The sequence below is a fragment of the Equus quagga genome, chromosome 1, assembly GCF_021613505.1.
Source record: "Equus quagga isolate Etosha38 chromosome 1, UCLA_HA_Equagga_1.0, whole genome shotgun sequence".
NCBI classification, from domain to species: domain Eukaryota; kingdom Metazoa; phylum Chordata; class Mammalia; order Perissodactyla; family Equidae; genus Equus; species Equus quagga.
This window is the reverse complement of record NC_060267.1, coordinates 144,844,309-144,913,719: the sequence shown is the minus strand read 5'-3', so window position 1 is coordinate 144,913,719 and position 69,411 is coordinate 144,844,309. Positions and strand designations below refer to the sequence as shown.

General features: G+C 41.3%; 1 protein-coding gene across 1 annotated transcript; it reads left to right on the top strand.

Moving 5' to 3' along the window:
- The first annotated feature begins 12,173 nt into the window (after positions 1 to 12,173).
- MOBP (myelin associated oligodendrocyte basic protein) lies at positions 12,174 to 40,221 on the top strand. Its single transcript, XM_046655041.1, has 4 exons — positions 12,174 to 12,200; positions 18,935 to 19,012; positions 39,453 to 39,662; positions 39,966 to 40,221. The coding sequence occupies exons 3-4, from the start codon at positions 39,457 to 39,459 to the stop codon at positions 40,219 to 40,221; spliced, it is 462 nt and encodes a 153-aa protein (XP_046510997.1). The 5' UTR covers positions 12,174 to 12,200; positions 18,935 to 19,012; positions 39,453 to 39,456.
- The last annotated feature ends 29,190 nt before the right edge of the window (positions 40,222 to 69,411 follow it).

Here is a 69,411-nt window from a genome sequence, read left to right as displayed (position 1 = left end):
CATGTTGAACATGGCAACTCGTGGAAATTTACTAAGAAAAAATAAAATTGAGTTAACCAATATCAAATATTTAAATGAAAATACTAACCATAAAACACAGCCTCCACAGTGGGTTTCCTGAAATAAAGATGCTGTTTTCAACCAAAGTATTTGTTGGATCTTGGTTTTTGGCCTTGTGTTTGTTTTTTTAAAGTAACTACTGCAATTAAATAATATTCAAAATGTTAATAATTTGTGAAGAGATTCAAATCCCATGTTATAAAATGACGACGTTTGCGATCCGCTCTGCTCAAATCTGTACAGAGCCTGGTGGCATTTGTAATTAGAGTGCAAAATCACACTTTGTGAGATTAACAAAGACACTGCAGATGCTGAGAGATGGGACAAGTTCCTTATTTGCATGCCTGGATGCCTTGCTTTTCAGCGTTTATTTCTTCCAATCACTGGTTCCACAGACCAAATCTATAGCCTCACATGTGAGGACTTAGCTGCTTTCTGTGTATCAATGGAATTGCATATGCATTTATTTGTAGTGTTCAATGTTCAAGTATAAAGTTGTTTTCCTTTAGTAATCAAAGAGAATGTTACACATTTATACAGTTTAGTATATACTATATGCATAATCTGCTCATATTATTTTTAAAAATAGAATATTTCTGGAAGCTAATAGACTAAAACTGAGTGACAGGGTAACACCTTCCTACGGAGATGTCCTGAGTGTCAGTAACTGTTAACGGACTTGTTAGAGCAGAAGTTGATCGCAGGAATGAGGAGTACTGTGGTGGCATCTGTTTTAGCACCAGACAGAAGCAAAAACTTGGCTAAATCATGCCAAAAGTTCAGGATGACTTAGGTCTCGGCTGATCCAGACAGGGAATCTGACTTCCCATACAAGGCAGACACCGTCCTCCAGGTTACGATGAGTCACCCTCATTATATGGAGGAACAAAGGGCAAGGCTCACAGGAAGACTATCCTCTGGTGTGTCCTTAGATTGGGTTCCCCCAGGAGCAGACAAGGGTTCTAGTACAAACAATTTACTGGGGAGGGATCCCAGGAAGCACATGCAGGGAGTGGGGAAGGTAGGGAAGGGAGATCCGGATGGGTGCATCTTTGAGCAGGCAAGTGCGGTGGGCAACTGGGCGCCTCCCACTGGGGACTCTGGGAGGCATCGTGGAACACACACAGTACCTCACCTGAGGGGTGATGCGGCAGGGTGGGGAATTAACGAGTTCCTCAGGTTTAATGATAATTGTGATTTGCTAAAACTTCAAAAACTGTTTTTTTGATGCTCCATTCATTGAATATGTTGATTAAAGAGTTCCAACTGATTTTGAACAAAACACAACCAAAATTTAAAACAATTCATTTATAAAAGTGAGTAGGGACACTTAGTCTGATTTACAAAGTAGTTTTTCAAAGGCTCAAACATTTCTAAAATCTGATGATTAACACCAAACTTCGAATGAGAAATGAGCAAAATTAAAAGGACAGTCGTTTGATTTAAACAAAAAGTCCCTTTCATGCAGCGGTGTGTCAAGGCACGTTCTGGAGCTGCACATGTTGAAGGGCCGTTTTAGGAGGCAGTCCTCTTAAAATACCTATTTAGCTTTGAAGTGGGCCTTGATGCTTTCTCAGCAGATTTCCATCTTTTGGGGAGATGTGTGAGGACCAGTGACATCACCGCAGCGCCCACGGTGGAAGGTAAATGCTTACACACGTTTTGTGGAAGTTACACATTCACCACCAACTTTCTGGAGAAACAGAGATTCAACACTTAGTTTTCTATTAAACTTTGGCTTTCATTTATTTGAGCTGTTTGCCACCAAAAGCTTTTAATGCCAAAATCATTGCCAAATGATTAAATAGTTGCAGATTTATATCATACAAAGAAATTATAAAACCTCTTTAGCAAAAGCCATCAGACTACTCTTTGTATTCTGTGTATGATTTCTCAGCTTCCCTTTCCTTACCCCTAATTTCCTACATACCGCACCCACCCGCCAACCAACAGTACAGCTTTGTGCATTTCACACGCCATGGCACTTGTCACTGTGCATCTGGCTTGTACTCAAGTCACCAGCAGAGGCAGCAGCTTGGAGTACTTCTATCACCATCTGAGACAAGTAGGAATTGACTGTCCCTAGGTCCTCATGTCTCAGCACACTCTAATTTTAGCAAGTGTCCTGAGTGCTGTTCTTGAAAGAGGGCTGCCGCTTAGCTAGTTAGTAAGTTGGTTAGTTAAGCTGCTGCTTCTGGAAAGAGTAGAGAAAAGAGAGATGGGTTACTGGGGTCATCCTTCAGATTTAAGCATGTCTAGGTGAGAGCTCCTTTCACGCGTGTCTCATACACCACCAGAAGAGATCACGGCATTACACACATTTGCAAATAAATGATAACTAGTTCTCAAGTAAGAGGACTTGACAGCACCTCCTACGACAGACACTTGAATGACCTGACTTTAAGCAGAAAAAGGACATTTGATTCTTTTCAGGGGTGATGCTTCAGAGTACTTCCCCCTCCTCAAATATTTTAGAAGAAAGAAAATTACATTGTCACAGAACAGTCAAAGATATCTAAATGCGCTTTGTTTGTAGACCTTGTCACATGTAGTTCACCCTAAATTCAGCTGGTAATTGGGGTGACCATTTGTGTTAGCTAATCGGCTTTATCCAAAGGAAAAATAAACTTCTCATATCTTTACGGAAAAATAAACCTCTCATATCTTTACGGCGGGAGGTAGTTTTACCATCTGGAGTGAGGGGTCCACTGAAGCTGGGCTCCTGCCCTCCCCCAGAAACAGAGAGCGAGGGGTGTCTTCCTTGATGTCATTTCAGAGAGATGGCTCCCGGGTCCCTGAGAAAGACATTCCCAGGTCGTAAAGCTGGCAAGAGCCTTAGTTGGCTTTTAGAAAGATTTATATACATTTCAAGGGGACAGAGAAAGAACTTTCAAATTTTCTAAAGTACAGAAGAAGGACGAGAGGTCTTTTATTTTCAGCAGGGAGAACTAAGCCTCTTTTAAAAAATATTTATTTTTAACTTGTATTTGTCCTTACACAAGTAATGTAGGCCGTCTTCTCAAGGAATGCAAGCTGGAAAAGGTAAGAAAATGTATTTTCCCCTAGAGTTTCCGGAAGGCATAGGGCCCCACTGCTATCTTCATTTTAGCCCAGTGAGACAGTCTTCCTCCAGAATGATCAGATAGTGAATCTGTGTTGTTTTAAGCCACTAAATTTTTGGCACTTTGTTACATCAGCAATAGGAAACTAACACACTAATATATTCTTTATCGCATGATAAGAAAAGAAATTCTATGTATGCACAGTAGATCACTATTATATATCTCTACACTGATATATAATATGTGCTAATATATTATAGATGAAAATCACTTCAGAAATATATTTAACATACTTGTGATCGCGAGCATTTTCATCATTTACTCTGTGCACCGAGGTAGATCAGAGAGTTTTGGGTGAGACTCGTTTGATTTAATAATTGATGTATTCAAATTTTATGACATTATTATCTATTACAAATGAGTCAGTTCTAACCACGTCGCCTCTCTTCCATTCCTCAGGGAGACCAGCTCGTATCACTTAGAAATTGCTTGGCTGCTAGTTACAGAGGCCTAAAATGAGCAGCTTAATTAAGACGGGGCCATATTTTTCACTCTTATAAAGTGGCCTCTAGAGCGAGGCAACCCAGAGACTTTTCGGAGGCTCCAGGCGCTGTCAGCGTTTCAGGGTCCTCCTATCTGTGCTCTGCCTACCTTAGTTTTCATTCTCATGGTTGTAAGATGGCCATTGTGACTCCATTTGAAACATCCCATGTTTTTGGCAGGAAGAGGGAGGAAAGGGAAGGAGAGAGGCCGGCCTGGTGGTGCAGCAGTTAAGTTTGCATGTCCCGCTTCAGCGGCAGCTGCTTATAACAAATATTTAATATATTGGTTTGACTAAGGACAGAAGCTCGTTCTGGCATGTCTTTCTATAAAGTGGGAAAACACTGCTCTTCTCTTTGCTTCAAATGTCATGTGAAACTCTCCTTATTAGGAAATGAGTTCAAGATGTGGTTTGTCATGCTTCCAGGTTTTGCCTCCCCTCACGTGATGGTGAAGGTAAGGGCTCTTGAGATGCTTCCTGCACACTATCTGTGAGGAGTGATCTGACGTTTCTCCTCACAGAGCCCTTTGTACGTAACTGTCCGTATGACCCTGTCTGGGAATGAGGGGAGACCTGGCAAAGATCGCCGGGAGTGAAAATCCACTGGCTGCTTCCTCACCAGGCACTGAACTCTGGGACTACTTTTAATTGGCAGATTTCTTTAAAAGATTTCTTTAAGGGGCTGGCCCCGTGGCCGAGTGGTTAAGTTCGCGCGCTCCGCTGCAGGCGGCCCAGTGTTTCGTCGGTTCGAATCCTGGGCGCGGACATGGCACTGCTCGTCAGACCACGCTGAGGCAGCGTCCCACATGCCACAACTAGAGGAACCCACAACGAAGAATACACAACTATGTACCGGGGGGCTTTGGGGAGAAAAAGGAAAAAATAAAATCTTTAAAAAAAAAAAGATTTCTTTAAAAAGAAATCTTGCAGGAGTCGTGTTGGACCCTTAGCCCTCTGAGAAATCTACCTGATGGCGTCTGTCAATGTGGCAGGTGCTGCTGGGAGGGGAGAACCTGAGAGAGCACGGATGACTCGGGTGGTTGTGAGGGGATGAGAGGGTTTTCCTCCCCGAGAGCCATGAGAAAGCAGGGCTGAGACTGGTTCTATCTCTCGGTGGAACAGGAGGCGGATCTGTCTCAAGTCAGGCCACACTAGCTGAGGAGATAAGCTTAGAGGAAAAGGAAGGGGGCCAGTGGGAACCCTGGGTAAAAACTGCAGTAAAGATTTTGTTAAAAATAGGCTGTCCCAGGGTGGCCCTGTGGCTGAGTGGTTAAGTTCATGCTCTCAGCTTCAGCGGCCCAGGGTTCGCATGTTCAGATCCTGGGCACAGACATTTGCACTGCTCATCAAGCCATGCTGAGGCAGCATCCCGCAAACAAAACAGAAAAATAGAGGAAGATTGCAACATGTGTCAGCTCAGGGCCAATCTTCCTCACCAAGAAAACTGTCCTGGGGCTGGCCTGGTGGTGTACTGGTTAAGCAATGATGTAGTGGTTAAGTTCACATGTTCTGCTTTGGTGGCCTGGGTTCATGGGTTCAGATCCTGGGTGTGAACTTATGCACCACTCAACAAGCCATGCTGTGGTGGAGTCCCACATATGAAAAATAGAGGAAGATTGCCTGTTAGCTCAGCAACAATCTTCCTCAAGCAAAAAGAAGATTGGCAACAGATGTTAGCTCAGGGCCAATCTTCCTCACAAAGAAAAAAAGAAAAAAAATAGGTTGTCCTCAGTTTAGTCACATGTGTGCTGTCTATACCTTATTGTGGACTTCAGATTAACAAGATCAGAAACCAGATTTTTAGTTTGTCAAGGAGCAAAAAATTAGAGAAGGGAGCTTCTATTATAGAGATCTTACCATGGGCCAGGCAATTATTTTTTCAAACAGAGTTTTAAAACTGAAAACTCTGCCAGTGTTATAGGCAATTTTTTTTAAAAAACAGAGCCTGATAATTAATTCCAATCTACGAACTCATATGGCAACAGATTACCTGGGATCTGTGATTTTCTCAAGGCACTTCTTAACAAACCCCCAGATAACAAAAGGATAGACGCTTGGCTGCTTGGTAAGCATAGAATTAAAACAAAGATAGTTCTCTTTTTTCAAAGATTATTTCCATTAATGCTGGGTCCTGCTTCTTTGTGCATGTTTCTTGTCTCGGGATTACTGATATCAGTAATCTGAGTCAGGGCTTCCCCACTGCAACATGCTGACATCTGATGAAGACCCTCCTTGACCCACTTTAGTCACACTCCTCTGAACCTGCTTCTCAGCTAGGCTTGACCCTGGGACTTCAGTGTCTGTCTTTGCACCATCCAATTTTAACAGGAACCTTACTAAGTCACTTTAGCAAGAATCCCCCACCTTTGATATCTGGTCAAATTCCCTGCCCCCCACCATCCCTCAGGTGATGTCTGGTCACCCTGGCGTGACTTTGGCAAGAATCCTGTCAAGTTGGTTTAGCGAGAAATCCTCCCTTACCACTGATATTTCCTCTTAGTAATTTTCATCCACTGACTCCCCTAAGCTGCTCTTTGGCTGTAAATCCCCACTTGTTAATATTGCATTGGGAATTGAGCCCAGTTTTATCCTGAGGTCTCTTTTCTCCTATTGCAATAGTTCCTGAATAAAATCTGTTTTTAACACTTTAATTATTGTTCAGTTCTGGTTTTCTTCAACACACCACACTAATACATTCTTATCCTGAGTCTCTCCTTTTGCTAACATCCTTGCATTTTGTTACCTTGTGTCCACCCTTTCCTTCTTGAATAGTAATATTACAAGGATTAAAATCCACGAATTGGGCTCAGAAAGTTGAACAGCAGAAGCATGTCTCCTATGGAGTGAGTTTTACCACAGCAAGTTGGATAAGACCCAGGCTCTTAATTAGGGAACATAACGTACATTATTACGGAGGTCACCACTGGCCAGAACACAATTGTGACTGGGTCCTAGCATACAGAGAGAGAGAGAGAAAGAGGGAGAGAGGGGTTGGCTGTGGAGCTTGGGAACACATAGAAGCTTTGTCTGAGCGGCTGGTAGCTCAGTTGGTGTATTTCTCTGTTTACCGTTGAAACTTGGGGACTGTGTAGCTAAAAACTGTAACATCAGGGTCAAAGACTTGGAAGAGGCAGGTTTGCTCTGCAAGTGAGGACTGAAGGGCAAATGAAGAAAAATTTATGTACGTTTCTTTCAGATTTGATCAAGCAATTCATTATTATTTACCTGGCAACAATTAAACATTCTTATAGCTATTTATAAAACTCAGTTTTTCATATCTCTGTAGGAAAAATAGGATTACTGTCATGAATCTGAAGATCTCTGGCCTGCCTTTTATCTTTTTAATTAAAAAAAAACCTTTTATGACACTTACTTTGATACATAATTTTGTTAGGTGAACAACAATTGTCTAATTGTGGATGTGATTTTGCATGCATTTAAGTTTTCAGGTGAAATACGGAGCTGCCCTTAGCTCATAGTTACTTTCCTAAGGTAATTTTCTTCTATGGATGATTCACTCATTTACACTGACTTTCGGTAATCCCCCTAACAAAATGTTTGCCATACCCTCTAGTTCTTTTATGCTTGACTCTATGTGCTGATATAAAATAGTATAATGCTTCATTGCTAATGAGCATGGATTTCCATTTAGAGTGATGAAAATGCTATAGAATTAGATAATGGTGATGGCTCCACAACCTTGTGAACATACTAAAAAATCTCTAAATTTTACACTTTAAAATTGTGAATTTTGTGGTATGTGAACTATATCTCAACAAAAACAGTTACTGAGTTTTTGGTTTATAATGGCAGGTTAACTACACATGCTTATTTTATCTACTCTCCCTTCCAAAATATCACTAAAATTACAGTAGTACAATATTTTAAAGAGGTACAGAATTTAAAAATATTTTACTTCACAGGGGCAGTAGAGAATGTTAAAAAAGGTTTTAAGCCCTAAAGAAAAGGAGACACCAAAGACAAGAGATTATAACAATTTTGGAAGATAGAAAGTGGAGGGAGGATGGTAACTGACTTGGCAGAGTGCAGGAAGTCCCAATTTAAGTGCTTGCAGGGGCGATGCCAGAGGAAGGCATGCCAAGGGTACGTGTCAAAACACCGAGTCCCCACACCTGGAGGACCAGGTATCATAGAAAGCAGGGCTGAGGTCTGGGCAAGCTGCACATTCTGAATGGGTTCCCAGGTTCATGGCACCAACTTGCTCTGGTCACTGAAAGTTTATTATGGAGAAATTTCCAGACTCAGAAACTGTGGAGAACAGGGGTGATGGGCAGGGTATAGGAAAGGGACACATCCAGATACTCATGTGGGTCCCTTGCCTACCCTGATCACAGCATATCAGTTGTAAGATATTCACACTCCGCTATCTTCCTACTCCTGCCAGGCTGGAGAACGGATTGCTCTTCCCTGAAGAAACTGAATGACCCAAGGGGAAAATCTTCCAGCCACTTAGATTTTGAGGTCTGCTCATGTAAAGGCTAGCATGGCTGCCCATTACACCACTCCTTAACAAGCCCTGTGCTCATACTTGGGGCATCCAGTCACCTCTTGAATGCCCAACTATTATACAGCAAAGGAAAGTGAAAGATCGCCAGATAAAGGGGAACACTTTCAACAAGAAGGGGAGAGGTGAAAACAAACCAGGATGAAGGAACTTGGAGTAAACAAGCTAACTCAGTGCAAAGAACAAAACTGACAGAGAAGCAAATAAATAAAACAAAAGAATAAGCAAACATCCCCCAATGTAATATAATTACTATTTTCCTAGAGTTTAGAGAAAATATTATGTGCTTTGAAAAAAAGAAAGTCAACAAACAAGAATGTGGCCTTAGAATTTATAAATATGATCGCCCAAGTAAAATATGAAATTCAATAGAAAGTATATAATGAATAAAATAAGGAAAATTTATGAAAGGTAAAATAAAAAGTCAAAGATTTGGAAACTAGGAAACAGAAAAATGAGGAACAATTTAGAGGATCAGTTTAGTTTTCTGTCATTAGTTTTTAATAGCCAGCTAATAAAAATTTCAAAAAGAAGAAAGAGAATGGAGAGGAATAAATTAATAAGAAAAATTTATAGTAAATTAAAAAGAAAAATTACAGAATAGAATTTTATAAATTTTTACATGAAAATGGTCCACCAAGTGTGGGTGAAAACAAAACTCACAGTGAAGCATAGCATGGGGAAGTTTCAAGACAATTGGGGTTAAAATGAGATCTTGAACATTTCCAGAGATTAAAAAAATAATCACAAGGAATGAGAATCCGAAAGATCTAGAATGTCTGAACAACAGCATTGGAAGAAAAAATACAGAAAAACTGTGCATCTATAATTCTGAGGGAAAACAATTTTCAATCTAGAATTCTATACCCAGCCAAACAGGCAATCAAATGTGAGGGTAGAATAAAGCAGTTTTCAGGTATGCAAGAACTCAAAAAAAATTCACTTAATATGTACCCTTTTTAAGGAAAGTACTAGAAAGTATGCTTCAGAAAATGAGGCAACACACCGAAAATGAGAATGACATGGGATCCAAGACACAGGTGACTCATCATAGCAAAGCGATGAAGGGACGTTCTAGTCCTGCACCAGGCTTACAGAGCAACCGGTCTAAAACCAGAGCAAGAGAACAGGTGATTACAGAGGACAATAGAAGTCGACAATTATTCGATGTATTGGGATGCTTGAAAAAGTTATTGCTAGATATTTGACAGATCTGTTGGAATATTTGGAAAATATGAGTGATAAGTGAATAAAAAACCAGGCAAATTAAAATAAATAAATGAAAGCAAAAACAGGGCGATTATTAACCCTAGGAAAAACAAAGTTATACAAACAAAGGAAACAATCATTGATCACAAGTTTCTGTAAGAATAATATTTACATATTTATAATCATATAAATACTGATTGATACCAGTATATTCAGCAGGTGAGGAAAAAGGGACAGGAAGGAGTAGATGACAAGAAAGCTAAACCCTCAACAAGAAGTCAATAGCCTACAATAAAGAAGTATATAAATGGCTGTTTGTGTGAATTATTTAGCAATATGGAAATAAAGAAAAAATAGCTGGGAAAACAGTGAAACATGGTTAACTCTAGTGAGTGGGATTGTGGAATGCCGTGAGGTGGCAAAAGGGGCTATTGTCTTTCAACCTAAGCCTTTTAATGCCATTATAACTTTGTGTAAGTACTATTTTGATAAATATTAAAATGGTACTTATTGGTGTGGTGGTGTATTAGTTTGTTAGGGCCGCCATAATGTGGTACCACTGGGTGGCTCACACAACAGAAATTTGTTGTCTCACAGTTCTCAAGACTAGAAGTATGAGACTGAGGTGTTGGCACGGTTGGTTCCCTCTGAGGGCTGGAGAGAAGGATCTGTTCCAGACCTCTCTCCTTGGCTCGTAGGTGACTGTCTTCTCCCCGTGTCTTCACATTGTCTCCCCTCTATGCACGTTTCTGTGTGCAAGTTTCCCCCTTTTTTATAAGGACCTCAGTGGCCCACCCTAATGAACTCATTTTAACTTGATTACCTCTGTAAAGATCCCATCTCCAAACAATGTCACATTCTGAGGTACTAGGGGTTAGATCTGCAACATATGAATTTGGAGGGGACACAATTCAACCCATAAAATGTGGGGATTGTCAGTTGCAGCCAAAGATTCTGTGGAGAAATCCTCTGTAGTGTTAGCAAGTTACTTAATTTTGGCCATGAGTCCACTTGTAGTCCTGGGAGGTCTTGCCTTCTGTGGAACACAAAGCTGATATTCAAAGCAGTGACAATGACTCAAATATGGCCTCGGAAGCTGTCTTTCTGGGACTGAGAACGCCACTGCAAAAACGGCAAACACCAGAATTTAAATAGGAATAAAAAGGTAGCACAATGAGTGTTCAGTGGGACCTCCATACCTTGATTGCATAAATTGTATATCATTCCATATATTATGGAGTAGAAGATCAAAGACAGGACTTCACAAAAATTTGCCATTAAGGACCTTTGTTGTACAGGTTTGAGGAGTCCTTTAATAAAGACATCCACTGCAAGAGAAACAAAGAGCTGGCCTGACAGTAGGAGCGAATCAATCAGCATATGTTTACAACTCGTTACTTAGAGAAAGAATGTTTAATTAGCCATGAAGTTAGTGTACAATGAGATTTATATTGGATGTTTACAGTCTCGTTGGATTGCTTCTTCAAGGTTCCCTGGATGATTCTTTTTTGCACACACTGAGACAACAGCCTAAAAGGAAACTTGATGACGATGTTGGCATTTATACCACCACGTCATGCGGGGAGCTCTGGGAATTCAAGAGGCAAGGCTGCTGTTGGTTGGATTACATTCAGAATTGTTCTTTCATCTTTCAAATCATTCGTGTGTAGTTCTACACATAAAAAATGAAATTTAGCGGAAGCACAGGGTTACAAAACCCATGAAATTGAACAGAGGCACAGAGTTATAGGATTCAATAGTGTGACTTCCAAATCTTAGGAAAATGATAAGAAAGCGTGTCTAAGATTGAAACCAATATTACCATGTTAATTGAACGAGATCCATCATTTACAGAAATCATCCACTGTAAGAGATGGTTTTTAAAAGTTTTCATAAATTTAAATGCAAAGGGTAACTGTCATAGAATCTTCGAAATCCAATCTCAGTTGTAATTGGCCTGAGGTACTCTTGTTACATTAAATGTGTAAGGGCATGCATGTGAAAACATTAGCCCTGGGGTTGCGTGTGTATGTACATGTGTGTGTTAGGGAGGAGAGTGTGGATGGCTATTTAATCTGCACAGAGTATGGACGCAGGAGCCTAAAGATAGGCATTTGTCGGTATAACTCCACCTCTGTTCATGGCTGGTGGGTTTGGCTTGTGGTATGTGGGATGAGGTATAGTGTGGTGGGGTGGGATGGTTGCTACAGTGGGGTGGCGCAGTGGCAGAAGAGTCTGTGTTTTGGTGAGTTGAGCTGGTGTGTGGTGTGGTTGGACTTGGCGTGTGGTTTGATGTGGGGTTGAGTTGGTGTGGAGTGGACCCCCTTGGTGAGGGGTTTGGCATGGGGCGCTGATTCAGTGGGATGGGGAGGTGTGAGACTGGAATGTGTGAGTGTGTGTGGGGATATAGTGTGGAGATGGGGGTGTGTGTGTGTGAGATATGGTTGTAGCTTAGTTTAGCTTTGTTTAGATTTTCTTTTGCCCTTTGTTTCAGTCTTTGTTTTTGTCTTTGTTTGGCTTTTGTTTTGTCTTTGTTTCACTCTTTGTTTAAACTTTCTTTGGCTTTTGTTTGGTCTTTCTTTAGCCTTTTGTTTAAACTTTGTGTGGCCTTTTTGTAGTCTTTGTGTAGCTTTTGTTTTTAAGTGGATCTTGGCTGAGAACTCATCAAAAACACCTTGTGTAATGAAAAACCCGGATATATAATCTCTCCCTATATATTCTCCATGCATTGAGGTAGCCTCAACCCCTCCAGGGACCTGGTACAGACTTGGAACTTGTTTCATACAACACCTGCTACTTGAAGGTAAGAGGCTTCCATTGGTTTTCATCTTACTTCATGTTGTACTTCATCTTCAAGTGGCAAGTGCACATTTTTGTACAGGCCATTTCGTTATATCCCAGGGGCAACTTGCTGTATGTAATAGCAGTCAAGATTGGGAAGATTGGGAAGACATAAAAGGAAGGAGAAGACAAGAAGAGAAGACACCAAGCTTATTCTGATGTGGGCAGACGGCCCTCCCGGAATGTTCTGGCTAATGTTTGGGAATTGTCTGAGCCTGGGGAAAAGCTCTGAACCCTAATTCAGATTCTCTCAGGTTTAAAGCCCCATGTTCCTGGAGCCAGATCAAGAGCGCCACTGACCTCTTCTTTTTCTATTTCTCTTTTTATTATTTGTCATGATTTGAAAATGAGTTTTCTTCTTATCTAGGGCAACTTCTTTCTTCATACAGCTGGGTTTATGTGTGGGGGATACTAATGGAACAACAAAGCCACAATCTTGTAGGAATTTTGTCCCCTGCAGACCAGCAATCTTAAATGGAAGGACATTATGCTTTGTCTTGTACAGGATGTCAGAAATCATAGTTTTTCTGGTTTTGTGGTTGATAGGAAAAAAGAAAAGATTATGTGTCAGGGGAATAAGGTCATGAACTTGGCTAGCGTTCTAGGAAGAAAATGTGGGGAAGAATTTCTAATGCTTTGTGAATAAAACAGGGAGGCAGAAAACAGACTGCTGTCAGCTGCGCAACTATACCACTTTATGTTTATTTAGAATAGCAGGAGAATGCCCTGGTGGGTAGATTTTAAAAGTTGTTTCAGATTTACAGAAAAATTGCAAACAGTACAAAAATTCCAGGTGTACCCAGATTACTCGGATTTTGACGTTTCACCACATTTGCTTTATCGTTCTTTCTTTCTCTGTGTACACATAAACATATTGTTTTTTTCTAAGCATTTGAGATTCAGTTACAGACATGATCAAAATCAGAAAATTAACATGGAGAAAATACTATTATTTAATCTACAGACATCTAGATTTCATCAATTGTCCCAGGAGTCAATCCAGGATCATGTCTCACCTTTAGCTGTCACGTCTCTTTGGTCTCCTTCAATCTGAAGCAGTGCATAAGACAGTCATTATCTTCCATTAGCTTGACAATTTTGGAGAGTATAAGGCTGTTATTTTGCCAGAGGTCCCTCAATTTGGGTTTGGTCTGATGTTTTCTCATGACTAGATCCAGATGATCCAGTTTTGGAAGGAAGATGCTTGCATTTTAGGTCATAGATATCCAAGATCATACTTGAAGCTGATTGTACAAACTTTTAATTCACGGTCTTGTTTATCTGATGGTAACTAGGATTTAAAATGAATACCTAAAATCTTACAAGAAAATACAAAAAGTCAAAAATCCAGAGCAGATTTACAGATAATTTACAGATAATTCTCAAGTATTCACCAAAAGAGTCTAAGTGCTGCCCTTTAATGCTAAGCGGTAACTATAATGACATGTCCATGAACTTGGTAGGTCTGTAGGGTGATATTTCATGTAGATTCTTTGTGTGTGTTGGATTCATGTCCACTGCTCTATTCATTCATTCATTTCATAAACGTAATAACTTCTTTCTAAGCAAAACCATCTGCTGAAGGCAGATATAGTTCAATAAAGAGCTGTCCTGAATAGTCTCTCCGGGCTCCCTGGCCACCTTTAGCGTGTTGACAGTTGCCTGGTAAAGAAAGAACTTGCATTTTGTTTATTTGTAAGTGGGAACACTTCTGTTTGGAGGTGGCTGGAAGTTTTATTGTTCTAGAAGTGGAGACTTTGACTTCCCAGGAGACTTTCTTTGTTTTGGGAGAACTACTGAAATGGGTTCTTTAGACATGCAGATATAAAGCATCCTTTTTTTTTTCCCTTGGAGAAAACTCTGAAGTCACTATAAATCTGAATGCGGGGCAGCTGATTAACTTGTTATACGATCTTTGTAGAAATGTGAATGTGCTATGGCTTTAACAGGACTGTTCCCTGGATGAAATAGATAAATATTTTCTTTCCTAAATATGGAATTAGGTTAGAAGTTTGGGTTCTGCACATGGTGCTATTTAATGTTGGGGATTCAACTTTGGGGAAAATATAGCATTAGCTATTATGATTGCCTTATCCGGGCCATAGAAGTCACCCTGGAGCTTGAGAAAGTGTTTACCACTTAAAGGAATGTGTGATGTGTTCCCATGAGATGAGCCATCTTGGATGGAAAATGAGGGCCTCCTTCTCTCACTCAGCCCACAGAATTCGGGGCCAGGACATGGAAGGCTTGGAAGGACAGGAGAGTCTTGTGGATGGGAGTTGAGTTGCTTTCACAACCTGGAAGTCTACTGTGCTGGACTGGGCCCCAAGGATTAGGTTCCATCATGTGGGCTCCAAGAGTGATCTCTTCTATTGGCTGTGCAGGCCACTCTGGCTTCTGTTGCTTCTGTTACCCCTAAAGCATTAGGTAAAAGCCTGATGTTACCTGTGCTCTGAGTGGTTAAGGGGTCAGTTTTAAAATGTACCTGGGATTTTGTTTTTAGATGTAGTGAGGCCAGGAGATCAGGAGATGATTGTCATTGAAAAGATAGTGTGTTACTCACAGTTCCCAAGAGAAGGGAGAATGCCAGGCCATGCAGGGCTGCATGGAGAAGCACCAGGGTCAGTCAGGAGTCAGAAGTAGTGAGGGGAAAGCATAGACAAGAGCCTTTATTGTGTTCTTTGTGGGGAGGAATGGGCAAGGAAGGGTAAGCAGGGTAGGTAGGTTTAGGATGGGCTAGTTCGAATAACTTCAGTGGGCTCAGGGGTGTAGGGTCTGTTCTGAGTAGTTTGGTAGCTGGCCCTGATGTGATTAGGACAGAGGAATATCGACTCAATCTGTGAGAGGTTGATAAAGAAGGTAGTTAGCTAGTTTAGGTTCTGGATTGGTTGGTTTGCATATGAAAGGCACGTTCACAGGGGAATCCTTTGCTATCTCTGGGAATTAGATAGCTTTAGGAGGGGCAATCTCTTCAGGATTAGCAAGGCCCCAGATGCCAGAGCATCAAGACTATAGAAAATAAGAAGATATAGTTTATACACAGTCAATGTCCACTTTTAGAGTGAATGGGCCTAGGGAAAGGAGAGCAACACTTAGACTCTGGAGCAATAGCATTTAAGAGCTAGGACTTCTGATACAGACAAGCTCATGGAATGTGTATCTATTTCTTATGGGAGTCCGAAAATTAATTATGAAGATAGAGGAATGGATTTTCAGTGATCCACAGCGGTGGGTATATTAGCTTTATATTGCTGTGTAACAAATTACCACAAACTTAGCATCTTAAAACCATTCCCATTTATTATCTCACAGTTCTGTAAATCAGATGTCCAGGAGGCTAGGTACTCTGCTCAGAGTCTCACAAGGCTGAAAATGAGATGTTGGCTGGCTAGGCTCTTATCTAGAAGCTCTGGGGGAGAATCTACATCCAAGCTCATACTGGTTGTTGGCAGAATTTATTTCCTCATGGTTGTAGGACTAAGGTCACTGGCCTCCTCTACCTTCAAGTCAACAATGGTGGGTTGAGCTCTTCTCATGCTTTGAATCTCTCTGACTTTCTTCTGTTGCATTTCTCTGATTCCAGGTGGAGAAAGTTCTGGGCTTTTATGGGCTCATGTGATTAAATTGGGCCCACCCAAACAATCCAGGGTCATCTCCCTGTTTCAAGCTCTAAACCTTAATTACATCTGCAAAGTTCCTTTTGCTATGTAACATTACATACTCATAGATTTCAGCAAGTAGGATTTAGAAATTGATTGGGAGGGTCATTTTGCCCACCACAGGGGGTTTATCATTAACGTAAGCATTGAGCACTTGATTAAGGTGGTATCTGCCAGATTTCTCCATTATAAAATTACTGTTTTTTTCTTTTTAATTAATAGATATTTATTGGGGGGTTATTTTGAGACTATGCAAATACTGTTTTTCCTTAAACTTTCACCTGCTAATTATAGCATCCGTTAGTGAATGCTGCTTGCAGAAATTACTACTGTGGTGTTCTAATGGTGATTTTTGATTTCCCTCATTGTCTCTATATTTATTAATTGGAATTATTCTTTAAGAAAGAGTGTCTCTTCTACCCCATTTCTTTATTTGTTCGGTTATTTATTTATATCAGGTTGAATCCAATGATATTTATTTTATTCTTTCGCTTATAATCCAATACTCTTGTTATTTAGTCTCTCGCTCAAATGGCTTTGTCCATTGGGAGCTCTTTTAGGTTGGCTCCTGTGCCCTTTTCACATGTCCTCATTCTTTATGAGAACTTTCTTACTTTTTGCCAGTACAGTTTGCTCCAAGATCAACTTGTATTTTCTCTACCTTAGCCTGAAATCAACCACCTTTTCAATGAGCCATGGCTCCTTTTATTGGACAAAGATATTTAGAAACCAAGATCTGGGTACCAGGTGTATTCTTTGCTACTGGAGTGTCACTTCTTCTAAGCCCTATAAGTGAACAGAGCTAGGAAATGTATGTATGTATACTAATGTATATATACTCACACCTATATTTATCTCTGTATCTCTGACTGCAGTCCAGTGCCACCAGGTTCATTCTAGCATTCCTCTTTTCCTTATTTGTAACCTCATTCTCTGATAGAAAGAAACATGAGTCTCATTATCTACAATATATTTACTTATTTACTCAATCCTGGTATACATATGAAGCAGTTTTAGAGTTGCTAATGTATACTTCTCTGAGAAACAAATTTATCAGCAAAAGCATACCATTTGTGTATAGTTATTTTTGTCTTTAGCCTTATAGTATCCAGTTAAAACACTATTTTCCAAAGTTACTTACGTCACCTCCTTTCTTTCTCATCCCTTTCATGTGGTTATGTGATTAAATTTTAGATTGTGTGTAATCTAGTTCAATTAATTTGTCACAGTCGGCATTTTATCTTGGGTTTCCTCTCCTTTCCTACATCTTGATTGACTTTTTTGCTTGACTTTTAAAAACATTTCCTTTTTCTTCTTGAAATGCCTCATCTTGTCACCCATTTTGTTCATCTTTCCTCCTACTTTCTTTAACTATCAGTAATGATCATATCTGAATCTGCTTCTATTGACCATTTTTCTCTTGATTTCAGTCCCCTTTTCCTATTTCTTCAAGTGTCAGTTAATTTTTATTGTATGCTGAACATTGTAGATAATAGATTGTAGAGATTCTGGGTTATGTTAAATTATTGGAGGATAACCTTGATCCTGTCAAGGCTTGGTTTTAGGCCTTGTTAGGTCAGACCTATTTCATTTTTACCCTTACTCCTAGTTGTGGTCTCTACCCTAGTGTGAGATCTTTCAGAGGCCTCAAGGTGAAAGCCTGGGGTGTTCAGCAATGTCTCACCGTGTTTCCCCAGTAATGTATGAGCTCTGATATTTCTGCTTAGTTATCAGCCTCTTAGCAACTGTTCTTTCTTGGGCTTCCTACAGTCTCAGCCTGAAATTGTACAACTTTCGAATTGGTCAAGTATCTGAGAGAAATCGTACGTATCTTCTCAGTAGTACTCTACTCTTTTGTTACTCTCCTCTCCACCCCCTTCCAGATCCCTGTGGTCTTAGTAACCCCTAACTCTGATCTCTGTTTCTTCCCCTCTCTGCTTGAGCTCTTTTTCCATGTAGAGCAGTTTGAAAAATATCTTCAGGGAGAAAACCAGGATAAACGTGGAGTTTATCTCTTTCTAATTTTTTCTCTCAAGGATCACAGCCCTGCAATGCTTGCCATCCACTGCCTGCAAACAATAACTTTGTATATTCTCTTCAGCTTTTGTGGTTTTCAATGGGAGTTGTAAGTTCAATATTTGCTACTACACCAGGACTGATCAATTTTTTTTAAATAAGAAAGCTTGTAGAATCATAGGATTTCACTTATTCTGTCAAGCAGGTAGAAGAGGAACATGCTCATCTGATTTGACAGAGAAATCTTACAATGATTTACACAGTTAGTTATAGAGTTGTCAATTGCATCATTATTACTACAAAAACAAATTATCAAGTAAGACAACCAATTGGAATTACAGGTTTCTTTTGGAGGTTATTTTTGTATCTAGAATCTTCATAACCTTATACGACCCCTTTGTTCAAGTAAGACTTCCGAGATCCGATATGTATTAAGAAAGAACGGGATAAATGGTTATGAATAGCCATGTAAATCTCCATAGTGCATGGGGAAACAAGATTGATATTTTGAAGAAGTTCTCCATTTAATGCCTTATCAAATTGGATTCCTTCATCGAGTTTGCAGTGCAAAAACCACAGCTCTGTTTTAGAGCTGTAAGGGAGGAAGACATTCCTTCAACTCCTTTCTTGAGATGCTTGACTTAATTGTGAAGACTTGCATTTTGAGAGCCAGATTCTGAAATTTCATTCATTTCAGGAATTTCATTCATTGGCGTTATAAGCAAAAGTCAGGTTTGTAGAGATCAGATTTACTAGGAGAAATTACTAAAGATCTTTTACTTAATGACAGTGAATTAACTGGATGTATAGCATTTTTCCTCTATAATGATAAAATGGCTTTAAAAAATCTGCATGTGATTTTGTGATTATATCCTCCTCTTAGCCTCCAACAGACAGACAGCATCTAAATCAAGCATCCTGATCCTTCCTAGGACTGTGAGAGTGAACTTCTGTGTGCAAAACACTTGAATTAACCAAACCAGTAAATTAACCAGAACACATTCTACTGCTTTACTTTTAGGAAAAAAAGAAGCAAATGATACCAAGACAAGCTCCTAACAGGGATCTAATCACCAGATGTGTGCGGATGAAAATACAGGTACAAATGAATCTCTTATACTCTTTTGGATCTGCATCTAAATTATAGTATAACGATTACTTGTATTTAGAATGTCCAAGTAGAATGCAGAATCAGCAAAAGACTGAGCAATCAACCTTTCAATAAGGGTTAAACTCTTTTAAAAACTGTTCCAGGTGTTTCCGAGTATTCTAAGTTTGGGGAATAGAAATTTGAAAAAAAAATTTCTCTGCACCAGAGGGACTATGATGTAAGCCACCATTTGTCCACCTTTGGCTAACCCATGTGCTATGCACAGTGGAACAGCCATTTCATGAAAAAGAAATTTCCTTCCCTTTCATCCTGAAATTCTACTCAGGAGATTCTTTCCATCTCTTTGTCTTAACTGAATCCAGCCAGTCTTCACAAGTCTTCACCTGTCAGCATGTCAAATGGGGGCCATTTTACACTCCAAGTAGCTGGAGATTTGAGAGTAAGGTCAGCGTCCCGCCCGGTGACACTTTCAGGCCACTACTTCTTCCCTCTGTAGTTATTCCTCTATGTTTCGAAACTTGTGCTCCATTCCTTGTGTCCGTCTTCACCTGACCTCCCAGTCACTCCTCTCCTTCAATGATGATTTTGTTACCAGGCTCCTATTCCCTCTCCATTCCAACTCCATCCATCAACTTAGATGACTTTAATGGCCACATGAATGAACTATTCACTACAGCAATGAAAGTCAAAGTAGAATGCAGAATCAGCAGAAGACTGAGCAATCAAACTTTCAATAAAAGTTAAATAATTTTAAAAACTATTCCAGGTGTTTCACAGTTTTCTAGGTTTTTGGAGTAGAAATTTGAAAAGAAAAATTCTCTGCATCAGAGGGAATATGACCTGCACCCCATTTGTCCACCTTTGGCAAACCCATATACGACGCATTCTGCTTCATCCATCTAGTGTCATGCTGTGAAACTTGTCAACACTTGAAACTACTCCATCTCTGACTCAAATGGTGCAAACATCTAGGATCTCATTCACAACCTTCCTTTCATGCAACTTTCTTTGTTAAGTATCCCACTACAGCTGTTCTCCCATTATGTACTTGTAGTTGACTTGCCCCTCCATCTCTCTATCCGTTTATGAATCCATTCACCTATCCATTCATCATCACCATTTTCTACCTCCTATTTTTTCCCTATTATGCATAGATTCTAGGATCCATCATTTCAATTATTCTCTTGTAAATTCTCTGGCAAACCTCAACCCTGGTTCAAACTATCTGCTTCTCCATATCTGCACCCAGGCTGCTGAGAACAACTGGAGAAAAACACAATGGGGGAGATTGGTATTACTAAAAATTAATGGGCAATGACCTCAATCAGGCAGTCAAAACTACCTGGCAGCTTGGTCTCCAAATTTCTGCAAAATCTCTTTTGAATCCATTCTATTCTTTTCAAATCTTCAACTCTCTCATTTTCAGCTGATAACCTTATCTCCCATTTCACTGGAAAAATGAAAGCTATTAGATGGGAATTTCCTCTTTCGACAAAGCCCAGCCCTTCTGCATGTGCTCTGCTTTCCATCTCCTCAGGTTTTCCTCAAGAATACTAATTATTTCCTTTCTTCATGATTTTATTTCAATCTCTTCCTCTCTACTAGACTCTTCCCATCAGCATTTATGCCTGCTTCCATCACAACAAAAAATGAGTCAACAAACCAATCAATTTAAACCCCTCTCAAAAACCAAAACCAAAACCACTGGTAACTACATGATTCTCTAGCTACCATCACTCTCCTCCCCTTCATTCTCAAACTTCTGGCCTGCGTTGCTTATAGTTTCTCTCTCCAAATCCTCAACCCCTATTTCCTCCGCAAACCCTCCAATCTGATTCCTGTTTCAACCATTCCTTGGACAGAATTCTTGTTAAAGTCATCGAGTATTTCCATATCACTTAATCTAATATACCTTTATCTCCTCATATCATACCACCTCTCAGAATCATTCCTCAAAGTTGACCACTCCCTGTTTTGAAACACTCCTTTCCTTTGGCTTCCATGATACTAAATACTCCTAGTTTCCCTCCTACCTCTCCAACCCTTCTACTATATTCTTGGCCCTTCACTCCTCCTCCACCTAACATGTAAATGTGGGAGTGCCCAAGGCAAAGTCATACCCTCTTCTCATTCTACATTCTGCCACCAAGGCAATCCTGCCCATCCCCATGTCTTCAATTGCCACCTATACTCCAACAACTTTCAAATTCTGTCTCCTGCCCAGACTTCTCCTCTTAAGTTTCCAGTTGACCCCTCCATCTAGATGCACCTCTAACACCTCACCTCAAATGCATCTAAAACCAAACTCATGATTCTGCCTTTTCCCCCAAAGCTTTTCCTCCAGTAGATGCTTCCACCACCCACTTAGTTGCTCAAACTATATGCCTTGAAGTCACCCTTTACTATTTCTCCTGTTCTTTTTTTGAACAGATGAATGATTTCAATATGAAATGGCAAATATAAAAATGGAGCCATATGAATTGCAAAATGGAACAAAGATAAGTGGCATTTCATCCAGTTGAGGGAGTCTACCAGTGTAACTGCTATTGGGTGACTCAGAGGGTGGTCTTAGACACAAAATTCAGGAAAAAGGGTGGTCAACAATCCAGTGCTTATTTCAGCTTGGTAGCCTGGTCTCTTTGTCTCCCCGAGATTGACACCTTTGGGGAACCCAAGGCAGCTTAGCAGCTCTCACCTTCCTCTAGCTGTCGGAAGAGCAATAAATCAGCCCATCGGGTAATCTAGGTACTCTCCTTTAGCCTCCTGCTATGACCATAGGCCAAACTAACATTTAGGTTTTTCTATAAGACAACGCAAACCTGCAAAATTGATTGCCTTCTTCGTAATTCAGGAAGAATTACACAAGAGAGGATGTGTTTAATCTACATACGTATACATTCAAAATCCCACCATTTTCATAGAGGAGAAAGACACAATCCTTATTTCTTACATCACAACCAGATTAAGAAAGACAAATAAGAAAACTTAGCATAACTCGAAAAAAATAATACTTTCTATGGAGAGACCACTCTATGTTAAAACCTTAATTCTTAAAATAGCCCTGCTGGGAATCTAACAAAAGCAGCCTGAGTCCTACATAACACCCCAGGGAGCAGAAGCACCTGGGGATTTTAAAGACACTTTTCAATTCAGTCATAGTTAACACTCATTCGTTGAATGGAGTGCACAGCAGAGCTCTGCAGATTCAGACAGAACCCTTTCCTCAAGGAGTTCAAACTGAGATCACAGACATACAGCCACACTCTTTTCACGGAGTGCCATATGTCCCCCAATAGAAGTATGTATAAATTACAGAGATAGTCCAGAGGAGGGGACAAGGTGAGACCTTAGCTGGGTTGTTTAGGATGAATAGGAGCTCACCATACAAACATCATGGGGGAAAGGCATTCCAGGAAAAGAGAACAGTATGTTCAAAAGCTCATCTTTTGATCATAGGATGTTTCTGACCTATAGCAGTGAGGGGTAGTGGTGGGAGATAGAGGGGAAAGGTGGACGGGGACCAAATTCTGAGTCTTGTGTGCCGTGTAAACTAAGAAGCAAGGGCGTTGTTCTGTAGCTGAAGAGAGCCTCTGAAGTTTTTGAGAAGGGGAATGGATAAACAGGAGACAAACTCAGGCCTTTGGTTCCTTTTCCTGGACCCTCTTGCTCCCATCTGTAGAAAACTATGGAATTATTCATCCACATACAATTCTTGTGTAAGTTCATGTGTCCAGAAGAGAAAACTATGTATTGTGTAATTTTACACGTAAGGAAATGAAGAATGTCATGTTATTAAAATTACATTCTGAAAATTACTGTATTTCTTACATGTTTAGCTGGCTCCACTATAATAAGCAAGGTTTTTACTCCTAAAACATTTGCTAAATATATGGCCTGTGTGCTAAGGATACCGACCTTGGGTGACACTTGTTCCCTCCCCTAGAATAGCTGGAGTTGGGTAGAGTTTGTTCAGTCGCAAAGGGCCTTTGCACAAGTCTGTGAAATAGTTATGTTGGCAATGTGGTTCTTGGACCGCTTGAATTTATCCTTGTTGCCTGGAACCAAGGAAAACAGCGAGGGCTTTTTCATCTCCCCATATAGGCTGTCAGCTCCAAGACAATCAGCACCCTCTTATGCTGTTACTTTTTGATGGCCTTGGCAGGTCCCCAAATCAGGATTTTGGAAAGATGCTGCTCTCTGTGGAAAAGCACCCTGATTCAAAATAAATCTCGGTGTGAAGTTTTCCATTGCCCGGAACTAGTTTCCCAACAACACTCTACTGTTCAACATTCACTGTATTAATTTGTAAACATTTTGGTTGCTAAGGAGACAAATGGATAAAGATATCCTTAGAGACAGCATGTAGTAGTTACAACCGAAGTTGATTTCCTCCTTAGGTTTTTGCTGCTGTGGACTGAACAACACACAAGCCACCGTCTTTTACGGTGTAAATCTACAGTCAGAGGAAAGCATTAGCTTTTGGCCTGAGAGAGAATTAGCAAGATTTTAGAAGCTATTAAAGGTTTCTAAGGGAGGTGGTGAATGTGGAATGAATTTGCTCTGCAGTGATAACGTTTTTCATAGCAGCGGAGTTGGGGCTGAGCAGCCTTCGGAAGGACGTGGTATCGCTAGGTGAAAGAAGCCCCGGCCTGGAGTGGAACATTTGAACTCCCAGTTTTTATTCAGAAACAGTTCGTTGACAAAGCACCGGTGTGCATTCCTCACTTGCAGGAAGTCGTGGGCATCCTTTTGACAGCCTGGGGCTCTCAGCCTGGGACAGCTGAGCTCCAGAGGCCAACTTGCTGAATGGTTCTGCCCCTGCGCCCCTCCCCGGCATTCTGATTGGCTGCCTTAGCAACATAAATTCTTTTCTTTTTTGGGCCAATCAAATGGGCGTGAATTGATATTTTCTTGCTGTCATTTCCCCTTCCTTGAGTCCTGCGGAGTTAAGCATATTTGTATATGATTACTGGCTTTTAAAGATTATTCTTTTTCTATTTTCCTATTTTTTAAAAATTTATAGTTTTTTTTAAACATTCCGATTATTAAAATTTTATACTTTTATATGTTCGTGTATTTTCTTCTATATTGACACAGGTCTTTTAACCTGCATCCTCGTGGTATCTTTTATTCTGTAAAATTAAGCCCTTTGGTTTGCTTCCCTTCTCTTCGACGTCTGCCGTGATGGGAGCCACAGGTGTCAGGAATACAGACTAGCCCACCTTGGTTGGGATTTTGGGGCCCTCATTCACTAGCTCTGTGTCCTAGGGTGGGTTATCTGACTTCTCTGTATTTCAGCTTTCTCGCTTACAAAACGGGGCTATTGCGAGGATTAAACGAGTTAAATGCATAAAGCCCTTGAAGAGTGGCGGGCTTGTATCTACTCACATAGGTTTGCTGTTATTCTCATTGGGGTCTTTGGTCTACTTTCATTTTGTCTCTCTTTTGAGTCCTTCATCCATTAAAACAATGCTATCTCTGTTATGAACTATGCTACTGTACATATGTGGGTCTGTTTCTGGGCTTTCTATTCTGTCCCTTTGATTTATTGGTCTATTTCCAAGCCAATATGCCATTGTTTTAATTAGTTGTTTATGATGAGCGTTGAACCTCGTAGGGCAAGACTGTATTCTTATTCAAAACTGTCTTGGGCCTTTATACTTCCATAAGAACTATTGGATCATCTTGTCAATACATGAAAATCTAATATTTATTGGAATTGCATTACATTTATAGATTTATTAGGAGATATTCAGCAAACTTATGATATTGACTATTCCTTTTGCTGCCGTCAGAAAGGCTTTGCAAATTTTTTTATGAAGGCCTTGCGTTTCTTTCATCGTATATATTTTTACCCGTAGGTGTCCTATCGCTTTGTGGTCAGTGAATGGCTTCTTTTATTTTACGTTTTCTAATTGGATCTTCCTGATCTATAAAAGTAATTTTGATTCTGATATATTGATATTGGGTCCAGAAATCTTGTTGGACTTTCTTTTTAGTTCTATGATCTTGTAGAGCCTCATAGTTTTTTGTTTTATCTTGTTTTTTGTATTGGTTAGGATTTCAAGTGCACTGTTGAAAAGTAGTAATGATAGCATCTTTTTGGGTGTCTGATTGGGAGGAAAATGTTTCTAAGATTTCACCAGCAGTAAGCTGTTACTATGTATATTTTGGTAGCTGGCTTTTGATAATGTCAAGAACATTCCCTTCCCTTCCCATTATGCTAAGAGTATTTATCATGAATAGGTATTGCATTTTATTGAATGCTTTCCTAGCATCTATTACTGATCATATTTTTTCCCTTAATCTGTTAATATGGTAAATAATTCTTCCAGACTTTCCAAATCTAAACCATTATTGGATTGACCATCTTTACTTTGTATTATGAAACATTTTACCCATCAGATTGGCAAAAACCTGAGGACTTAATGACCCACTTTATTGTTGAGGTGATGAGAAAATGAGCATTATCATAAATTGCTTGTAGAATGATAATTTGTATAAACCCCAGGAAGAGCAAGTTTGAAAAATCTATCAAAATCTACAAAATTACAAATGAATAACTTCTTTGACCCAGTGAGCCCACTTTTAGAGATTTATCTCTCAGATATTTGCACGTGTGAAATGATGGGTGCACAACTTTATTCACTATTCGTTTGTAATGATAACAGATGGGAAACAACCAAACTTTTCACTTATAGGAGACTAGTTAAGTAAACCACGATGCCACCTTCCACTGGAGTCTCAGACAGATGAAAAGTAACGAGGACACTCTCTGTGTTCTCCTCGGAAAGATATATCGTCAAGTGAGAAAAATAAGGCGTCCACATTACTCTTTTGCATAAAAATCATGGTAAAAATGACACACGCAAACATATGTATCTGCAAACAAAAACACGGCAATAACTCATTTGTTGAAGGTTTTCTCTGCGATGCCTTCAGCGCTAGAAGGCACTGAGGATAAACTGGAAAGAAAGTGCCTGCTCTCATGAAGCCTCTATTTTCATGAGGGAGACAAAAACAAGCAAAATAACAAATGCATAACAGAGTTCCTGGTGATAAGATAGATATTGTCAAAGATGTACCTACACAGAGTCTCTATTCTATCTGTTCTTCATTTCTTCAACTTTTTAAAATTCAAAAGTGTGGTGTTTTGAGAGAGGGTTCACGTCCACATATAGAGATCTAGTTAATTCTTTTAAATGGCTGCACAGAATTCCATTGCATGAATTTATCACACTTTCTCTGTTTCTCTAACGAACTTTGGTTTATGTTTTGTGTTTTTCGTTGATTTTTCAAGTGAAGCTGCAGTCAGCGCTGTTGTATGTGCCTCTCTGTGCACGTGCACTGTGATTTCTGTAAGAAGTACACTGAGGAGTGGAATTCCTGGGCCTTTACACACACACTGTCATTTTTACTACAGACTGTTGATTTGCCCTCCCAAGTGGCTCTTCCGAGTCGCATGTCCACCCGCTGTGTGTGAGCGGTCCTGTTTGCCTACCTCCTTGCTTCATTTGATGTTGGGCTATTTCACTTTAACCAGTATGATGCTTATGGAATGATATCTAATTATTGTTCTGATCTGTATCTTTCTGATAATTGATGAGTTTGGATGCATTTTTATATACCTACGGGTCATCTACTGCTTTCTCTTCTGTAAATTACCTCTTCAAAGGGTTTTCTTTTTCATATTGATTTGTAGGAGTTCTTTAAAGATTCCGGATAGTGATTCTTTGTATGTTATATGTGTTGTATTTTCCTAGTGTTGCTTATCTTGTGGCCACGTTTATGCTGTCTTTTGATGTCCAGTAGTTGTTAATTTGATGTAGTCAATCATATCACCTGGAAAGTTAATTATATCAACACTATTTGTTGACAAATCTGCCTTTTCTCTACTGGTTTGTAAGAACATCTCTATCATACATCAAGTTCTCTTGGGTTTGTTTTTGGGTTCTGTTTTCTTTCTCAGTGGTCTACTTGTCTATTTCTGGGCCCGTGCCAACTATTTTAATTACTATCTCTTAGTAATATGTTTTGATATGTGGTAGGAAAAGTCTTGTCATTCTTTAAAAAATTTTCTTGGTGATTCTTGGTCCTTTGCTCTTTCCTCAGATCAGATTGTCATGTTCCAAAAGACTTTTGGTGATTTTAGTAAGAAAGACATATAATTTATGAATTAGTTTTGGAAAAGATTGCATCTTTGTGATATAAATCTTTTCTATCTATGAACCATTTTTCTTTTTATTTATTCACATGTTCTTTTATACTTTCACTGAAGTTTTGAAATTTTTCCCCACAAAGATTTACGCATTTTAATTTACACATTTTAATTTTCTCTTTTTTTCTAGGTATCTTGGGATTCTTGTTGCTACTGTGAATAAATTTTTCCAGTTATTCTTTTCCATATTCCCTCTCTCCTGGGTATTCTGCATTCCCTTGGCAGCAAATCTCATCTCCCTGTCAAATACACTAAGATTTATTTATCACCCTCTTTCTCTCTCTTGCTATCTCCTGACCCTTGGGGCCAATCACGTCCTTTCACAGTTGCTTGGAGGCTCCACAAGTTTCTTAAACTGAACATGCCTAAGACTGAACTCTCGATTCTTCCCTTGCCCTGTCTCTAAACTTATTCTCTTCCTAATAAAATGATCCATCACCTAACCTAATTTCTCTGGGAGAAATTGCTTCCTCTGTTGCTCACCCTATACTCTGATCCTTTGCAATTTTGAGCCATATGCTAATGCTTCCAGTACAGAGCAGTCTACTGTGTGGCATCATCAGGACTAGATCCTCACAAGCATCTCAGATTTAGCATGTCTGGCACACGGTTGGTGCTCAATTGATATTTATTGAATAAATGAATGTCCAAAACTGTATGTACCCTTACTCCCCTGTCCCCCAGCCTTCCCCACCTCAGTAAATCGCTCCATTGCGTATTTGCTTAATCCATGAATCTGGCAGTCATCCTTGCTTTATCCTTTCCAGTGAATCCTTTATCCATTCTATCCTTAAGTCCTATTAATTTTGCTTCCAGAATCCCCTCCACCACCACTGCCCTAGTGAAGGCCCTGTGTTCTCTCACTGGTGTCCTTGCCTCCACTCCTGCTTCACTCCAATCTACACTGCAAGAAGCCTGAATGAGCACAACCAGAGGCACTCACAACTGAAATATGCAACTATATACTGGGGGACTTTGGGGAGAAGAAGAAAGAAAAAAAGAAGATTAGCAACAGATATTAGCTCAGGTGCCAATCTTTAAAAAAATGATGCCTGAGTGATCTTCATGAAATATAAATAGGAAGACTTATCTCCTCTAGTAAAGATCTTCACTGCCTTCCTGTTCTTTCTATCTTTAGGTCACCTTCAAGGCCCTGCATTGTCTTGCCCACATCTCACCCTCCAGCCTCATCATGCTCCAGTCACACCCCCTTCTCTGGTTTTTGAGCACGTCAAGGACTTCTTTCTGGAACTCTCTCCTCCCTTATGCATGGAAGGCTCCCACTTATCCATCAGATCTCAAATTAAATATTACTTCCTTCAGAATCATTCCTTAGCCTCTCAATCTAAATTTATCTCACTGTTATATTCTCTTCTAGCACCCGGGAGCCTAATCACTCTCCTTTATACATTGTTCATGGGATGATCTGTTAAAGTCCCTTCACTGTACCCTAAACTCTGTGAGTTGAGGAACCTTCTTTGTCTTGTTCACCGCTGGCACTTAGGAGGCACAGAAAAATGTTCAAATGAATGGCCAAGTGTTAGTGTTGTATTTGGCTATATTTCCTTTCAGTCTTTTTCTGTGTATATTTTTTATACAAGTAGTCTGATACCACCTGGCCTTCTCTGTCAGCGGGGTCATTGTGGTCACAAACTGTCCCAATAGCTCCCATTGACAGTTCAGAAGGCCTTCACCAGCCTGAAGATAAGCCCTAAGATTGCTTGAAGTCTCCAGAGTGCCAGTATCTCATCTATTCAAGGCAGGATCTGAGCGTGCGGCGCTCCCCCTGCGAGGGCCCCCTGGCTCTGCCCCAGCCCCCTGCTGAGGGTGCTACCTCTGGAGGTGTCTGAGGGTACCGGAGGGAGCTAGGAGCTCTCTTGATGTGGCCTGCGGCATTGACTCTCAGCTGGCTTCAGCTGGGATGCCTGGCTCCCCGGTGTTGGTGCCATACAATAAATAATCTAGCTTCTTGCTGCTTTCATTTGATATTACAGAAGTATTTTCTTATGTCAGTACAACCTCTTCATAAGCATCTTTTAAAACAGCTGCCTTGGGGCTGGCCCGGTGGCCGAGTGGTTAAGTTCATGCGCTCTGCTATGGCAGCCTAGGGTTTCGCCGGTTCGGATCCTGGGCGAGGACATGGTGCCGCTCATCAAGCCATGCTGGGGTAGCATCCCACATGCCACCACTAGAAGGATCCACAACTAAAAATACACAACTATGTACTGGTGGGCTTTGGGGAGAAAAAGGAAAAATAAAATCTCTTTATAAAAATAAAAAAATAAAAAAATAAAACGGCTACCTTATATTCAGCTGGTCTTCAAATAGCTACCTAATATTTCCATGGTTAATCAATTATAAATATATTAATAACTCAATAGAAATCAAAGCCGTACTGTTTAAATTGTATTTTCACAAAAACACCAAAATTTCCTCACCCATCTTCTCTCTTTTAATAAGCTAACCTGATTTTAAGAAATGTATAGAATAATGAATGCTTCACTTTTTCTGTTCTGACAATGTTTTGAAAGACCATCCCCCAATTCTAGGGAATATGCAGAAATTAAGTTTGGGTATTTTTAACATTCTCACTCCCTGTTCCTCCCAGTAAGTAAAATTTCATTTACTATTTTTCATCCATATTCTTACATTATTACTGAAAATATATTTTATTTCTGTCTCCTCTCATAGTTTAAAAGATTTTATTGCTCTCGAGGACTTTGATTTCTGGAGAGTAAATATTAAATTGTGAAATGGAGGCAAGATCTAACAGAAATTCATTCAAGATTTACAAGTATTTTAAGCACTTGAAGTTACTTCTCCCTGCTTTGAAATAATTCAGGATTTCAAATGCTAGACATTTCATCTTGTTCTTGAAACAAATCTATGAAAGCTACAATTTCTGGTTACTTCCAGCTCTTCCTTACAATTATTCCTAATCATATGAAGGCAGAGAGGGTGGCAGGGCAGGTTTTAATGAGGAATTATAGCCATGTATAGGAAGGAGTTGAGAAAACGAAAGGAAAGCCCTAGGAAGAGCATGTCCTTATTTATTCAAGCTTCTCCACTTTGTGAATTTATGGGGGAACTCTTTGTCCAACAAGTACATTCGAAGTGGAAAGAGAGAGGGAAAACTAAGGAGGCAGACATCCATGTTCTCTCTTTCCTCTGGATGAAACCATAAAATCATGGTGGGGACGTGGTATGGTGTGGTAGAAACATTCGGATAGGTTTGAAATTGTGGGTGTAGGTATGAGGGGTGGTGGATGTTTGTGACACACTTCAATAGGAAGAGTGGAGACAGGCTGCAAGCCCCTGGGAGAGGCCAGCCCTCAGCCACATCCAATGTGGCCCAGGGTTGGGTGCACAGTTTTGGTTGGGGAGCTGTCTAGGCCAATGGCCTCAAGGTAGGGCTCTTGATTCCCCACATGTAGTGCATGGCATGCATGGGAACCAGAGGCTACCTAGAGTGGATGTGGAGGAGGTGAGAGGACAGCTAGATCAGAGTAGGAGGCTTCTGAGTAGGGACCCTAAAGACCAGTGGCTTCGGTGGGATCAAGTGGTCTGCAGTAACATGTGTCATTCATGCCAAAGGGCTCGGTGAGAGCAGATGAGTCATCTCATGGCTGAGTCCTGCAGCGGAGGACAACACCCAGACCAGCCATCCCTTCCCTCATTGCTGTGAGGACTCTCAGATTTTCCATATTATGCTCACCTGGAGATGGAATAGAGGGAGGTAAGGAATAGTTCTGTTAGGGAACTTAACTTTAACTGACTGCTTATTAGGAAGAGACAGTTTACGCCAGGAGTGATCCAGGCAGTATAAATTTGGAGATTTGGTTGCTTTGTCCCTTCCCCTTTCTCTCCCAGAAAGGGAAAGAAATTGTATATTGTATCAATTATACAATTATACAGAAATGAAAAAGTTGTACTTTTTTTTTTGGTACAACTGAGTTGAGTTTGAATAAATTTGAAACTTGTTGCTTTGCTTGTCAACTTAAATTTCTTTTTCCCCAAGTATGTATTAAACACCCCATTCCTTAATCCATGTGGCTTATTAAGAAGTCTTGAGACTGGTCGTTGTCTTCCCTTGGAGTTTTGATATCTGAGGCCAGAATAGCGTTCTCACATAGAGTTCAGGGCCTGGATAGTCAGGGTGAAGACTTGCCTCTCGTCCTTCCCATGTTGAGTTCTTTACAACAAGACAAGGGCAAGGCCTTGCTCATGACTCTGAGGGAACTGACTGACAAGAATTGAAGAACTATTCTGTTTCCCAAATATTGGCCTGCACCCTCCCTTCACTTTGCAGAGCGTCCACCGATTTCCACGTTTGGCTTCCTGTGGTCCCAGGTAGATGCGAAGGAGTGCACGGGCTGCAGCACGTCTACGTACTACTTGTGTTGTCTTTCCTTTCCAGAGGCCTGCCCAGGACTAAGGGCCACATGCCGTTTCTATTAAATAATTACCCCACATCCCAACTGCCTTTTAAAAAGGATGGTAGAAACGAAGAAAAGATGGCTGGAAGGAAGAAAATCCATTTTGTGTTCAGGGCTCTAATTTCCACCTGCAGTCTCCTTAGGGAACAGTGACCTGTGTTTAAAGATACCCGTGACACTGGTGGTTATATAGAGATGCTAGTGCCATCTCCAGAATGTGTAATCAAATGTGTGTATTGATTAAAGCTTGCTAATTAATTTACATGAGTTAGGAAAAGGCGTAATGTGTTCATGAAGTCTTTTTTTTTTCCTAAAAAGGCAAGTTTTATAACTTTCAAGATCAGTTAGAAAGGTCTCTTCTTGTGTTGCCCTTTTCATTGAACAGGCTCTGTTGCCTGAGCCAAAGCAAAGGTCCCTGAGGGAACATGGGACTGCTAGGGAACATCTGGGGACAGGCAGCGACAGGCTGAGGGCCCCTGCAGCGGTTGTGAGAGACACTCTTTGTTCTCTCTCTCATTATAATCAAGCATCTACTGAATGCCTGTTCTGAATCAGCCATTCAACAAGGCTCTGAGGCCAGAAAAATCTTAGAAGGCAGTGAAGCAGTAAGTGTAACACTAAAGGTTGCAGAAACTCTCCTAGAATTATGAACAGCACACAAGGTCAGGGCACAGAAGAGGGAGGAGTGATCATTTCTCCTCGGGAGAGAGAAGGCTCTGGAAATTCTCCCGAAGAGGTAACTTGGCTTTGGGCTGAGCCTCAAGGCGGTGGAGGCAGGAGTTTAATCATCAATTGTTCAATTGTTGGGTGGGAAGATGCCCTATGGGACAAAGTCCAAACGCTTGAAATAATCCCAGCTCTTGGGGCCTGGGGGCAGCTGAATTGGGCTGGATGCACTCACTAAGGGAGGTTCTTTTCTTGAATAACAGCCTTATTATTGAAGAAAAGTCAGCCTTCCAGCACTTTTGCCTAGTGCTCATTGGCTAGAACATGGCCACATGGGGAGTTGTATGTACTGAACTGGGCATATCATGGTGCCAAACAAAATCAAGCTTTGTTATGGAAGAAGGGGAGAGTGGATGGCGCCTAGTCGACTAGTTGTATTTACCATTATGAGTTTGCTCTTTTATTATTATTAAATGATCTTGGAGAGTTTGCTTAACTTCTTCAGGCCTCAATTTCCTCATCTCTAAAATGGGGACAGTAGGGACAACCTCGAAGGGTTATTTTGGGAATTGGAAATAATAGATATGAAACATCTGTAACATGGTCGGTGCCCGCTAAATAGTGGGGGGAGGTTCTTGTTCTCCTCCCTTTGCTTCTTCTCCTTTGCTTCCTTTTCCTCCTTCTTTAAAAACCTGCCTCACTTTCCCTCCTCTCTAGTTAAGAGTGTATGAGAACATCTGGAAAGTCTGGAGATGATTCTATTACAGTTTCAAATTCAGTTATTTTTCTCTTCATCCCGCCAGACAGTTCATAATCATCTTTGCTCTGCAATTAGGTGGTATCTTTTGTGAAAAAATCATGTAATTGTTTATAGTGATTTGTTTTTACCCACTAAAGTAAATAAAAATGTAATTAATGCTTGAGTTAAGTGTCATCAGAGATACACAGTGAGACACACAGAGAATATGTCCGAAGAATGCAGTAAAGTTAGACAAGCCACTTGAATGAATTCTTAGTCAGTGAAGGGGAATTGGAATTTATTAGGCAAGTTATTTGCATTAGGTACAGTGCCAAGTTCTTTACCTACTTTATTTTACTTAATACTTTCAAAAGTCCTCTGAGTTAAGTATTATTATTCACTATTCCCCTCCGTTATGGACTGAATGTTTGTGTCCTCCAAAATTCATATGTTGAAATCTAATCTTCTATGTGATAGTATTAGGAGGCTGACCTTTGGGAGGTGATTAGGTCATGAGAGTGGAGCCCTCATGAATGGGATTAGTGCTCTTAAAAAGAGGCTACAGAGAACTCTCATGTACCTTCTGTCATTTGAGGACACAGGAAGAGGAATGACTTCTGTGAACCAGGAAGTGTGCCCTCACCAAACATCGAATCTGCTGGCACCTTGATCTTGGCCTTCCATGCCTCCAGAACTATGAGAAAAAGTTTCTGTTGTTTATAAGTCACCCAGTTTATGGTATTTTTTTATAGTAGCCCAAACTGAATAAAACACCTTCATTTAGATGAGGAAACTGAGTATATTAATTTCGAATTGTATTTGATTGCTTGTAACTGAAATAATAATGGTTTAAATAAGGTGGAAGGTTTTTCCATGAGATTGCCTCTCATGTAAAAGGTGCTCTTGGTTCAAGAGTCCAGACCTGGAACAGCAGCTCCACAGTCATCAAGGATTCAGGCTCCTCCAGGCTTTGTGCTCCACCACGTGGCTTCAGCTACAAGATTGAGCCATGATCCAAGATGGCTGCCGTGCCCAAGAATAGGTTGCTAGATTGCAGTTTGTGCACATTTTTGTCTTCACTAGATAATTCCAAATTGTTTCCAGAAATACATAATCTTTCCAAGCACCCATGGAACATATGGAAATATTGGCTATGAACCATGCCATAAAGCAAATCTCAACAAATATCAGAATCATTATCACATAGACCACGGTCTCTGACTAGAATGCATTAGAATTGGAAGTCAATGCAACAAAAATAACTCTAAAGACTCGGAAATTTTACAATGGATTTTAAAAAATAATTGATCAAAGAACTCATCCATATTTAAAATCAAGTGAAATGAAAAACTTATGTTAATGCTTTTGTTACTTAGCTAAAGTTGTACCTAACGGAAAAACTATAGCCATAAATGCACATGGAGAAGCACTTGACTCAAGAAAAGAGAAAAAGAACAAGAACATAAACCTCAAGAAAATTAAGGAAATAATAAATGCATAATATGAAATTAATGAACTAGAAAACAAAGAGCAAGTACAAGCAAGAAAACCAAAAGCTTGTTTTTGAAAAGAATAACAAAGTAGATAAATTCTGGCAAGATTAATCAACAAAAATGAGAGAGGATGCAGATATGTAATATAAAGTACCAAAGGAGCTGTAACTATAAATTTATCATTGATTATAAAAGCCATAAGAGATATAACATGTCTATATCCATAAAAGTTAAAAAAATGAATGATTGTCCAAGTGTATAAATTTGAACAGTATGTGAAGTACGGTCTTACTTTTTATTGACTATATATTTACATGTAAATATTCTCAAATAAAAAATGTTCAAATATTTTATAAGTGGTTATGGGATAAAAACTTTGGGATTTTTATTATTTTACTTAATCCAAGTTTTCTAATTTTCAACAGTGAATACAGATTTTAAAACCTACTAACGAGTTGGAGGTGGGAGTGGAGGAAGCACCTGGGGGTCACACTCCCCTCAGGACCCTCTCCGAGTTTACATTCTAGAATCCCACTATGTGCCTTCTTGCTCTGCTGAGAAGTCCTGGCCACCGTACTGTGTCATGTCTCCAAATTCCTTTCTCTACCTTTCCTTCTTCAGTACACTATTTCCCCAACTTTCCATCTTTTTCACCCTAGGACATAGACCCATGCATCTATGCAGCCTTATCCCATTCCTGGGCCCATCTCCAGTCCCCCGATGTCTGGACCCAGGGCCTGGACTCCTGCTCCTCAGAGAGGAGGGCTGAGCACAGGGGCCACAGATAGCGTTGGACCTGCTCAAAGGGCGCAGGATGTTGTAGTTATAGAGACATGGATTCAAATCCCCTGTCTGCCTCTTACTGGCTTTATGAACTTGGTCATGTTCCTCAGTCTCTCTCATCTTTAATTTGTTGATGATAATATCATATTATAAAAACTAGGTAAAGTATATAAAGCAACCACCTTACACTAGGTGCTTAGTAAATGTGAATTCTTTCCTCTGCTGTTGGTCATCTGCCTGTAGCTATAACTAATTTACTAGTAAGCCTGAAGTGTTGGGAAAAGATGACTCGTGGGTATATTGCTCTTGTTAAGAATTTGGGGCTTCGAATTCCGAAACTGGAGCATGATGTGGGGCAAAGAGTTGGAGAGGCAGTGACTATAACCAACTGAACGCTACCAGGGGAAATGGTTAGTGGCCAGAGCCTTTCCACAGACTATAAACATTTACCAAGAGGAAGGGAAAAATGTTGTTTTAAAGCTCAATGAATTTTTTCTGGTTGCCCTAGAAGAATGTCGAGTTTCCAGGGAAGAGAATTTTTTTCCTTTAGGACGACACATGATGGATTACATGAGGTGGGGCTGTCCCCTGCTGGACATGTTGGGGTAACGCGGAGAGTGAAAAAAGTTGTCATAGCATAAGAATTTGAGAACTTTCCCCTGATGTGCTGGAGGAAGAGATGGCTGGGTGGGGGCGGGATGGGGGGCGGGTCTGGATGGTCACAGAGTAGGCCCACGCATCACAGCAGGTGGATGGGAATTGAGAATTCAGTCAGAGCAGGAATTCAGTCATAGGAGGCTTAAAATCTCCCTCTTACCCCATGCTAGTCATTCTTAAAAATTTGAGGCGAGTGATAGGTTTTCTTTTATTTGTGGCGAGTGCCTGAGCCATTTGGGAAAAGATGACCTCAGAAGGCTGGAGGCACTGGGGATGTCTGGGTTGCCTGTGAAAAGTTGAGTAACATAGTCTCCAGGTATTGGGGGCCTAAAGAAATGACTCCTGGGGGTTGATCCTGGAGTGTTGTATTTCATTATTTCCCCTGCGAGGAGAAGCTTGAGCTGAACTTTACCACATATGTAGGACTTGGGTAGGGGTTTGGCAGATCTTTAAGGTCCTATAATGAATCAGACCCTAAAAATCAGATTTAGTTTCTCATTGGTCTAAAAATGTCTGTTTGCACCAAGGGTTTCTTTGGATACTGCTGACCATCTCCTCCTGCAAATTTGGAAATTTCTCTTCTAAGAGGCTGCTTCTCCTCTTGCCTCTCTGATTGCCCCTGCTGCTCCTTCTTCCCTGGCCCCTCTTCCTGAAGCTTGAAGGTAGGCCCACTATTCCTCCTGGGAGCACTCCCTCGTCTGGTTCTTCATTCAGTTCATACTCATTGCATCCATTCCCAAGGTTGTGCTTCTTCCACGAAGTGAAGAACTCTCAAGATGACAGCTCTAGCTCCTGAGTTTTGGATGCCCATGTCCACATGGATGCCCTGAGCACCTTAAACTCATGGCATTCTAGACCAATGAGATGATCTCCCTCCCTCTCATCTATTTAGTCTTTTGATCTGCTGATGGCATGACCATGCCTCCAGTCACCAGGACTAGATCCTTCACAGTGACTGGTAACTCCTGTCCTCCCTCAGCACCTGTATGATGAGCACTATCTGCTCTTCCACAGTGCACTGCAGACAGGGTGGGCTCTCAGGGGGACTGTAATTCACCTCTCTGTATCTTTGCTTAGGTATCAACAATTCCCTACTTCTGACTGTCCAAATCTTAGGGCCAGATGAAATGTTTCTACCCATGAAGTTTCCCCTGCTTCCCCAGCCCAACATATTGCCTCCTTTCTTGTGGATTCTCTGTGCCGTTTTACCAGCACGTTCTCATGTTCCAGAGCATTTCTAGTACTGTGCTTACTGACATCTGTGTAACATTTCTCCATCCATACTGTGAGCTGTTAGCAAGATGTTTATCTGATCCATCCCTTCAACTCCCTCAGGGACTTGTACATATTTGGGCTCAATATATGGGTTTTGTGGCTATTTATACACTATATGCATCCTTGATTGTCTCCCCAGCTAGTGCATAAGTTTCCTAAGGACTGGACTAAGCATGATTCAGCTTGCGTCTACTACAGCAGCTGAGCACTGTGCCTGGTACAACCTAAGTGTATAATATATGCTGAATTGAATGGGTGAAAGTAACCCCAATAACCATTTAGTATTTATTGTACCTTGAGCAGCTCTAACACTAAAAGTGTTGGATAAAGCAAATGACCCTATAAGAAAAGCTGAGAAGGAAGGGATAGAGATGGAGGAGAGAATCTAGGAGAATGTCGTATGACAGGAAAGGGAAAAATTTAGACGGAGAGAGGGATGAAGTAGGAAGACAATTGGGTTAGCAGCATGCAGATCTTTGGGGAGCAATGGAATACTGTTTTTCTTCGGGAGAAAAGGAACAGAAGCCAGGTTGGAGTGTGTTGAGGGGGAGGGGATGGAGAAATGGAGAAAAGGAGCATTGATAATTTTACAAGAACTTTCCCCGTAGAGAGAAGGAGCCATAGGGAGGAAAATAGATGTGGAAGTGTGATCCAGAGAGGATTTTCTTTTACAATGGGATATACAGCACTTGAGTATGTCTAAAAGCAGATGGAGTGGGGAAGACCTTCTCAACCAAAATGTAAAACTCTGAATGAGAACTAAGAAACTTAATCACATAAAAATTAATTATTTTTGCATGATAAAAGCAGGTGAAATACTGGGAAAGAACACTTGCAGCGTGCATAACGGGTGCAGCACATAATTCGGACTACCACAAACTGAGGTGAAAAATATATGTATTTTTCGTTAACTCCACTCAACGTACTCCTCAGCCCACATTTCTGTCTGTAGCAGAAGACAGTCACATCAGAAAAAAGTTTTCAAATATCCCCTGAGAGTAACTTAGTTGTTTTTAATGTATTCATCCTTAAAAAATAAGATCATAAGTTCTGTCGTCAAAGAATCCACCCCTTCTCCACGCTTTCCTTGAACTTGGTGCATGCTTCTATTGGTCAACATCACACTGTTTTGTAATTACAGACTGCACGTCTGTGTCTCCAACTTGACCTTGAGCCTGTTGAGAGCAGGGACCTTCTCAGCGTCCAGGACACGCCCACCACCCATATATATTTGTTGACTCTTGTTGATTCATGGTCATTTACGTCCCCATGTGCACCAGTGTCTGGGAGTATTAGGTTAGGGCTATTTCTGCACTTGTCGCGTTCACAGCAAGGATATTGGAATAATTTAGTTTTAAACTCCCTTCTGGAAATTTTTCAAGACTCAAATTCTCTTTAGCCCATTCTCCTCCTCCTCCTCTTTCTTTTTAACTGAAGTAAACAGTAAAACGCACAAAAACTAAGTGTACAGTTCACTAAATTTTTACATATGCACACACCTGTGTAATCACCTCTCAGGTCAAGATCCAGAACATTCTCAGCCCCCAACAAGCTCTCTCATGCCCCTTCTCAGTCAGAGCTCATCTTCTCCATGTACAACTATGTTGTGATTTCCCACAGCCTAGAGTAGATTAATTTTGCCTATTTTTGAACATTGTACAAACTGAATCATACAGCTTGTGTTCCTTTGTGTCTGGCTTTGTTTGTTGAACATTATGTTTGTGAGATTCAAACATGGTGATGTGTGTATCAGTAGGTTGTTCTTTTTCACCATTGTGTAGTATTTATGATATTAACAGTGATATGGTTTTAATAAAGTCTATTCTTTTGTTTTTTAGAGACAAGCCCTTTCCTAAATCTAGAATATTATTTTACCAGGGATATGTTTGGTTTTGTAATATTTTTCCTGTTCTAAATGGGTCACTAAAACATAAGAGAAAAAAGAGCTAATTTTAAGAAAACATGATTAAAAATACACAAATAAAAATTAATAAGCCCTTAATTTAGGTCCTTTCAATAGAGTTGGGCAGGAAATTTATCTTCTAGCTTCAGGATTTAGGACTACCTTGAATGTCAACCTGGACTATGGGAGCAGCAGGGAGTGGGTTCTTGGAGCACACAGCTCCCTCATCTCATGTGCTGTTTCATGGATGATTTCCAGTGAGATGAGTCAGAAAACGGGTAAGGAGGGTCCCAGACTCTCCAAGAACCAGAAGTTTTCCGAGCACTTCGTCATACGTTGCTGCCCACCATTCACCTTCCTCAACTCCAAACGTGAGATCGTGGATCGGAAATACAGCATCTGTCGAAGTGGCTGCTTCTACCAGAAGAAGGAAGAGGACTGGATCTGCTGTGCCTGCCAAAAGACCAGGTAAGTGGTCTGCACTGCCCACTCAGCACCTCAGCTGGGTGTTGGCCTCTTGTCTCTCAGCTCTGAGGCCCCCCTTCCTGCTTTACTCTGTGATGCTGGGGCTGGGGCTCTGCAAACTGCTCTTCTCCCGATCCCCTGACAGACAGCTCCCCAATAGGTTCTAGCATTGGAAGGTACTGGAGGGAGATTGGAAGGTGGGAGGGGGAGCAGGGCCTGCCTTCCTGTTTCCAGCACCAGTCAGCATCCCTTAAGCAGCAGAGGAGAGCCATGGCTCCAGCCTCCAGCTTCTTTTGGCCCTCTCAGCCCCAGCCGCCGTGCAACGTCCCCTAAGAAGCCCAAGAAACAGCCAGCGGCACCCCCCGCGGTGGTCAGAGCACCAGCCAAGCCACGGTCCCCTCCGAGGTCTGAGCGTCAGCCACGCCCCCGCCCAGAGGCCCGACCACCACCAGCCAAGCAGCGCCCCCCTCAGAAGCCCAAGCAGCAGCCGCGCAGCAGCCCCCAGAGAGGGCCAGGCACCAGCCGTGGGGGGTCCCCCAACAAAGCTTCTAGGTTCTGGTAACACCATCTCTTCCCTTTCGTTCCCCCAGCCCTAAGGTTAGTAGCTGCTTCCTGTGTTTACTAACATCTGGGTTATTTCAATGGCCCTCTTTCAGCCTTACCAAGCCTGTGTAATCAATTCCCTGCATTAAATCCCCTTGTTTGAAATATCTAGTGTGGCTTCTGTTTTCCTCATAGCCGCTGTTGGTATAATACTTCAGATGGCAGTATCACTGAGTCCTTTGTCTAGTAGGACTGGAAGTGATTAATTTATCAGAGCATTGACTATAGTAATAGATTGAAGAAATGAGGCCCTCAATTCCTGTGCCTCAGGGAGACGAGGAACGATGACTCTAAGGAATATCTTTGTGTGTGTAAAAGGAGAGGTTTAGCCAGTTTGTCCATCCAACCTTCCAACACACTTCACCTAATGTTAATTTCAGTGGCAAGATCATTCATTCATTTGCTCAGTCAGTCATTCAGCAAACTTGATCACATACCTATAGAGTTCCATATACCACACTAGAGGGTGGGAATATGGCAGTGAAGAAACCAGATGGTTTGTGCTTCACCAGGATCAGAAAAGAGAATGGTTGGTCACAGTGTAGGGTGTCAACGCTCTAATATTGTCATAATCAGTATGTACATTGGGCTATGGGAGCCTGGAGCTGGGCTCTTTCTCAGGAGTTTGGGGCTTCAGAGAGGAGGTTAGGCTAGGATGGCAGAGGATAAAAGGAGGATGATCCATATAGACAGAAAAAGTGAGCCAAGGAGGTACATGTCCATCTGCTCCATCTTAGGCAAGTCAATTTGTTTTTTTAAAAATAAACTTCATTTTTTAGAGCAGTTCTCGGTCTACAGCAAAATTGAGCAGAAGGTACAGAGGTTTCCATATACTCCCTGCCCACACACATGGCAGGTCAACTTTTTAGTCCTTTTAATATTTAGAAATGACCCTGTTTTATAAGTTAATAGTGGGCATTAATTGTGTTTGAGGTTCTCATATCTACTCTGATATGCAGCACCTGCATAGCACAATGCTGCGTATGCATGTCACATGATATTTGCAGATTTAATTAGCAGAAGAATCAACTGGGGAGCTTGTTAAAGATGCTGCCAGAGAACCAAATTGCTTGGATCACTGGTGAGGTCTGGGGATCTGCATTTTCAGGAAGCAACTCCTGTCCCCCAGCATAGTGACAGGTGGTATACAGACCACACTTTGAGAAACGTTGACCTACATCATCCAAAAATAAATGATCTACATTATCTGTGATTTGTAGTAAAGAAATGTGCCACATTTATGGTACTAAAAGTGGAAGTATTTAAGAGTGCAAGATCAGGTAAGGTTGATTTGTGAAGGAAGTAACAGGCTACCAGTTGCTAAAACCGTAATAGGAAGTTGTACGCCAGGTGACCTAGTCATTAATGTAGGCCCTTCCAAGGGGCCTGAGTGAAAGGGGCCTAGCACAGGACTTCTGTAAACTTTGATATGGAAGTGGTAGGAAATGTGCAGAGCAGAGGGACTTAACTGTACATGAGACGTGTCATCTATGGTGGTGACTTCAGGCCACCATCTACAGTGAGTTGTGTGATGGCTGTTTGGGTGGCTAGAGTTCAAGCAGGACATGGAAAGGAGATGGAAGACAATGAAAGCAGACTTCGCTTGAGCCACAAATTTGTCTGGACCCAGCCTTGCTGGTTTTTTTCGCTTAAACTCAAGAGACATCCTAGTGTTGGCATATGTTGACTCCCTCAGTTAACTCTTCTCAGTGGGTATCAGAGGAGGTGCCTCCAATAGGCTGTCACTGCCTCCTTAGCCATTGTCCTTTACCTGAGACCAGGGGACCTGACAGGCTCTGTTCATAATGTCCCACGACATTGCGGATGCACCATCTGAGCCCTTCTGAGATACACACTTTTCCTTCTCAGATTCCCAAAGATCCTAAGGGAATGCCTCAGAGCCATTGCTTAGCCATACTATCTATTCTCTCTTTTGATACTGATTGACTATCCTCAATCAAAGGGGTGAGAGGAAGATTATGGGAAAAATTTCACTCTTAAGTAGAGCTACTAAATGGCACATGAAGAAAGGATCCGAAAAGGTTTTCTGAAGCAGGCTTGCTTTCTGAAATGGTGCCATTCCTGAGGCCTGACCTTTAGAGGTCAAATAATTTTGACAAAGTTCTTTTGGGTCCTTAGTCACTCACTTGGATGGATCTTCTCAATAATCCCGAGAATATTTACGTCTTATGATCCAAATGGTGTGATTCCCTGCATCCTGATTGAACATGGAGTATTCTCATATTTGATGGGAGAAAACCCTGGCATCTCCCTCTTAGTTTATACTATTCTCTCAATTCTTCAAGAATTTAGGATTCCATAGGTCATCCTTGCCTTTAGGGTTAACACATTTTTCCTGGGCTGAGCTGCTTTTGATTTCTCAGTGCTCCACTTTTGGGAGCTGCGGATCTGTGGTCTTCTGAAACCACTGTGGCTATGAGTGACTGGTTTGGGGTCAGTCACACATATTTGGGCAGTGCTGTGTGTCTTTGACTCATTCTTTCACAGAACATCTTGTTGTACCAAATCGAGCCCTGCACCGCAGAAGCCTGGAGCACCAATTTATTTCTGCGTGTGTTTTCAAGCCTGTTCATCAAGACCGCATGCACAGCACTGCACAAGCTCTGGGCAATCAAGGGAAATGATGCACATTCCTGGTCCAGCTGCTCAGATGGTATTTATGGGGGCCCATCCCATGGTGATGCTGCTGTTCCCTCCAGGAACACCTCTGAGCTCGGCTGCCTCCACCCTCAGCCCACATTCATGGTCCCACCTCGTGGATCCCTCTGCTTCTCCAGCCCCTTATTGATTCCCTTCTCTCACTTCAGCAGATAATAAAATCAAAGCCCAGGAAAGAGAACTGATTGTTAGAGGGGAAAGGTTCTACATGGCTTCTGGTTCTCCACAGAATTTGGCCTTTTGAGGACAGAGAATACTCTAACTTTGAGTTTCAAACTGAAGCAAGCCAGCTTTGGTGTTTTATTGACCACCCACCATCCTGGGCTAGGCATGGCAGGGCATTGCTTCTAAAGTTTAGGACAAGCACACCAACTGAATGACTACATGCTGGATACATTGGTCACAGAGTAGAAACCACCCCACTTTCCCTTGTAGCTGTGGAAGATCCATAGTGGTATATTGTTTTGGGTTTGTTTGGAATTATCAGGACTGCCAAAGAACAATGCAATTATATACCTGACAAGCTACAATTTACTTCAGAAGAGTGCTGACCCATGAGGGGGTAAACTAGCCCTTCCAGTCCCTTTTCTGAGCGCTCCCTCTACCTCCCCACGCAACAAACACTGACTTTGTAGTCATGTCTTAGAAAGAACTTCTTTCTTACGTGTCTGTGGAAAAATTCCATCCAGGCACATGTTATGCTTGATTTCACCCCAGTGGTTATTCTCTGGCAATCTATCTTTGGTCTCAACAGACAAACAAAATCAGGAATTCATCTATCATTTTCCAGGTAACAGCAGTTGGGAAAAGGACCCAAGCGCTTTGCTCTTAGATGAGGCTCCTGCCCTGCCTGCCTCTCAGATTGCATTATTGCTTTTGCAACAGAACTCTTGAATCTTGCTCTACCTAAGTCATAAATTCCTTCCCACTGGGAGCAGGCCTTTACACATCGTGGTCTCTATAGTGCAGTGCCTATGCAGAGCAGTCGCTTATGCAGAGGCCTGGGTGAGCCCAAGAGGCCTCTAGTTCTATGAGCCGTGAGTGTTCTCCCAGTCTGACAGCTCTGCCCTGGCCACATGTCCTCAGACTAGACCACACAGCGACCACTCTCTCTCCAGTAGCCTTAATCCTGTTGTCGCCCATCCTCCTGCTATGCTCATCCCCACACATCCCAATCCTAGATCAAGCTGCTGACGCACCAGCACTGCCGCAGCTTCCCAGCTGCTGAGCCCAGTCGTGGAGACTGAGCATGGCTAGGAAAAGCCTTCCAGCCTTAACAGTTGGTGACCGCAAATGGATGCGCCCCAGGCTCTCTCCAGACCAGCCTGCTTCCACCCACCCTGACATGCTTGTCAGGATGTGTGTCTGTCTCTGAATCTTTGACCTCAGCCTCCAGGATGAAGTCGTTTTTCCTGACCTGTCCCTTCCCCCAGTGCTCACACCATGCTCTTCCTCCCTCCACTCCTGCTCCTCCAGGGTCTTGCTCCACTGTTTATTTACCTCTCTAACAGCTTCAACATTTTTCTACTGTATAAAAAGAAACTGTCTTTTTCTGTTGTCTAAGTAGACATTCTCTGAAGAGAAAGCTCTATAGCTTTTAAACATGTTCGGCTGTCTCCTGGTGACTGTGTGTTCACCTCCGGCCCTGTCCTATCTCTTTTCTTCCCTTCTCAGGCGAAATTTAAGAATAGTGTGAACTCGTCACCTTTACTTCTCCAAATCCCATTCACTCTTCAACTGACCGTGCTCTGATTCTTCGCATAGCACCTCGCTGGAATTCCTCCTGTGCGGGTTCCTCCAGAAGCAACGATGAAAGGGCAAGCAGTTTATTTGGGAGGGGAAGGGAACGCTGGAGAAATGGAGGAAGTGAGATGGGAAGGGAAGCAGCCCACAAAAAGTGTATTATCCATCCAGCCTGCACTGTGGCCCTTGGGGCTTAATCCTGTTGAGGAACCCTATGAGCCAGTGTAGGACATGCATCTCAGAGTTGTCCCACCCACGGGGTAAAGGAGATGGGACACTTATACACCAGTTCCTGTCAGTCAGTGGTCAACCAATGCTGCTTTGAAGGTGGGGGCATTAATTCCTTCATACTTCTGGCCTGCCAAGTGATGGCAAAGTGGGCTGTGGCAGCAGAAAAAAGCCCACGGGCAAAGAAACGCATCTGGATGTTGGCCCAGTGTGCACAGAAGTGGTGAGGGTGAGGGGCCATAGGAAAAGCACACACAGCATCTGCTCTAACAGCTTACCTATGGCCTTCGTGTTGCTTTGCCTAATGAATGCTGAATCCAGTCTTGACATCAGGTCCTGTCTGTCGAGCTGCTTGACCACTCCCTCACTCAGTCATTAAATTCTCTATTCTCTTGGCTTCCAGGAGCTTCCTCTTTCCTAATTCTCTGCATGAACTTTCTCAGTCTCCTTTGTGAGTCCTTCCTTTTCTTCCAATTGCTTTCAAAGATCATGCTTTTTGTATTGTATGTAATCCAAGGTCACAAAAATTTCCTTCTATGTTTTCTTCTAGGAATTTTAAATTGTAGGTTTTACCTTTACATTATTACCCATTTTGAGTTAATTTTTTCTAAGTAGTGTGAGGTATGGATTGAGGTTAAAGTTTTCTGCATATGCGTATTTACCTGTTCCAGCATCATTTGTTGAAAATATTCTCCACTGACTCACTTTTGCAATTTTATTGAAAAATCAGTTGACCATAATGTGTGAGTTTATTTCTGGACTTTCTGTCCTGTTCCACTAATTTATTTGTCTTTCCTTTCTCCAGTATAACACTTGATTACTGTAGCTTTATAGTAAGTATTGAAATTAGTTCGTGTGACTTCTTCCCGACATTGTTTTTCATTTTTGAAATTGTTTTTGGCTATTCTAATTCCTTTATTTTTCCGTATAAATGTTAGTGTCAGTGCGTCAATTTCTGCAATACATCCTGGTGGGATGTTGAATGGGACTGTGTTAAGTTTATAATCAGTTTGAGGAGAACTATAACAATATTGAGTCTATCAATGTGGTACATCTCTTCAATCATTTAGGTCTTTTCTGTTTTGTAGTTTCCAGTATGCAGATCTTGCACATATTTTGTTTGCTTTATAACTAAGTATTTCATACTTTTTAGGTGTTATTAAAATAGTACTCTTTTCAATGTCAATTTTCAATTGTTCATTGCTAGTATATCAAAGCAATTGATTTTTGTATATTGATCATGTATTCTGTGATCTTGCTAAACTCACTTATGCTAGCTTTTTTATGGTAGACTCTGGGATTTTCTATGTTGGCAGTCGGATTGCCTGTGAATAGAGAGAGTTTTATTTTTTACTTTTCAATCTGTATGCCTAGTTTTGGCATATGGTTTAAAGTGCTATTTCACTTAGAATATTTGCTTCTTAGAGAAATATTTTAATAAGCTTAAGTCCTTGCCAAATTGGCTTTCGAGGTTGTTAAAAGAGGTTAGAGCTCAGAGGCCTGAGCCCAACCAGATAAGGCGCTCAGGTTGGGTTGTTGGTTTATATCTGTTCTTTCTTCAAATCCTCATTTCAAGACATGGGTCATCTTTCCCCCCGTTCATCCATTGACTTACTCTATTGCCATCTAGAGAATGAGCATGATGTGCTTTGGATTTAAAGAATCAAAGAGGTCGTAACTACTCCTAGAATTGTTATCATGGTAATTGCCCAAGATCACCAGGCACTGATGTCACCTCGATGCTTATGGGAGATGGTTACCGAAGCTGTGGGGATTGGATTTACGTGGTGGATTTATTTCCAATCCACAGTTAGGGCCAAGCTCTTCTTGGAGGGAATTTACTGCTGACGAGCACTCATGTGATGGTTGCCCACATGTGAGCCAAAGACTCATGTCGCTTCCTTCCCTAACGCTACATGGGTCCGAGGTGTTTGTTTCTTCTGCTCTGCTATGTGGGCAGTCTTTATAATTTTTACCCTTCAAAGCTGTGCTACAAGATGAGTAGGTCATTTTATACCGTGTTTGATTTTTGTGTCATGGTGACTTATTTTCCTGTTTTGAGTTGGTCAATGGGGATGATGTGACAAGTATTTCGTGCAGGCCAAGAACCTCCCTCCTGTGTCTGCAGAATCATCACTAACGTCAGTGGTAAGGAGATTTAGGATAGCTCTTTGACTTAAGAGCCTTCACGTTTCTTGCTGGCAGATGGCCACCCCCTCCATGGGCTTGACTGGTACCTCAGCTGCTACATTTCTGACACACGTGTCCACCTCTCTTGCTGGCGTATGCATGAGTCATGAGCAGGGGCTCTATCTTAAACTCGTGTCTCCAGGGCCTGACTCAGGGCTTAGCTGATGTTATCGTCTGAATGAGATCTATAAATACGCCTAGCAGTCAGTCTGCCACAGTGGGAAGGTTAAGGACTCTGGCATCAGGTTTGGGTCTGAGCTTTGCTGCCCATCCAAGTTACTTATTCTCTCAAAACCACATTTCCCCATCTGTAGAATGAGGATATTATTTACCTCATTAGTTATTGTAAAGTGCTTAGTTTATCATCTTATAGTACTAGGTAAGTGGATATTATTAGAACTTCCTTAATGGAGACACTGTGTCATTGAATTCTAACTCACAGATTCTCCCCAACTCACTTGCTTCCACTGGTTGAACTGGAGTTCAGGAGCTGTTGCTGCACAGTTTGATGCCCCAGTGGCATCAATGTGGCTGCCATTGCCAGTGAAATGCTAATTAGTTAATTAAGTGTTTATATGATTTAAGATGCCACAGTGGCTTGTTGCAGTGGTATCTGCACAGGGTGATGCCTGGGATCTGTGGGCTTCCATGCTAGTATCAGCACCCAGGATTTTGTATTCAGCAGGATCCATGAGGAGTTCTAATTCCTTCAGGCTGCCACATGTCTGGAGTCATAGAGGTGATCCAGAAGATGTAAAGATTTCCTCCCCAAATCTCAAGGGATGTGTTCCAAACTTCCAGGCTACAATTCACTCTACGAGTTTCAATAAAGTATTTCTTCATTTATTTTTCCTGGTATCCTCCGTCCTGTCTGAAGAGGGTTAGCACTGTTAGCTTGATATATAATTTGGGGTTTGGGAAGATGCTATTGTTAATACTTGAATATGTATTTTATTTCTTATTTTAAAAACTTCTCAAATTATCAGAAAAGCTGTGATTCCCATAAATTTAGTCTTTAGTGTAAAAGCATGGCACATTTCTGATATACACATCTTGGTCTTCTTTTTTTTTCTTGTTTGTATTTTAAATTAAGAACTTTGATGGTGTTCTGAAACTATTTGACATGGCCTCATTTTGAAGGTGATCACATAGATTCTGCTGTCTAAAGAGGCTGCAGTTGATAGAATATAATCTCTCAGTTGGAGAATAAGCTTGCAGGCAATGCTTGTCTGGGGCCACGTGTTCATAATATCTTTACTGGGTATCGTTTATCTCTTTCTTGCATACCGTCTGTTCCCCATCAAAATAGGAACATGTCAATATGGTCACAATTTTGTAGAGTGAGTGCATATACCCTGTGTGTATATGTGTGTATGTTCATGTCTTCAAGTCTATGGATAGTAAAACTAGTTGTTTTCTAAGAGTGGGGTGGTACTTTGACTTCCTTTGTGTTTTTCTGTGTTTCAAAATTATCTGCAATGATTAAATATAAAAGCAATAATTATTGTACATAAAAATAGAAGGACTTTTTATGAATATCTTTCCTAGGCTCAGGCCAGGAAAATAAATTATCATATTATTTTGCCCAGATACAAGCAGAATTGAGAAATTAAAGAGAGGGATTCTAAGGCTGGATTTCCTAGAATAATAATAACTTCAAAGGTAGTTTACAAATTCTTAGTTATATTAACCAAGCATGGAGAAAGAGTCTATCACTTAACAGTGTTGTGGATTTTTATGTTTCTTTTTATAAACCAGATTGAAAAGGAAAACCAAGCCAACTCCGAAGAAGAAGTGACCAGTAAGGAATTTCAAGTGACGGATGGCCTCAGCTCCTGGGCTCACTGCTTCTCGACCAACATGCCCTTGGGCGAGTCATCCAGCTTCGAATATGACCCAGGGGCAGACACCTGCGGAGGTGGCAGCTGCCAATGCCCATGGTCCCCACGGAGTGGGGGGCCTGCTGGGCAGCCTGCCTGGAGGTGAGAGGGGCATCTCTGTGTGTTTTGCTCCAGTCAGTGGGTCCCAGCAGTGCCCCTCAGGCTCCAGAACTCGGTGCACAGCTCTTTGGTCTCACCTGCAGTCCTTTCTCCCCCAGGACGTGCACAGGCTGCCAGGGTCTTTGGATCAGGATGGCTCAAGTGCCAGCCCATGTGTTGTCCTCCAGCCTCTGTTCCCCTCTGTCCCTGGCATCCTGTTGCGGAGTCTGACTTTTTTGATCCTTGACCCTCTTCTTTGTAATTAATCCTCTGTCCGGGTTCCTCTCTTCCCCTGTGCCATTTGCTTTCCATTTGGATAGTCCCTACTCTAGAATTCATTGTTTTGCAAACTGTGTTGCTTTGGGCAAGTTGTCTGGCCTCAATCAGATGCCCTCCACCCAGCCTCTCTCTTGAAGGGGTCCTGGAGACAGGGCTGTACCCCAATTCCTGAGAAGGGCTGAGGCATTGTCCCTTTGTGCTCTCTCTGGCTGGGCTCCTCCACATTTCCATCTGACACTGTAGTAGGATCAGGAAAAATAGGAAAGGAGCTTTGCCTTGGGGAGTGAGGAGAATTAAGTGGAGGAGACGCACATGAGGGGAGATTAAGCAGTCTTAAGACTCCTGCCTGTGTAGGAGGCCATTCAGGAATGCAGGAGTCTGATCCCAATTGTAAGGAAGCAGGGTTAGGGGTTGACTTTTCCTCTTGTCTCTCTATTTTGCTCCCACTATCTGTAGCCTTAGACTCTTGGGAAGAACTTTGATCTTGAGTATGTGCTCTTGATCAGGGCCACAGGAACTAACACCCCTATTTCACCCTGGTTCCACCACACCCTACACATACACACACGATGGAGGGGGATTGCCTCTGGCTTAAGTAGAGGACCCTCAAATCATCTTGTGCTCTTGTGGATTGGGGTGTGTGTGTGTTTTGGAACTTGGCTTTGAGAAGATGTCTTTGGGTTCTCATTTTCTCTCCCAGGCACAAATACTGGAGAGCCCCTCCAAGTCCCATGTTGGTCCCGTGCCCGCTGAGACCCTGATCACTGAAGCTGATCATGAGACTACACTCTAACACACTCCCTTCTGGGGCCTGCCCTTGACTTAGGTTTCCCCTGTATGCCCAGCAATGGCCTTGTATGAGCCCTTCTTGGGCTACTTTTCCTACTCAGCTCAGAGTTGGGGGATGAAAGGAAAGGAACTGGAGTGGATCCATCTCTCTTTAGGATCCAGCAGGGTCCACTCCAAAAGCCATCCCAGCTTTTTTTTTTTGCTGTTGTTTTTCGTTTTCTCTTGGGGGGTGAAGATTCGCCCTGAGCTAACATCTGCTGCCAATCTTCCTCTTTTTTTTTTGTACTACACTTTCTTGCCTTCTTTCTGTTCTCTCCTTTGTACATGTAAACAGGATCTTGTTGTATTTACTCCGGTCTTGGGCCCATCTCAGGGTCTGTTCTTGTTCATCCTGCCTGTGATGCTCTGGCCCAAGAGCTCTGTACTGGTGTCTTTAGCTCAAATATCATCTCAGAGATGCTTCCCTTGGAAACTCAGTGTGGTTTCCATAGTTACTGTTTAGCCCATCACTCTAGTTTGTTTGTCTTTACAGCACTTATCACCCTCTGGAATTATCTGGTTCATTTATTTACTTGTTTATTGCTTGGCTCTTCCCCTCCTAATCTAAACTCCAAGATTGCCAACACCTGTTTACTGCTACATCCTCAGCTCCTAGCTCTAGTAAGAAATCAATAAACACTTGTTGACTGAATGGATGCTTGTTTGTTGTTTTTTTATAGGAAGAATTTCTCAAAAGTGTAGATATTTTTGGGAAGTCAAAGGTGTCTATCATATTTAACAATAAGGAACTGTTGGTTACCTTGTGGGGCACACTCTGCATGGAGTAAATGGGAGGTGAGGAAGAGGAATTCATGAAGGGAGATGCAACTCCCTCAAGTAAGCTTAACTGTGAAGGGAAGCAGAGGATAGGGCAATAGCTGGAACATTCCATGAACTCAGGAGACACTTGAGCATGGTGACTGCTGCTGGGAAGAAGGCAGCAGAATGGGCATATGAAGAAAGAGGAGAAGACAATTGATGGAGTCAAGAACTTAGGAGGTGGGAGGGGGGAATCCAGGGTACAGGTGAGGGGATCAGGCACAGAGCAGGGGTCCCTGTTTATTGGAAAAAAAGGAAGGAGAAAAGGAGAGTATAGGTTTCAGTGGGTTGCAGGGTCAGTGGCAGGATCTTGAGGCAATTCCTGCCTGTAGCTTTGATTTTTTTTTCTTGAAGTAGGATGTGAAGTGGTGTGTTCACAATGGGTAGTGGTGGTGTTGGGGGTGAGATATAAGGATGGTGAAGAGGATTATAAAGAAATCACTTCATCCCAGGTCTTTGAAATCTTGTAAAAAAAACCCTTTCTCCAGGTGAATTTAATTAATTAATTTACAATTCAAGGCGCTATTTTTCCACTAAGTCATTGCCTACAACCTCATATTTAGTTGTAAATCCTAGATCTAAACTTGAGACCCATAGGGTCTCAGATGGAAAATGAATGAGTTGGAGAAAGAAAGGCAGAGTCTAATCTTCCCAAGGAATAAAGAATCATGTGGAAGTTTTCACCACGGGAAGATGCAAAAATTCTGACAGATCACAGCGAGATGGGGCTGTGCTGTCAATGTCCATCTGGGCTGCTGTTCTAACACCAGAGAAATGTGGAAACTCAAGCCTGGAAGGATCTTGGGAGGGCTTCTTGCCTGACTCCTCTGCACATGTCTCAGGCACTTACTATCACTGCTTTGATAAAATGAAGTGTTCTTAATGGACAAAGATGATTCTGTTGATCCAACTTTAGGATGTACAGCTGTAATTTGGAGAGATTTTGCATACTCACTGTTATTTGTAGCACAGGTACATACTTGCAGGAATGTTGGTTTATACAGATAAAGATAAAAATAACTTCTTTTTATTGAGTATCAACTATGCATCCATCCTATACCACAGGATGTTTTACATTTGTAAATGAGAGAGGTTGGTCCTGGCCCCCATGGCCACTGGACCCATGACCTTGACCTTATTGCCATCATACTGCAGCCTAGAAGTTTCCAATTTGAGCTTGGTGGAGCCCTGAGGTACTTGGAGATGCACCTTATGAGATCAGAAGGAGGTGGAGCCAATAGGGCTCCTGGTTACACCTCCACATCGACTAAGGCAGTTTTAGGGTCTATGCTGACTTCTGATTTTTTATATATAAAGGATTCCACTGGGATAACAGAGTCTGACAACATTCACTTTCATAACTGTAAGAAAATATTGGCAGAATACTTATGTTAGTGATTCTCTAAATAATTTATTGAATTGAAGAATGTACTCTTTGGCATTACATCATAGGGCTGGGTTGAGTTGACTGGTATTTCAGTGACTACTTATTTCCTCTTAGGCAACAATTCACCTACCACCAAGTTGGTTGTTTTGACTTTTGATCAACTGGATAGGTTTACCCAAAGTACAGATGAGCAAAAGAGCATAGATTAACATATTGTCCTAATAATTATACCTATACTTTTACTTTTAAATGAATTTAAGTAAACGTGTTACATTCAACATGGTACTACAAATCTATTTCTGTTGCATATGCTACCTTAACTATATAAACTACTTTCATAATACATAAAATAGGCTTGAGGAGAGTAGAAAACATGGTAAGTTACAGCTTAAGTGGTGGCCTTACTTCATAGCAAATCAAATATCTATCAGATTTGAATCATTTGGCTCAAAAAGATCTCTTAACAATAAAACTAAGTTCTAAAAAAGTAGTAAATCTCATTACTAGAGTAACATTCTCATTGGATTTTCAAGCATATGAACGGTCCTGAGAGTCCATTCATAATCTGAGGCCAGAAGTCTGTGGGACCCAGTGGTGTATCTGGAGAGGCTAGTGGATTCCCCTCTAGAACCAAAAGGCTGTAAGTATTTTGTAGAGAGAGAGGTAGATAATCTCAAGTAATTAGAGTCCAGAAAGAAGGTACTTTCTTATGGCAAGAGGGTCTAAGTTTCTAAAGGTTCCTTTGTCCAGAAGATGTAAGCTCCCCAGGAAGAAAGGGCGGGGAAGAGCGTCTGGGTCCGTGTTTGAGAAGGTGGCTGATAGGGTGAAAGTCTTTTCTGTGGTGAATTAATGACAGATATTCTTGATAAAGATAGGAAGTTATTTGCATCAGCATTAGCCAAACCAGCCCTTGCTGCATGAAGAAAGTGAGAGCTTTTTGGGCCATTCTTTATTAATGAAGCCACACTGGGCCAATATTAGATGCAGATGTTTTATCAGATATTGAAAATAGTCCCTTGGCTCAGGTGGTGGCCCATGCACAGCCCTGTGTTGACCTCCAGGCAAATCTATTTGATTAATGATGACACGGAGTTATCACTATTGTGATATCATCATCGAAGAGGGTTGGGTAGTCTGTCATTCAGAGAGTGTGGGACCCAATAGACATTCAGGCAACTTTGCATCCATTAGATCATGTTTGCACACAGATCAGAGGGTAAAGTTAAAAAAATTTTTTTTTCATTTTTTAAATTTTTCTTTGAGGAAGATTAACTCTGAGCTAACACCCGCCTCCAATCCTCTTCTTTTTGCTGAGAAAGACTGGTTCTGAGCTAACATCTGTGCCCTTCTTCCTCTACCTTATATGTGGGACGCCTGCCACAGCATGGCTTGATAAGCAATGCTGAGGTCTGTACCCGGGATCTGAACTGGAGAACCCCGGGCCTCTGACGTGGAACTACCATGCCGCCACGCTGGCCCAGAGAGCAAAGTTTTTCCTGACACCTCATATGTCCCTCTACCTAGGTGCAAGCCCATTCACAGCTAATTAATTCACTTCTAGGCATATCAGGAGAAAGGTGTTTGGTACACTGGGGGGCAGAGTGTCCCTCAGTCATGGGGAGGGTCCTGTGGGAGCCTGCCTGGCTTCCAGGACCTCTTGTTGATGGGAGTTACTTAGTAAATCTCCCTGCATTTGGTTTTATTTCTGAGATCTCTGAAGTACACAAATTTTTGGGTTTGTTATCTGCAATTTCTGTCTCAGGAAGGCAGCATCTCTCTTCTGTATTGGAAGAAATCTGATGCACCAAAAAGAAAAAGCCTGATGTTCTCTTTTTTTTTTTTCCTCCCCCTGCATAGTCATCCAACAGATTTTTACATAATCTGTTTTCACTATAATTCACCCTCCATTTCTTAAATTCTCTGTAATATCCCCTTCTGCAGCTGACAGCTTCTGTTCTTTCTTTTCTAGAAGAGAGAAGCTTCTGGAAGCAGAATTTCTGAGTCAGACCCTTTAATAGAATCATAGTTTTCTGCTGATGGAGATCGTTAAGGATCGCTACTGCCAGCTGCAAGGTTTTGCATTTATTTTCGACTAGAGCTTTGGTTGCAAGCAGTAAAAAAAGAATCATTTTACAACTTTTTTCTTCCAGTCCAGCCTTGCTGACACCTCGTTATTGGGCTTGGAATGTAAACGATGTCTGTTTTCTTAACTCTTGTTAATGTGGATTTTGGTACCATCTGAATTCCCTGATTTTTCATCTTCTTACTGTATTAGTCTGCCAACCAACTCTTTCTTTTTAAAGTGATCCTGTCCATTTCCTTCCTTATGATTTTTCTCCTCCGATGCAAAGATCAAGATCAAGTGTTTCAGCTGCATAACATATTTATTCAGAACTTCAAGCCCATTCTTTTTTCTAAGCCACAGCTTCTTTCTGAGACTGGCAATCTTATCTGATTTGCTCACCAATCTCAGCAGGTAGGGATGGGAGGTTGGAAACATCGAGAGACAGGAGACCACAGCTTCCTCCCCACTCCAGGCTCCCATGCGCCCCCTCCAATTGCCACTCCTTCCTTGTCTTTCAGCTCCTGTCTTCCTTTCCTCTCTTTCCCTCACTTATCTGTTTTTCTACAACTTAAATTGGCAAAAGATCTTGGTTTTTAGATTTACGGCAGAGCTACCTACAACCTTCCTACATTTTTATTGCTTGGGCTTCACATCGTCTTCGCTGCCTTCTCCGGATCTTGTTACCAGGTTCTACCTGAGATTCTCACCAAACCAGAAGCACTTTGACTCATGCAGGTTCCCACTGTTAGGTAACCAAGAATGGCCTCTGAGAGGGGTGCTCACTCACAGGTAGGTGAATTCTGACTCCAGATCTCCCCATCCCAGTTTTCTTCTCTTCCCCAAATGGCCTGATGCCAAGATGTCACATGCCCTACAGATATGCTCTCCTGAATTAGGATGGTTATGTCATTGCTGAATCTACTTCCTTAATTTGCTTTCACCTGCAGTTTTAATGTGCTGTTACTTGCATTGTCTCAAGTCTCCAAAAGTCCTCAGCCAAATACTTGAACCCCCTTCTCCTGCGATACCTTCCTTTTCTTCTGGTATAAGTTTCCTTTCGGTGAGCTCTTGGGGTCCTAAAAAAAGAACCTCTGGAGTTCAAAACATGTGTGTTTGTGTGTGAGTGTGTGTGTGTGTGTGGGTGAGAGAGAGAGAGAGAGAAACAGACAGAGACAAAGAAAGAGAGAGAGAATGATTCTTTCCCTTTTTGTGGCTTTTTCCTTCTGCTGCTTCATGTGCTGTGGGAGAAGTGGGTCCCTCCCTTCCATTCCTAGTCTTTCTCTTGTTCAAAACCATAAGCAGTGGGAGGTACAGGGCTCCTGGTAGGGGCAAACCTTTGATGCTCTTTACCCATACGGAAGGAGGTTTGGTTGGCATGTCATTCCAACTTCCTCTCTCTTCCGACTTGTGAAACTCAAATTGCTGGGGAAATGAGAAAGCATTAGTGTATGCATATCACCCAACAAAGCTTTATAATGTTGTTTCTTAAGGCAGCTCAGTTTTCTGAACATTTTAGACCCCCATTGGGATGTAACTGATTTAGAACAATGTTATATGGTAACTTTCTCCTACAGTCCTGAAATTCTGTGATTTAGATGGATTATGTTGTCTTTAGTTTGAATATAGACATACAACACAAGGACATTCAGATCCATGTGGTTTCTGTGATTGTGGTGGGAGTGTACACAAATTGAGTTGCTCTATTTTCTGAGCTGGAAAGTTGCTGAAAGGAGGGGCCTATCAAAGTTCATCTACTGGTGGGCAATGCTTTTATCTAGTGCTTTGTTGGTTGCCTCTGTCTCCCATCTTGCACAGTGGTTGGGTACAGCTTTCCAGTCCACACATCTCACCTGCCCCCTACCACTTATACCTCCAGGTAGTTAAAAAATGAGCTCTGATTAGGACCTCTTAAATTGCCTCTCTCTCTCTCTTCCTCAAAATGCTTCCTCTCAGGACTCTCAGATGCAAGTGACCAAAACAAAGAGGATGCATCTCCAAAGCTTGGAGAAGGCAGGGCTGTGTCCACAGCTCTTTCTGTATTTCTTTGTTTATATGCCTACTCTTTGGACCATTCATGTGACCAGAGGGTATGAGGTTCTAGGATTTTCCCAGCTTCAGACACCTACCCACCCCTTTGGTCAAGGAGCAGTGTCTATTTCTGGAGAAGATGGGGGAGGCCAATCAAGGCTGCACAGATCTAGCCACTGGGAGAGTAATACAGACTTCTGGTTGACAGGTATTTTTCTCCCCTCAACAGCATTTTGAAGGTATCATCCTATTGTCTGCTGACCTCTATAGTTGCCAGTGAAAAATCTGCTGTCAGTGTACTTGTCCTTCCATTGTAAGTAAATTATATTTTCCCTTTAGTTGCTTTTAAGATTTTTCTTTGTCTTTGGTGTTTTGAAGTTTCACTGTGATGTCACTAAGCATGGTTTTATTTTTATTTATTTTGCTCAGGATTCAAGTTTCTTCAGTCTGAAGACATATATCTTTCTTCAGAGATGTGCCAAAAAAAGATATCGTTGTACAACCATCATAATGGCAAAAATTAAAAATTATCAAGTGTTGGCGAGGATATGGGGAAAAGTCTCATAAGCTACCGATAGAAATTTGTAAACTATTACAACACCTTTGGGGTGAAGTCGAGGGATATGTGCAAAGCAGGATATTGTATAACCTATGATCAAGCAATTACAATTTCAGGCACCCACCTGAGAGAAAACTGGCATTCATTGAAAAAGGAGATACATATACATATGTTCAGTGAAGCACTGTATCTCATTGAAAAAAGAGAGAAAGAGAAAGAAATTAATCAAAATGTCCACCAATAGGAGAATGAGTGAATCAATAAATGCACATTCATAAACAAAATCCTAAACAGCAGTTAAAATAAATGAATCAGATACACCCAGATGAGGGAGATAAATTTGGGGGAAAAAATTAGGAATACAAAAAGCAAATAGTAGATGGTAAATGCAATATGATGCCCTATGCGTAGATTTTAATAACCCACAAAAGTATAATTGCCCAATAAGCAGAAACTGTAAGATCTCACACTCTCTGAATACTCCAATAGAATTTAAAAAGACAACAAAATAAAAGGCTATCCAAGAAATATCTGTCCTCTTGGAAATCAAAAATATTTGAAATAATTCCTGGCTTGAAGAAATAACAGAAATTAAAAGTGCTATAGAAATGGTCAACACTATTAGCCAGACACAAATGTTTTTGGAGAGATAAGTGGGAGGCTGATGATAAGCCTGGGGTCTCTCCAAGGTTACAAGTCTTAGATAACAAAACCTCTGGTTCTGAGTCCATTTTGGATCTGGGTTGTACTGTGGCTTCTGCAGCTTTCTGACACGGAGAAAAGGGGGAAGAGTTAGAATTCACCCGTCCCTCACAAACTTCCTTATTAATAGGTAGGAAAACACAGTAGAAGATAATAGAATGTTGTAGAATGTGGAGGGATGTAAAATGGGCGGTGTTAGGTAGAGGGAACTCAGTGAGGGAGAGAGGGGGCATCTGGAACAGTCTGGTGCTGGGAGCTGGCATGGCCAAGCACAGGCAGATGCTCCAACAAGGAATGACCCTGTGCCCTCGAGTGAGCACAGCCAGCCCCTGCCAAGTTTAAGGGGCAAGCAAAAATATGGGGGCAATGCCAGAGAGAGATCTGTTCAAGGTGTAGGGCTGGGATGAGAGGGAATGCCAGAGAGCAGGGAGGAAGAGTGGTAGACTCAGATGAGATTTAGCTCAGAATGCCACACCCCCAGAAAGAGAAATCAGGCCAAGTACTGTCCCAGGGCAGCTGGAGGGCAAGGCCAGAGTGTCCTGGCTTCCTCACTTGGGGAGGCCACTTCTCTGTGGAAGTGGCAATAAAAAGGCAGGGGAATTGAACTCCACAGAGCTTTCAGGTAGAAATATTTCTCCTGCCTCAATTCAGGTGCTAAATGAACAACAAAATGAAGACCTCTACTATGAACAGTTTCCAACAATGAGATATCCGAGGCCATTACATTCCTGGGAATAACACCAGGGGTGCCATGACAGACTACTAGAAAGAACAAATTAGTGGGCCAGCCCCACTCAGACCCAATAAGGAAGCTTAATATTTCTTCAGCCCGTTTTAGATTTTGGCAAAGCCAGACCCCACACTCAGAGCTTGCTAGGTTCTATCCTCCATATCATCCAGGAGATACACAGTTACTACAGAGTGAGCAGCTGGGGAGGAGAGAGCACTGAGTGCATTAATTCACATGAAAAATTGGACATTAGCACAGAAATGTTAATAAACAGAAATCCCTGAATTCTTTATGTTCGTCTGTTGTGGAAATAAAACCCTCTGGGGATAGATAAAAACATGTATGGAAATTACTTGAAGCTGATGTACAAATAAATTAATGTGCCTTGGATATTCTTACTAAAATGTGCTATAATTCGATTGTATTTTTTGTCTTTTAAGGGTTGTTTCTGGGGAGCACTATGCAGTAAATATTGCAGAAGTTATATAAAGCTCCAAAAGCTATTCTATGTAAATTTCTTGAGTGTGAATTCCCAACCATAATGTTTGGCATATTACTTTGATAATTCTGGAAGTTAATTGATTTTATATTCTGACATTTTCACTGGTTTGGGGAAAACTGATGTGTGTACCCAGAGTTGTTCTGTAAATGCTTAACAACCGACTATCTGGGTGAAAAGTCCTGATTTATGGTGTTTGCCAATTTCCATGGTGTAAATACTTCCACTACAGCTGAGTGCAAGCGATAAACGTGATGTCACTGAATGCAGAAGTGGGAAGAGATGTTGACAGGCAACTCTTCTGAGTCGCTACAAACCACTGCACGTACCTATGGGCTTCTGTGAAACTGCAATTTTTTACTAAAAATTCTGCTCCATAAATATACAAAGGCACTAGTGAAAGGAAAAATATAAAGGGAAAATAAAATGAATTCAAACTGGGGAGCTCAAGTGGAGAAAATTGACAGATTTCTTTTAAACTTTGAGAAATGGTATTTGTCTATAATCTGTACTTTATTATTACTTTTTATTAAGCCAACAAGATATCTATGTACCACAGTGAGTGTTCTGAACTCTTAGATTCTTTGGTTTTCCCCTAGACAGAGGCTGGGGCTTCTTTCCTTTCGGATATTAGTGCTAAGCCAACGCTGACCAAAGAATCAATGGGACCTGCACCCTCTGAAGCCAGTTTCAGGATGGCTGAGCTGAGGGTCCAGAAAGAAGAAAAGATATGGAGGCTTCTGAATTTTGGGGAGGCAATGCTGAAATTTAGAGCCATGGTTTGATATGATAATATATAGCTTTTTGTTATTAACATTAATGGACAAGAAAAATTAGTTGTTCAAAAATGGATTAATAAACTCTTCTGTTAGAGTAAGGCAAGAAGAACTTATTAAAATAGAGGCGAATTGGAAATGTCAATAAGAACCATGGACACTTTTTAAAGGAGGCATTATCTGTTCTGTCCCTACAGTGATTTATGCTGCTGGATGCTTTTGCTGCCATCCTGCCAAATTCCAGTCAAAATGTGGAGCAAGTTTATTTGCAGAACTAGTGCCTGTGTCTTCTGAAACTCTCCTCCAGCGGAAGGAACAAATGCCCTTGGAGGAGAGTTGATTCCATGTTTCTGGGCAGGGACAAGAAATCAGGATTAGTATGTGAATTCCAGATGTTGAGAGAAAGCAAGGTTGCATTAGGGAATCAGAGAGTCATAAATCCATAATGATGCAAAAGAGAAGATAAAAAAGAATTACCTGAAAAGCACACCTGGTTTCTGAAATTGTTTACTGAAAAGGCTGCATATTGATTAACACACATTATGTGAGGCCCACACTGAAGTTTTTATAACCATCTGTTTGAAAATACAGGATGCTGTTTTTTCCTATAAGGAGGTGAACCTGTAGGAGTACAGGTGTACCTTTCTTGTACGGAACCAGAAGGGGTATCATAGGACATTATCAATGTTCCAAAGATCTCTGCAAAATGTGGTTTATTTGATAGAAAAGGATGCAAGCAGATTGGAGAGAGAATCGGGATTTTTGGTGATGCTGTGAGCGACCTTTCAGAGTTGTTTCTCTTATCCTCCTGGCAGTAAATTATAATCTTTCCTAAGTATTGCCAGCAGCAGTTGCGCAGCGGAGAGAGGCATCCTCTGAAAGCTTTGCTGAGTTTATCAACTAGCCAGCACATGTGTCCTAGTGCAAGATAGGTCATGTTGCTTGTGGCCATTTATCCAACAATGACTCACTTTGCACAGGCAAGGGTTCTATACCCTCTTTCAAGATTATTTCTATTCCCACGTGGCTGTGCACCTCAGATGGCAAATCACCAGCTTCTCCAACCACAGTGGGCCTCACTGTGCCTCACTCCAAGGGGAAAAAGTCCTCCAGATGTCACAAAATGTTAAAAGATCCTGACGAATGGAACACTTTGAGAGGGCAATATCAAACAGAAAAAAGTTTGCTGGTGAAGAAGGGTCAAAGCTAGTTAAAAACCAAAAGGAGAAAGATAGAATAAAAGGAAAATATGTCATAAAATGTAAATTTTAACTGAGCTTATCTCTCTAAGGAGATTTTAAAGTTAAGGCGGTATGGGAAATAAGTGAAGGAACAGGAAGCAGCAGGATAAGGGGTAAGTTTGTCACAAATGTGTGAGGAAAACACGCTGGCACTAAACAGCCACAAGTACAAACATCAAGTGGAAAAACAGGTCAATATACCGTCTATTGGCGTCCGTGAGAACAAAACGTATGATATAACAAGTGAAAAAAGAGGCCCCTTTTATTTACTGAGGTAGATTCACCCTGAGCTAACATCTGTGCCAATCTTCCTCTATTTTTTAGCATGTGGGCCTCCAGGGTGGTGTAGGTCCGTGCCCAGGAACAGAACCTGGGCCACCAAAGACGAGCACACCAAACTTAACCACTAGGCTACTGGGACTGGCCCCAAAAGGTCATTTTAACACCAACTGGTACTTCTGATAACATCTGGTTCTTTGCAAAATCTGCATCTTAAACTCACTATGGTTTACACAAAATTGGAAGGAAACCAACTAACAACAGGTTTGTCACCAATAAAGGATAGCACGGTGCCAGACATACGCAAGCAGGAGGTCCAACCACTCCCCGAAGGAGATGGTGGTGGAAGCCTGCTTTGGGCAGAGAGTCAGCAGCACTGTGGGACTGTCCAGTGGACGGCAGGATGCAGGTATTGGGTGGAAACTGAGTGGGCTTAAAGGAGGAACAAAGAAAAGAGGGTTTCTGGCTTTGTATAAATAAAAATAAATCAATCCAAGAATGGGTGTTTGTGAGTCTCTGAGCACTGCCCACGGTCAGTGTCAATCACTCAGAATTGGCAGGTTTGCCTTCTCTTCTTCTCTCTCTGGGTGTCACAGTAAGAACTCGCCCTGGGGGCTTACAAGTCAAACTGGATTCGTAGTGATCAAGACAGCTTACTGCTCTCAGCACACTGTCCTCCTTGTTTCTAACATCTCTGAAGGAAAGGTGAGACCCCGGAAAGAGGGCAAAAGAGGAGGCGTCAACATACGAGCACCCTCCTTTCCTGCTCTTTAAGTCACTGAACGTAATTTGTGGCAATCTGGGGGATACTGCTCTGGACTCCATTGAACACCTCTTGCCTGGATGTAGGTAAAAGAATCCAGAAGGCGCTTTCTCTAGATTTTTAGTAAGGGGGAGACACGGGGGCCTTTGCAGATGATGCACAGCAACTTGAAGAGAACAAAAGGCAGACTTTAACGATAATTGCTGAGGAAGGCTTGTTGTCAGCCCCATTGTGAACACTCAGAAATTTAGGGCTATTTTGAAGGGTTCAAATTCCTTCCTTCACAAGTTGGGAATTTGAAGTTGTCTTTGAAGTATTAATATAATGCTATCCCATTTCTATAGCCATATGCTGGTGAGTCCATCACCAAAATAACATTCCACATACAAATTCACTCATATCCACTCCTCCTCTCCTAGTTCCCCCACTTGTCTTCCTTATTCAGACTGGATTTTTATCACGTGGTTTTTGGATGCTGCCCTGCTTCTTCCTGGTTCTTGCCGTCACTATCTGAACTGTGTAGCCCAGCTCTGCTTCCCTCTAGGTCCTGGGCAGTGGCTTCTTCCTTCTTGATACTGAGAATCTCCTGCTCCATCTGCTTCTGCCTCTGTACTTCTAACTAAATTCTAGTACCTACGGGCCTCCATGCCTCCATCCCAAGATACAAGCACACCCCATTGATCATCTCCCTCATTGTACGGTCAATATCTTTCTGTTCTTTTATATACCGGAAAGCATTTTGCCCAAATTAATTCTTCACTAACATTAGTTTTACACAGAATGGATTCCACAGTTTCTCCTAAGAGCAGGTGAAGTTTTATAGTCAGAAATGTCTCCATGAATAGACGTCATCTGAGTCCGTAAGACAAGTTGTAATCACAGACCTATAAAACAAGTACAGACATCAGAGTTCACATAGTCCAACATACCTAATTTACAGGCGAAGAAACTGAGTCCTAGAGAAGGTAAGTGATTTTCCCTGAGTCTCTCATTGAAGCTGCCCTGGAAGACACACTTCCTGACCCAGGGTTCGAGACACCTTCTATCACTAAGAGCAATTTAGTAAGTGACATCATTCTGGAAGCAGTGAGGACAGATTTGAGTGGGGAAAGACTGGCAGGGAAAACACATAGGAGGCGGTTGTAAAAGTTCGGGAAAAAGTTGATGAGGGATTGGAGTCTAATGCTGAAAAGGTGGAAATTCATCTGTTGGACTTAGAGTAAATTTCCTCACCTGAAAATGGCACAAAGACTTAATGGCCATGTCCCTATACTTCCCAGGGAGCAGACACTCCAAGCTGAGATAATACCGTGTACGTCATGCAGAGGCACGAACTGGGTCTTCAAGTTCTTCAGCATGGATGGAGAATAGCAGGCACGTAGGAGCAAAGCAGGAGATAAGGCCACTTCATGGAATTAAGATTTCCTTGCAAAGTCTGGAGCAGATGTTCATTGTACCTAAGAACTCAATCCACGGTAAGGTTCTAGAAGAGGGTCTAACACAGAGTGGAACTATTGAAAGCCCAGTACTAAAGGCAGTGCAAACACAACCATCCATAGCTTCTGTCTGTGAACCAGAAGCCATAACACAGTGGGCAATGGAGGTCCATGAGGCCATATGGAGACACTGGAGCAGAGAGTAGCAAGGTATCCCAAACTATGGCTGAGGGTAGCACTGGGAACAAGGGGATAACACTGAGGAAATGGGAGATTCTGAGACTGGCTCACTGGATGGAGCATAGACTCATTCACAGAGCTTCAAAGGTGCTTTAGAGCACCAGAACCAACTCACCACACACTGGAGATTGTGTTTAATCACAACCAACAATGCTTCCAAGTGTGATTTTTGGAGTAAACTGAGTTGTTCCCACGCTTGGCCCAGCCACTAACACATCAGCACAGACCATAACAACACCATTCTCCCCCTTCCACTGACATGTGTTAAAGATTTAGTGAGCTATTCCCTATTCAGTATTTCATATAATAACATGTTATCTTAGTCATAATGCAGCTTTTTTTGAAGAAGATTAGCCCTGAGTTAACATCTGCTGCCAATCCTCATCTTTTTGCTGAGGAAGACTGGCCCTGAGCTAACATCCATGCCCATCTTCCTCTGTTTTATGTTGGTTACCTGCCACAGCATGGCTTGACAAGTGGTATGTAGGTCCGCACCTGGGATCCGAGCTGGCAAACCCTGGGCCACGGAACCAGAATGTGCGAACTTAACTGCTGCGCCACCAGGCTGGCCCATAATGCAGCTTTTTATGATCATATTTTAGATGAGAAAAAAATGAAGTTCAGAGACTCACCTAAATGTTACACAGCTGATATTCCGAGGATCTGAGATTCTGACAACCACGCAAGCTCTGCTTCTCAGCCTTCTTTTCCTGGTAAATCTCAATGAACTGAAACTGCCTCATGTCCCCTGCAGGGCTGGCAGATCTTAGGGGGTGTCTTCCCTCAGAAATGGGTGACTCCTGCTTTTGCTGCCTTCTCCCTCATGTAAGTGGCCAGGATGCTCCTACATGCTATCTGGCCATTGGTGGCCATTGGTGATGAGTCACAAGGGCTTGTAGGGTAGTGGTGTAACCCAGCTGCTCCACACTCCAAATCCAGGTGGGGCAAGACCAAAGGTCTTAGGCTGCAGCTTCAGATGGCAATCTCTGGATAGAGCAAAGCCCTGGTTCTCAACCCTTTCTGGCCAAGCCACTGGTTTGTGCTGGATCCTGATTACCCCCAGGTGTGCTACATCAGCTTTTTCATTCATCTTAATAAAAAATAGTCATCGTATTGAGTGCTTACTATGTGCCAGTGAATTAAGCACTTCGGATACATTTAATTTCCCAACAACCCTTTGAGATACACAGCTTTATTACCTAAGTTTTATGGAAGAAGAAATAAATCAGCCCAGAGATATTAATAAGTTGCCCAACATTCCACAATTACTAGGTAGGAGTGAAGCTGAGATTTGAAGCCAGCAGTTTGGTCCCTGGATTTCTTGACTTCCATGTTGACCCTGGGCTTCTTGACTTTGCCAGCTTACCTGACTCCAGACACTGACCACAGCTCTTCTTCCTGGTTCCAACTCAGTGACTCACAGGCAACATGGGTTCCTCAATCTCCAGTCACAGTCCTGTATGTTTTCAACTGATGATGTCCTTCAACTGGACACTTCCTGCCCCAGAAGTTTCCTCAGACTCACTAATAACACTGCCCAAGTGTTCTGTGCTTAATCTTTTGGAAAACTAACTAACCCCCTGTTCCAGCTGAGACCTACTCCAATACTGAGAGTCAAGACTAACTCAGTTCTAAAGCCAGGCATGCCTTGAATTGCTGTTTGCTGGGTGAAGGTTGTTTAAACTATTTCCTACCTGTTAAAAGAGCTGCTGAAATCCAAATAGAAAATATGAGTTTACTGTGCTTTGTGTCAATCACGTATATTACTTAGGCTACAGGAGGCTGGAGTAACAAACACGTTCACAACTGATTAGTGGCTCAAAACCACTTAAAATTTGTGCCTTGGCTCAGATGACAATCCTGGGCAGGCGTATAGATCGACTGGGCATCTCTCCTCCACACAGTCATTTAAGGACCTAGGATGGCAGAGGCTCTGCCATCCTCGGTACAGAGCTTCCAATGTCACTGTTGTCATGTCCTTCTCAGTCAAGTAGAAGGAGGAAAGAGTGTGGAAGAATGCAATAGGAAGGTTTTCATGGACCACAGTCAGAAGTAGCACATATCACTTCTGTTCACATCCCATTGGCTGAAATTCAAACAAAGGGCCTTAACTACAAGGGAGGCTGGGGAATGCAGTCTAGTCATGTAGCAAAGAAGAAGAAAAACAGATTTTGGTGAACAATAAAGTGTTCTTGCCACTCCTCATGTCTGTGCATTCTTAACTTTTGTCTTCAGTTTGTTCGTCTGCATTTTCCTGGACTCAACTTTTATAGATTTATAGCTTTCTACTTTCTTGAGTGTGTGTATTCTTCAAGTCTTCTATAGAAGGTGGCAGAAAAGAAGTTAAGTAAATGAGTAATAATACGAAGAATGTAGTAGAAAATCACAAAGTATGAAACGACTTCTGTTCTGTACACAGCTGGAAGAGAGAATGGGAAGATAGCAAATTGTTTCAGTTTTGAGGAAAGGCCTACAAGTGGGTAACATTTCCCAAGATTTTACAGGTCATAGGTTGCGCCCTGGACATCATTCACTTCTGCATAGGTATTCCTGTAATTGTAATATGGGTAACCTGATACCCTTCATGTACTCAGGCACGTTATAGATGTAGAGGACTGAGGAATGCATACATCCATGCTCACCTGGAATTCTAGGTATGGATTGTTTTATGAAGATAGAGCAAATGAAAACCACTATATTTATAAGCATTTTGTGTAATTAAATGCAGAGTCTTTCTCATTTATCTTTAAAAGTTATTCATCACTAATTAATGCATTTCATTCTACCTTCATACTTGAATACAGAGTTTTTTGACTTCAATTTCATTAATAAAACTTGTCAAATCAATTATTGAAAATTCATATAATGGAATAATATATAATACTTGAAAACTGAATAAAAGCTTTATTTGTTGTTGCTGAATAATCTCCAAGACATGTAAGTGAAGAAAGTAAGGTCCAGGGAAACTGGGAGGATATAGAAGCCTGGATTAAAGAGCAAGTCCTGGTTTATATTCATAACAATTCCTGCAAATTTTCAGTAGAAAAAAATGCTAAGACTGGTAGATGTGGATCATTTTTGCTCCCTTTCCAAAGATAAAGCCAACTCTTTTATGAGAGCCACATAATTGGGTTTCTACTCAGGAACTCCTGGGAAAGAAAGCATCAAAATAAATCTCTTTGAAGAAAAATACACCTGGAATTCCAATATGAGCTTGTTTGTGTGCGACAATAAACTTCTCTTCTGTATCATAAGAAAGCAACAACTGAGGGAGAAATCTATTAAACACTATTTTAGCAAAACTAGAGGCAGATAAGATCTAAGTTACAAAAAACTAGGGCTGCCACAGGCTACTAAAATAAGCTCAGAAGTTGCCCAGGGATAGTGAGTGGAAAGGTGGCCTTATGACAGTGGATTTCAAAAATATACTTCCTTTAGATAAAGACACATGTGGAGTGATAAACACACATCTCTTGCACATGTTAAGAGCTGAGGATCTGGTAAGTCGGATGGAGACGGAATGGAAACTGTGTCGGGATGGGAGAGAAAAGGCAATGAAAATGTGTGTCGAATAGCAAGCAACAGCAAATCTCAGAAAATGCCAAAAAAAGAAAAACCAACCCAAACAACAAAAATACCTACCTCCTGCAAACAGTTAGGAAAATCCAACTAATTCAATGCTGAGAATAATAAAAAGTAGCTGACCCAGCATCATGGAAAGATATAATAAAAAAATTGTCAGCAAAATTTATGAGCTAAGGAATACCAAAACAACTTGCATTAGATGAACATTCTAACCAAATATTTTGTCCTGAGTTAAAACAAACAAACAAACTTAAGGAATCGATTCCTCCTATGAGGGAAGATTACCAAGCAGAAATACCAGAACCCAAGGGAGGAGAAAAATGTGAGCTGTCAGAAAGAAAAAGAAGAAAATGAAAAGCAAGAACTCAGCACAAAGCAGCCCTGTGACACCCTCATTTATCTTTTAAGTGGTAAATTCCAGAAGTCAATATTTGTAAGAGTTCCAGCTAGGGTCAAAAGTGCCTCAGGCAGCCCCAAGGAAGGAGGGACAACTTACACATCTGATACACTCCTGTCCTTCCCACAAATCTTCTGAAGAAGAAACACATACAAAAAATAAACAACTACAAACCACAAAACTTAAAAAAATGGAGAATACATAAGATTTAATAATAGGACGGAACAAAAGCTAAATATATTTGTTATCTTACTAAATGTAAATGGCCTCAATTCACCTATTAAAAGAAAAAGATATTCAGATTGGATCACAAAGCAAGCTACACAAGAAAAATATCTAAAACACGGTAATTCAGAAAGGCTGAAAATAAAAGGATGAGCAAAGGTATACCTGAAAAATAGCCCCCTTCCCTAACTAAAGACCAGGAAGATTACCAGCTTCATACTTCATACCAACCGTGAGTGTTAGTTAATGTCTAAAAGTATTAAATGAGACTAGTGCTCTTTATATAATGCTAGTGTGCAATTGGTGCAAAAATAATGAATATCTATGCACAAATTAACACAACATTAATGTTCAGTAAACTGAAACCACAGGATATGGAAACAAATAAAGTTATCAACACACAGTAGAAGATGACTTTAATTTACTCTCTCAGTCGATAACAGAGCAAGTAGACAAAAAAAAGCAAGAATATGGAAGACTTAACAACACAATTAGTAAGATAGATGTAATTGACATGTATGGATCTATTATTCCTGAAAATATAGGTGACTATAGAAGATCAAGAAAATTGATCATTTTTCAAAGAAGACATACAAATGGCCAACAGGTATGTGAAAAGATGCTCAGTATCACTAATTATCAGGGAAACGAAAATCAAAACCACAATGAGTTATCATCTCACAGCTGTTAGGATGTCTATTATCAAAAAGACAAGAGATACAAATGTTGGTGAGGATGTGGAGCAAAGGGAACCCTTGTACACTGTTGGTGGGAATATAAACTGGTATAGCCACTATGAGAAACAGAATGGAAGGTCCTCAAGAATTAAAAATAGAACTACCATATAATCCAGCAATCCCACTTCTGAAAATATATCCAAAGGAAACGAAATCTCTCTCAAAGAGATAGATATCTGTACTCCCATGTTCACTGCAGCATTGTTCACAATAGCCAAGATACGGAAACAACCGAAGTGTCTGTTGATGGATGAAGGGATACAAAAAATGTGGTATATATGTACAATGGAATATTATTTAGTCATAAAAAGAAGGAAATCTTGCTGTTTGTGACAGCGTGGATGAACCTGGAGGGCGTTATGCTAAGTGAAATAAGTCAGGCAGAGAAAGACAAATGCTGTGCGGGATCACTCATATGTGGAATCTGAAAAAAAAATTAGTCAAACTCATAGAAATAATGGTGGTTGCCAGGGTTAGAAGGGTGGGGGAAATGGGAGATGTTGGTTAGTACAAACATTCGGTCATAAGATGAGTAAGTTCTGGGTATATAATATATAGCACAGTGACTACATTCAATAATTCTGTCTTGTATATACTTGAAATTTGCTAAGATAGTGGATCTTAAATGTTCTCACCAAAGAAAAGAGGGTAACTATGTGAGATGATAGATTAACTTAATTGTGGGAATTATATCACAATGTATACACATCAAATCATCATACTGTATGCTTTAAATATATTGCAATTTCGTTTGT

Bases quoted from the DNA above. Each gene is read 5' to 3' on its own strand.
- MOBP (XM_046655041.1), top strand. From the start codon at position 39,457: ATGAGTCAGAAAACGGGTAAGGAGGGTCCCAGACTCTCCAAGAACCAG. The intron at 39,663-39,965 runs GTAAGTGGTCTG...TGGCCCTCTCAG, and splicing joins TGTGCCTGCCAAAAGACCAG to CCCCAGCCGCCGTGCAACGT.